The sequence below is a fragment of the Diaphorina citri genome, unplaced genomic scaffold (genome assembly GCF_000475195.1).
Source record: "Diaphorina citri unplaced genomic scaffold, Diaci psyllid genome assembly version 1.1 scaffold917, whole genome shotgun sequence".
Classification (NCBI taxonomy): domain Eukaryota; kingdom Metazoa; phylum Arthropoda; class Insecta; order Hemiptera; family Psyllidae; genus Diaphorina; species Diaphorina citri.
In genome coordinates this window covers 70016-122275 of record NW_007378348.1, presented here as the reverse complement: position 1 = coordinate 122275, position 52260 = coordinate 70016, and the positions used below count along the sequence as shown (strand labels likewise).

General features: G+C 37.2%; 5 protein-coding genes across 12 annotated transcripts; 2 read left to right on the top strand and 3 right to left on the bottom strand.

Annotated features, from left to right (window-relative positions):
• Positions 1-6600: 6600 nt before the first annotated feature.
• Positions 6601-14295, bottom strand: LOC103513051 (piwi-like protein Siwi; the record flags this gene model as incomplete). Its single annotated transcript, XM_026826344.1, is given in 10 exon segments — positions 6601-6789; positions 7284-7400; positions 7642-7707; positions 8419-8712; positions 8998-9195; positions 9536-9739; positions 10492-10647; positions 11175-11357; positions 12724-12983; positions 14286-14295. Coding segments are annotated over 10 exon segments (1677 nt in total), but the record flags the coding sequence as incomplete, so codon positions are not given.
• A 527-nt stretch (positions 14296-14822) lies between these two features.
• On the top strand, positions 14823-30389 carry LOC103513050 (alcohol dehydrogenase class-3). The gene is made up of 7 exons (XM_026826343.1): positions 14823-15099; positions 15329-15423; positions 22329-22454; positions 26884-26970; positions 27072-27137; positions 29763-30043; positions 30286-30389. Exons 1-7 carry the CDS (start codon positions 14838-14840, stop codon positions 30308-30310), a joined length of 942 nt encoding a protein of 313 aa, XP_026682144.1. The 5' UTR covers positions 14823-14837; the 3' UTR covers positions 30311-30389.
• Positions 18130-21095, top strand: LOC113468989 (piwi-like protein Siwi). Of its 6 annotated transcripts, none has more exons than XM_026826354.1 (5): positions 18130-18281; positions 18620-18922; positions 19689-19746; positions 19823-19883; positions 19934-21095. In XM_026826354.1, exons 1-4 carry the CDS (start codon positions 18213-18215, stop codon positions 19879-19881), a joined length of 489 nt encoding a protein of 162 aa, XP_026682155.1. In that variant the 5' UTR covers positions 18130-18212; the 3' UTR covers positions 19882-19883; positions 19934-21095. The 6 variants fall into 6 exon arrangements, with proteins under 6 accessions (XP_026682155.1, XP_026682154.1, XP_026682153.1 ...); XM_026826353.1 differs by having other exon boundaries at positions 19823-19888; positions 19936-21095; XM_026826352.1 differs by having other exon boundaries at positions 19823-19894; positions 19936-21095.
• LOC103513046 (protein FRG1 homolog) lies at positions 23376-26276 on the bottom strand. Of its 3 annotated transcripts, none has more exons than XM_017445657.2 (4): positions 26150-26276; positions 25657-26070; positions 24785-25057; positions 23376-24529 (listed from the first exon to the last, which is right to left on the bottom strand). In XM_017445657.2, the coding sequence occupies exons 2-4, from the start codon at positions 25907-25909 to the stop codon at positions 24261-24263; spliced, it is 795 nt and encodes a 264-aa protein (XP_017301146.1). In that variant the 5' UTR covers positions 25910-26070; positions 26150-26276; the 3' UTR covers positions 23376-24260. The 3 variants fall into 3 exon arrangements, with proteins under 3 accessions (XP_017301146.1, XP_026682149.1, XP_008476075.1); XM_026826348.1 differs by having other exon boundaries at positions 25657-26054; positions 26134-26211; XM_008477853.2 differs by lacking the exon at positions 26150-26276 and having other exon boundaries at positions 25657-26122.
• A 259-nt stretch (positions 30390-30648) lies between the features above and the next one.
• LOC103513047 (nucleolar complex protein 2 homolog) lies at positions 30649-41869 on the bottom strand. Its single transcript, XM_026826355.1, has 16 exons — positions 41702-41869; positions 41153-41273; positions 40555-40680; positions 40185-40246; positions 39664-39830; positions 38624-38723; positions 37635-37872; positions 37197-37357; positions 36283-36523; positions 35245-35546; positions 34892-35023; positions 34445-34660; positions 33863-34120; positions 32705-32829; positions 31910-32117; positions 30649-31079 (listed from the first exon to the last, which is right to left on the bottom strand). The coding sequence occupies exons 2-16, from the start codon at positions 41265-41267 to the stop codon at positions 31050-31052; spliced, it is 2481 nt and encodes an 826-aa protein (XP_026682156.1). The 5' UTR covers positions 41268-41273; positions 41702-41869; the 3' UTR covers positions 30649-31049.
• Positions 41870-52260: the final 10391 nt, after the last annotated feature.

Genomic DNA, 52260 nt, shown 5'->3' with positions numbered 1-52260 from the left:
GCAGTGCAATAGTCCTAAACTAAAATGGACGCGGCACATCAAGGATCAGGAAGAGACCGCTTTAACTACACTCGAACCCAATCAAACCACTCCTGAGCTTCGCAAGAGGATCAGGAGTGTTTGAAATGGGGGAGAGCCAATAACCATGTGTAAAAGCAGTGCAATAGTCCTAAACTAAAATGGACGCGGCACATCAAGGATCAGGAAGAGACCGCTTTAACATAATAATAATAATACATGAACCATACTGTATTATAATGTAATGGGCAATCGTGTGATGTCCACACCAGATTTTCATTAGTTGTGAGGAAAAGAGAACTCACCTGAGATGGCACTCCCCAATCAATGGCACATTTCCGTTTGATGGAATTGTATCGGTCAGCCTGGTTGTTAGGAATGATGGCCATTATCAGCTGGTATTGATTCTCACTCACGATCTTGTCTAGCTCCAGGGCATAAGATTGTGCCCTGTCGTTTTGTAGAGTGCACCTGCAATACATCATTATACATTCTGTCAACTGTAGACCTCACTTAAAGAACCCAAATAGGTAGATGCATTTTTTTTTAACCTGTAGGTACATACCTACTTAATTATAAATCTTTCTCTCGTTTTTCATTATTTTTATGACCTACCTATTTTTTGCATCAGTAGTACATACATATCCTGTATCGTTCCATTTACATCATCACACCCACACCCATCACACCACACACACTCATACTAGTTTTTGTGAACAGGTCAGGTTTTTGGTTCATGGTATTATAGTGTTTCATTGCTGAAATGGTAGGTGATGGTGTTTCATCTTTTGGGACTAAAAAAGGTTGTTATCAGGATTATCTCTGAGACGAGCATCTGCAACTCTAAACTTTATGTTGCATGAAACTTTATGTTGCTTGTAAGCTCAGAGCTATTGATGCGATTCGTCAGGATGTTTTTGATATTTAATCTGATTGTTTTTTAGTCTTGATTCTAAAGACTCAATAGGGAGATTTTCAATCAATGTTTCGTATTCAATGTAGTTGGGATAATTCGGGTAGAACCCGTTCAGTTTTTGAAATAGGTATCGGACGAAACATCGTTGAACTCTCTCTATAGCGTACATAGCAAATTTGTGTTTTAGGTGTCCATGTCCATATGGGAGAACAATATTTAATTTTTGACCTAACTATAGTGTTGTAAAGTAGTAATATTGCATCTGGATCTTCAATCATTTTACAGAAGCGAATTACCATGCCTAGTTTGGACGTTATGTCTTGAATGTGTTCAGTCCAATTCAGTTTGTTAGAGATAGTAACACCTAGGTCTGAGTAGGATTCCTATGTTCTCTAGATTTATATCACCTATATGTATGATATGTATATGGGATGATCGTTTTTGATTTAGTGTAGGACATCTTATAACATTTATTGGGGTGGAATTTTAACCCAATTGAGTTCATCCAGTTTTGTACGGTGTCAAAGTTTTCCTGCAGCTTCTCACAGTCAGATGTAGATTGTATGACTTTGAAAATTTTCATGTCATCTGCGTACATTTTGTATTCGGATGATCTTATATGACGTTTTACGTCATCAAAGGTGAGTATGAAGAGAAGGCTGGACAACTTCGACCCCTGTACAACACCAAATGGAGGGGTAAACATGACAGATTTTTGGTTCTCAAAAACTACAGAGTTCTTTCTTTCTCTCAATTAGTGGTATGAGTTTTGTGAGGGAATATCTCTGTGTAACATCAAAACTTCACTCTTTTCCTGGCTGAATATTAGTCCATATTTTCTTGCTGTTTCTGCCCATGCGTTGATTTGGATCTGGACTTCTTCATTATTATTTCCCCAAAGAACAATATCGTCGGCAAATAGCATAAGGTTTGATTTGCTCCTTCCTATTTTTTCGATGACAGTGTTTTGTATTTCGTTGATTACGTTTGTGAAGAGGAGTGGCGAGAGAACTCCACCCTGCCGAAGGCCCGTTGTAATGGCAAAATTGTCAGTGGTTCCAACAGAGGTTCTTACTTTACTCGATATGTCTTTATAAAGATCGCTTATTCTTTCCATCATAGGTTTTTTTAATGCATCCCAAACTTTACTCCTTCTTACGGCGTCAAAAGCCTTTTTTATATCTAAAAATGCCATCCAAAGATCTTCGTTATACTCGTATTTCTTCTCCATTAATTGCCTCAATCCAAATACTAGGTCGATGATGGACCTCCCTGCTCTAAATCCATTTTGTTCTTCGTTGAGCTGACGTTCTATAATAGGTCTTATCTTCTTTTCTAATATTCTTTCATATAGCTTGTTCACTTATTTATTTATTTAAACACTTAAACGGGCGAACCCTTTGCTATCTAAATACACAATTAACCCTAACTAAACCTATTCCAAAGTACAAGATAAAATTGCAAAAATATCAACTTAAAAATATATAGGTATCTGAGTTTTTTTAAAAAAAAGAGTAAGAAGGGGAAATCTAGTTAGAATGGAAGTACTCATGGAGGAAATGTGATTTTATCTCAGGAACAACAGAAAAGATCAAGATCTTCAGAAAGCTGGTTGGCAAGTCTTTGGAACCGGTTAAGGGGAGAGTTTATTAGATAGTTATAGCGAGCATGAGGTGTATAGAAAGGTAAGGTATGACGAGAATATCTACCGGGAGCACTGATGTTGATTTTGCCTAATAAGTCAGGGGTATAATTTACCTATTGGTGTTCGTCATTTTTTGGAAACTATGGAAACTACAGTCCGCTTATGGTGAAGGCAGTTCATGGGAATTGACCAGTATCTATTTGGGAGTTAAGGATCTTGAAAAAGGTAATGGTGTCGTACAGTGCTCTACGATTAGAAAGTGGTAAAAGATTTAGAGCTCTTTCAACATCTTTGTAAGATGTATAACCAAGATTGAATTTGCGAGCCATATACTTGAGAGCACGAAGTTGAATTGAGATGTTAACGTTATTCCTCTGTAATTTGCACACTTCTTATCTCTCTTTTTAAAGAGGGGCACGACTATTCCCAGTCTCCAATCGTCAGGTACCACTTCTTATCTCTCTTTTTAAAGAGGGGCACGACTATTCCCAGTCTCCAATCGTCAGGTACCTTCTTATTCATCCATATTGTTCTAAAGAGTCTATACAGCCAATGTTTTCCCGCGATGCCAGTGTTCTTAATCATTTCTCCTGTGATGTAATCTTTTCCCTCGGCCTTCCCTGTCTTTATAAACTTCCATACATAATCAATATCGCTCCAAGTTAGATCTTCTCTTTCTTCCTCTGATTCTGTGTCTTCCTCTCTCTCAAGCTTGTTATCTTCTTCCTCCACATCATACGTTACGTTTAAAAGTTTCATGAAATATTTATTCCATTCTTTCTTTATATATTCACTTTATAGCATTCACTGCTTTTCCCTCGGCCTTCCCTGTCTTTATAAACTTCCATACATAATCAATATCGCTCCAAGTTAGATCTTCTCTTTCTTCCTCTGATTCTGTGTCTTCCTCTCTCTCAAGCTTGTTATCTTCTTCCTCCACATCATACGTTACGTTTAAAAGTTTCATGAAATATTTATTCCATTCTTTCTTTATATATTCACTTTATATATTCACTTTATAAGGTTTCCATATTTATTTGTTAGATATTTACATTGTTCTCTATCTCTTCTCTTGTTTTCACCATGCCAAATAACACTTTCTTGTTACCGTCCACATCATTCTGTAAGGTGTTACATCATTCCTCTAGCCATGCTTGTCTTTCTTCACTCACTATCGTTTTGGCATTTCTCTTGCTTCTTTGATATTTTTCTCTATTCTCTGGTGTTCTGTTCTTGAAGCTTGTCTTTCTTCACTCACTATCGTTTTGGCATTTCTCTTGCTTCTTTGATATTTTTCTCTATTCTCTGGTGTTCTGTTCTTGAAGTACATATATTCTATACAAGTTGTTTTTCTCTAACACAGCTGCTTTCACTCTTTCATTCCACCAAGGTGTCTCCTTCCATCTCCTTCTTCCATTCGTTCGTCCGCACACTTCTTCTGCTGCACTCACCAAACAATTCTTGTAGTCTTTCCACTCTTCCTCAACTGATCTAAGTTCTGATATTGTTCCGTATGATAGATTGGAACTTTTCAGCATTTTCTCTCTCTTTCAATTTCCATGTTTTTATTTGCCTAACTTGGTTTGTTTTTATCTCTGCTAATTTTCTAAATCTGAAGGTACTGACGAGGAGTCGGTGGTCACTACCGAGTGATACGCTGGGTATGACTTTAGTATCGCATAAGGTGTTTCCTTGGAAGCTAAGTTTTTCTTCACGATCACCTAAAAGGAAAATAAAATGATTTTAACACAGATAGTAAGTACATTCATACATATGTATAGTATCTTAGGGAAAAACATATCCAAAATGAGTAATTACTACTTGTTCACCATTAAGTAAGGTGTGTCCAAACATAGTCGATAATGTGATGCAATACCAATGCAGGAGTAATAAATTACCTAGTAGTAATCCCTTAACCCAAAGAAAAAGGAGTAGGGAAAGGAAGAAGGAAGAGGAAGGTACCTTGTTAGCCTTGGATTTTTCAGTGACCATTTCCGAACATTTCTGTACGTTTTTGAATAGTAACACCTATGTAGATAGAAGAATCGAATATAAGCCATCTTGCTACCTTTTATGTAATATAGATAGGAATAGCACCTGACTTGCATAAAACGCAATTTACATTATATATACATATATATTTTATATCTCTTATGCGAGCAACCGAAATCGCATCATGTCTCCCTGCAATAAATTCAATATGTGGTGGGATAGGTAATGTCTTCCAAGTGATGGACATTCACTAGGTCCATAGATTACACACGTTCAAACACTTCCAAATCACTGGCCATATTCGGTTTCGGTTGCTAACAAAAGGCCTAATCTAATCACAGTTCTAGGTTACACTGAGCCTGGGATTTCTATTATGATTAATTACGGTCGCGCTACGCACTCCCTATTGGCGGCTTCGCACTTTGATAAAAATATGGTCGCGCTGCGCGCTCCCTGTTGGCTTCGCACTTCGAGAGAATAAGGTCGCGTTCCACTACTCCCTGTGTATTTCTCATGGGACATTTTGGCCATCAGAAAAGGCCCATATCTCGGGAACGGTTGGGAATTTTAAAGGTCTGATATTTTTTTTTGTAGATACGACAATCTTACTGGGGGTCTTAGCTGACACTTTTTCGATATCTATCACAGTTTCCTCTAAACGATTCGGACAGACATACACATAAATGACCCGCCCATATTTCTCTTTTATATACAGCATGGCTCAGAAGTCCTAGTCGGACCCCTTGTAAATTATTTATTTATTTAATTCATTTGTATTGTACACTTGTTGTGTATTGTACATTGTATTGTGTGTATGTGTATTGTACATTTATTGTACACTTTTGAACGGCTTGGAATATTGAAGTTCTGTTTTGTTCTAAAGATAGGAAAGGGCCCATGGCAAATTCGATGGTGATATCAAAATCCCAGTTCGAACCCCGGAAGTGGCACTTTTTGTATAAGTGATTATTTCTCGCGAATTTCAAATGAGAACCCCTTTTTTTATTTCATTTTCGAATTCTACCCCGGAAGTGGTACTTTTTGTATAAAAGTGATTATTTCTCGCGAATTTCAAATGAGAACCCCCTTTTTTTATTTCATTTTCGAATTCTACGTCGAATTTCATGGGGAACCACATAATCTATTGCTGGGCGATATTTTTTTCATCCTAAACAATTGACGTGACATATCAAATCAATGTAGTTTTGGGTGCTGAATAACGTGGTGACATTAGTTTTCTTTATCTTTCTCTTTCATTTTAGAGGTCTTGGTTGTAAGGGTATAGTTTGAACACCCCCTATTCCCAAGACCTCAAAAATGAAAGATAACGAAAAACTAATGCCACCAACTACACGGATTTGATATATCACATCCCTTGTTCAGGATGAAAAAAATCTCGCCCCCCCCCCCGTACTTATCACTTACCAATAATAGCAATAGATTATGTGGTTCCCCATAAAATTCGACGTAGGTTTCGAAAATGAAATAAAAAATAGGGGTACTTATTTGAAATTCGCGAGAAACGATCACTTTTATACAAAAAGTGCCACTAATGTCACCACGAACCCTAACTAAACCTATTCCAAAGTACAAGATAAAATTGCAAAAATATCAACTTAAAAATATATAGGTATCTGAGTTTTTTTGTCTTTAGAACAAAACAGAACTTCAATATTCCAAGCCGTTCAAAAGTTACAAGGGGTCTGACTAGGACTTCTGAGCCATGCTGTATATAGATAGCTACTCATTTTCCTCATAAGGCTGAGTGGGCCCCGCAACATCCAGCCATGGAATCAATCATTTGCATGATACAAATTTCTTGACCCTACCGGGAATCGAACCCGGGTCTCCCGCGTGCAAGGCGAGCGCAGTGACCACTACGCCATGGGACCTGACTAATAATTTTAATTGTAAAGCATAGTGACATGATCGTCACAAATCTCATTTCCCACTTGATATAATAAACTTTGAAAAAAATTCATGACTAGACTTGTATTCGAACCGCCAACCTCCCGATCCGAAGTCTTACCCTATATTTGTGTAGCGCATGCACCACACTGACAGCAATATCATTGGACAATTCATTTCCAGAGCGATGAGGAGATACCCGGGAGAACCAGGATGACATCTGAGGATCTATTGATGCAACCAGAGCGCCGTATGATGATCCCTTCAAGTCTGAGTCATGGGTCACATCAAACCCAAGCACCATCAATCCCTGTCAACACAATATTCAGTTATTAGCTCAGTGTTCTTTTATCCGAACATTACTTTTGGTGGTTTGACTGAGCAGGTTTATAATCCATGGTGTTATAATTCCATTTTGTAATAATCTTTTTACACTGGTAATGTCGTCACTAGTCGCTACTCGAATCAAGTAGCTACTCAATTGTCCTCACGAGGCTGAGTGCACCCCGAACTCCAAACACAGAGCCGAAAAAAACCTCGGCCCCGCCGGGAATCGAACCCTGACCTCCTGCGAGCAAGCCTAGTGTGATACCCACTCGACCAAGGAGGTTGCTTAAAAATAGAGACACATACCTCGATATGAGCTTTATGTAAGTACAATACAATACAGATACAGTCTAATCAATAGGCATGCCCAAGAGCACATCTGGTTGAAATAGGATAAAGTCCACCCCGGGCAGGAATCAAACCCGCTAGCGCTAGCAAGGTATCTAATTATCAAAGAGATGTTATAAGACTCGTTACCTTGAGGGGGACTGCTACAGACCAAGGGGCTCCACCGATCTTGCAGCACAGTTGTATGGCAACCTTGGTTGCAATGGTCAAGGCTCCCTTGGAAGCTAAGTTTTTCTTCACGATCACCTAAAAGGAAAATAAAATGATTTTAACACAGATAGTAAGTACATTCATACATATGTAAAGTATCTTAGGGAAAAACATATCCAAAATGAGTAATTACTACTTGTTCACCATTAAGTAAGGTGTGTCCAAACATAGTCGATAATGTGATGCAATACCAATGCAGGAGTAATAAATTACCTAGTAGTAATCCCTTAACCCAAAGAAAAAGGAGTAGGGAAAGGAAGAAGGAAGAGGAAGGTACCTTGTTAGCCTTGGATTTTTCAGTGACCATTTCCGAACATTTCTGTACGTTTTTGAATAGTAACACCTATGTAGATAGAAGAATCGAATATAAGCCATCTTGCTACCTTTTATGTAATATAGATAGGAATAGCACCTGACTTGCATAAAACGCAATTTACATTATATATACATATATATTTTATATCTCTTATGCGAGCAACCGAAATCGCATCATGTCTCCCTGCAATAAATTCAATATGTGGTGGGATAGGTAATGTCTTCCAAGTGATGGACATTCACTAGGTCCATAGATTACACACGTTCAAACACTTCCAAATCACTGGCCATATTCGGTTTCGGTTGCTAACAAAAGGCCTAATCTAATCACAGTTCTAGGTTACACTGAGCCTGGGATTTCTATTATGATTATGCAAGTCAGCCGAGGTCGCCATATGATTGAAAACATACGAAACAAAAAAATGTGGTATGATAGTGGACAGCAGATTCGTAAAAAATTTGACCAGAACCTTACATGAACCATTATACCATGGCACAACCAGGTGCAGAAGATGTGGAGAGGAGGAGGAATCAGTCTCTCATATCATCTTTGACTGCCCTGCGCTAGGAAGACAATCTACTAGAAGCAAGAAGAAACCTGGCCTGAGGATTCTGGTTGAATCTTGGCCAGATTTTATTGATCCCGACAGTATATTTATGTTTTATTGTTGTGTTGAAGTTGAAAATAATCCAATGCGGATCATTCTTCAATAGTAGTAGTGTTCAGATAAATAACTCACACGTTAGGTCTATTGACTTTGAACCTCATGCCTTGCGCTGCCTTGTTGATGAGCTGTAGGAAGTTCTCAGTATCCGCCATCATGAATCCTGTAGTGAGGACACACCATCTCTCCAGGTTCGGAGCCCTGAACACCGAGCTACGGGTTGGAGTGGTCCAATTAGCGTCAGGACCTACTGGGAAGGGTTTCAAAGGGTCAGAGAAAATGATGCTATCTGGAGGAAGGATATGACCTTGCACCCGAGCCAGGTTTGTGTCCAATGCTAGTTCCCATCGCTTCAACACTTCCTTTGCCTGAAACATTCAATATATATTTCATTATTTATGAGATCCAATCATGTGTTGTACAGACATTTTCAAATAGTACATTGCACAAGTTCTCTCTCAAGAAGATCGTACAAGTTATCTTTCCCTGTCTCTCTTCAGTCCATCATTCAAGTTATCTTACTAGCTTCCAGTAAAATAAGCGAGGCATAAAACCTTTGATACCTATGATCTTAGAAGAAATAAAATATCAATAAACATTTTCCTTCGTACAGGATAGGAAAAAAAGTATTCATATTGTGAAGAAGCACCAACCTCGGAGTTTTCAATTCGTTTTCTGAACACATTGAACTTGGCCACACGTTCCCGTGGTCTAACTCGTGTTATTTCTCCCAGAGGTTTCATCAAACGGAAGTCGGCTCGCATATCATCACTGAGTCCTGTGAGGTAGCACAGTTCAGGCACTAGATAGATGATCTCACTCTGGCCTGCTCGTAATTCACGAAGCTTACTCTGAAATCAAACAACATAACAAAGTCAAAACCATAGATAGATGATCTCACTCTGGCCTGCTCGTAATTCACGAAGCTTACTCTGAAATCAAACAACATAACAAAGTCAAAACCATTTTTTTTCCACTGCTTAAAGTAAAGTACTGAATCACAAGTACAGGGTTATCATTTAAGGATTTAAAATTGTCCTTCTGGGGGGCACTCTTGAATCGCCACCCATGTGGTTCAACATTTAGGGTGCGCCAGAAAAACACCGACAACGGCTCAGGGTAGGTAGATCTCATCATTTCCAATAAGGTTCTGTGGGTCATTTTCCTAACTCAAGATTCTGTATAACATACCTTGTGTACAATCATAGGCTGGTTCCTGTTCCGAATAGTCTCATTGTATTTCTTCTGATAATAATCAATATATGAGACATTCTCTCCTTTCATGGGGAATGTGGAGCATGGGGTGACATCGTACTGGATGTCATCCACCCGATATGTCTTGTTATTGTACTTTGTGAGCACAATAGAATTGGTCATTTGAGCTTCAAACTTTCGCTGAAAATCACAACATAAAGTATTTAATTATATTTACACTTACATAGTAGAAGTACTATAAGCAAAATGATGATCAAGATTTAAAAATCACACTATAATAAATCTAAATAAAAAAAAGATTTAAAAATGACCAACAATCATCATGTTGTGTAGGTAAGTTCTTCTTGGAGCCACTTTAAATAAAATTGGATTTATAATTGTGTTGTTGTTGTTGTTGTAGCAGTGACAGCAGATCAGTCAACATCTCCAACAGGTTCCAGGGTTGGAATGAGATCGAGAAAGGTGGCAGCTTGTATTGGGTTCTCCCAGAGGTCTATCAGGTTAGGGTGGTTGGTTTAGCCGGCAATTAAAGAGGTGATTAGTGTCATGTGGTGTTTTAGCACTCAGTGGACATTCATCCTGGATGTTTGGGTCAATCCTTGATCTGTATGAGTTGAGAAGAGTACTGAACCCAGATCTCAATTGTGCAATTTTAGATCTCGTCTCTCTAGGTAACTATTGATGAGTTGATGACAAAAAAAAAAAAAAAAAAATTTTAGATCTCGTCTCTCTTGGTAACTTTTTATAAGTTGAGAAAAAAAAAAAAAAAAAAAAAAAAAAAAAAAAAAAAAGCCCGTAACAATATGATGAAGACTCTTGCTGGAAGCTCATGGGGTAAAAACAAAGGGATTTATATTTAATTTACCTCTGTTATCTGATGACAAGAACTTTGACATTTCCACGCTCACCCACATTTTCTCCTAACAACTTACTTTGTCATTGCGGCATTGCTCCCAAGCATCTAACACTGTTTCTTTCCGCAGTACTTTGTGAGATAGTTCCACACACAACATGATGTCATTTTCCATTTGTCTCATGGAAGTGTCCCAGCCAGGCCACACTTCCAATCTGTACTGAGGAATATCTTCCTGTGAATTAAATTACATCCAATAGATTAAAAAAAAATACAACACTAATAGCTAGAGCATGTTTGGAAGTGTCCCAGCCAGGCCACACTTCCAATCTGTACTGAGGAATATCTTCCTGTGAATTAAATTACATCCAATAGATTAAAAAAAAAAAAATACAACACTAATACCTAGAGCATGTTCCATAGCACGAACATTCCCCATGGTTGGTATCTGAATGGATGATTGGATGATCATTTTAGCAAATCATTTCTTATGTCTCAGATGGCCAGAATTTTCGATAAAATTGACATTTAGTGTATTGGGTATACGAAAACCATGGTGAGCTCCATTACTTTGGTCACTTTTTCACATAGATGAGGAAAAAATGTCATACCTTTGACTGAGATTGAACCAACGCCCTCATGTTTACCAGACGAGCATCCTGACCACCATGCCACAGAGGCACGGTCGCGTGATTCAACATGTTTGAATATTGCTAGGGTCAAGTATATACCTACAGACTTCACTGAGAAAAAATGCATTACCTTTGCAGCTGGGTCGAAATAGTTTCTCCCCAGAAGTTTCAGGTCGAGAGCACGTAGGGTTTGTCGTATGAGGATGTTAAATAACTGTGTGTATTGAGCATCCCCATATTCTAATACCCGCACATGACGGATTGTGAGCTCAACAGGGGTTTCATCTCTCTTCTTACTCATCAACTTCATTTCCTATAACACAATAAGACTAAATTAAAATGTTAAAACAAATAATAAGATTTACATAAATTAGGGTACTTTCTGTAAGCCCTTTGAAATCATTAATGTATCTACTTACTTAAGCCTGTAAGTATACACCAACTTTATTATCACCATGACATTTTCTGAAAACTAACTATAACCATAGACGTCCACAATGGAGAACCAATGAAAAGTGACCATAGCCTAGTACCAACCCAAGAGAAAATAAACAAAAAATCGTCAAGACCATAATACTCATAGAAAATGAAGAAATTGAGCCTTTTTTTCTGCAATGGTTGATGGTTTTGTGTACTGTTTCGATAACATTCTAACCTCAAAATTTTCAAGAATATTTGAGGGGCCAAGAGGTAAACCGGACTAACCCACATTTTTGGATTTTTTTTTTTTCTTTCAGTTTTTTGGACTAACCCACAGCCCGAAACGCCCTCTATCTGCTGGTAGATGAATTATAACGATATCAGCTGTAGTTACTTGTATACCAAAAATTATAATCACAAGACCTCTGTACACTCAAGTGCCACTCCTAGACTTTGACTCCAATTTTCTCAAAATGAAGTTAGTTTGGGTTAGTCCGTTTTACCTCTTGGCCCCTCATTTAACAAATGGGGGGGTTCCAGGTTCCATTGTGAACACCCTGGTGGGAAGGTCAAGGGTCTGACCCCTAGGACTAACCCACAGCCCGAAACGCCCTCTATCTGCTGGTAGATGAATTATAACGATATCAGCTGTAGTTACTTGTATACCGACTTTGACTCCAATTTTCTCAAAATGAAGTTAGTTTGGGTTAGTCCGTTTTACCTCTTGGCCCCTCCATTTAACAAATGGGGGGGTTCCAGGTTCCATTGTGAACACCCTGGTGGGAAGGTCAAGGGTCTAGGCTAGGGTCCTTGGTCGCCATTGTGGACACGCACTAAGAACTCCACTACTTGTTTAGAATATAAAATAAAATTGTGAAGAATACAAGCCAAATCAGAGAACTTTTGTACATTCATTTCACTTCCATAAAAGTACTATCAAGTACAAGAAATAATAATAAAAATGAATATTACATACATGAGATTATTATTATTCTTTATATATAAAGAGGTTTGACAGAGGGAACTGTAACTGCTATGTATGGTCTTATCATCCCGAAATCGAAAAGAGAAGGAAGACAGGATAGAAGAAAGCCAGCCATTCCGAGAACGAATATTATCCCAGCCTAGCGCTTACAAAGCAGATGCACTACCAACTAAGCTAACTAGGCTGGCATATACATGAGATCAATGAGGCAACAAGAAAGAAAAGGAAATTTCTACAAGACACAGTTACAATGTGATGTACATGTTACACTCACCTTGCCAATGATAGTGTTTGGTGTAAACATCATGGTGCCGTCAAAGACATATGCCCCAATCTTATCCTTGTGATCTCGTAAAAGACCACGCTTGACACCCATGATATCTTCTGGTGGGTTGAAATCAATACGGTACAAGTTCAGAGTCCATGTGGGCATTTTATTAACTTTGAAATAATTCACAGTAAAATTCTGTTGTGGCAGAGGTTTACCTTTAGGCCAATGTGCACTTGCTGAAAAAAACAAAGGAAAATGAATTACTTACTCTGTATAGCCAGTAAGATTCATTTGTATCATTCACATGAAAAGAACAAAATAATATTTTTAGACTTTGCATCAGGTTCGCTCGTCATGTAAATAATAATTTGTAATGGTCAGGACCACACAATTAAGATTAAGAGTAAACTCTAGGATTTAGCAATCTGATTGGTTGATTTCAATCATTTCACCCAATACAACTCAATCATCTCTTTTAGCATGGTATTTGTAGAGAAGGATATTTGCAATAATTAATTAGCATTATTGATTTGGACATTATATTTTGATCAGATTGAAGTGCCTTTTGAGTAGAACCAAGGTTTTTCATAGAAGAGAACCTTTAAGAAAGTATTGTAAGATAACACTTTATTTGATGTTATTTGTTTTTTTTTTTTATACCCACCTACCTGTAGGTGGAGGTACAAATATACGTTTTTTCCATTTTTTTGTAACTTGACGTTTTGTCATTTCTCTTCATGTTGGAATGTAAAAACGACCGAATAGTAGGTACCAATACAACAACCAACAGTGTGACGTATGCTTGGTTTTGGTTGCGGGTGCATAATACATATGTAATAATACGTTTCCACTCACTCGGGATTTAAACAAATGGAAACGTACCCCAATGGTACGTGCGTACGTGTATGTGTTGCAGTCAGCTATTGAAAAGTCCGAATCGTTTAGAGGAAACTGTGATAGATATCGAAAAAGTGTCAGCTAAGACCCCCAGTAAGATTGTCGTATCTACAAAAAAAAAATATCAGACCTTTAAAATTCCCAACCGTTCCCGAGATATGGGCCTTTTCTGACGGCCAAAATGTCCCATGAGAAATACACAGGGAGTAGTGGAACGCGACCTTATTCTCTCAAAGTGCGAAGCCAACAGGGAGCGCGCAGCGCGACCATATTTTTATCAAAGTGCGAAGCCGCCAATAGGGAGTGCGTAGCGCGACCGTATTGCTTCAAAGCGTGAAGCTAATGGGGAGCGCGTAGCGCGACCATATTCTATAGAAGTGCAAAGTCAATAGGGAGCGCGTAGCGCAAACGTTTTTTTCTAAAAGGTGTAAAGCCAATAGGGAGCGCGTAGTGCAATGGTAGCATTCTTTCTGGTGAGAATTCCTACTGACGGAGAATTTTTCTTTTACTAAAATATTCCAAACCGTGGCGAAGTACGGGTAACCTGCTAGTGACATATAAATGCGCATGGCGACCGGTGCCAGCATGGTAGGTAAACATTAGATGTTGGGATTTTACGTATTCTTGAGAGTTCAATGCAACGGTCAATACATTAATTTTAGACTTACTCTTTATCATGGACACTCGTTGCTATCTTGAAAGCCCAGAAGAGGTTAGGTAGTAGAACAGCCGCGGTAGACAGTAATAGTACACAGAAAAAAGACGGAAGAACACGCGAAGACCGAAGGATACGAAAACTAGGTAGTAGAACAGCCGCGGTAGACAGTAATAGTACACAGAAAAAAGACGGAAGAACACGCGAAGACCGAAGGATACGAAAATGAAATGACACCCACGGACATTAGGGATTTTTAATGTTTTAACGTTTTTGTGACAAATTCGGTATATATTTTAATTTTATATCTGTGTAACGTTGGTTGCGGGTGCATAATACATATGTAATAATACGTTTCCACTCACTCGGGATTTAAACAAATGGAAACGTACCCCAATGGTACGTGTATGTGTTGCAGTCAGCTATTGAAATTGCGGAACATACATTCAAACAAATAAACATCTAAACCAAATGCAAATGGTCAAGTTAAAACATAGACCTCACTGTCGTTTGGTCAATACCTAATTATTATTATTATTTTTTCAGTAGGAACCTTTGTCACATCATGATTTCTCTCCCCCAGGTTATAGAATGCAAAGCTGCTGTGGCTTGGGAACCCAAGAAGCCACTGTCCCTTGAAACAATTCAAGTTGCACCTCCTAAGGCCGGAGAGGTCCGCATTAAAATTGTGTCAACAGCTATATGTCACACAGATGCTTATACATTGGACGGATTGGATTCTGAAGGGAAATTCCCGTGTGTTTTGGGACACGAGGGAAGTGGCATTGTTGAAAGTGTTGGGGAAGGTGTCACCTCAGTAGCACCAGGTAAGTTTGAAATCCCTCTTAAGTGACAAGCTGAAATAAATAAATGGGAAAGTAGTTGGTACAAACATGTTTAGCTTTCAAGTGAATTTACTTCCAAGTAATAATAAATAATAATAAAAATGGGTCCACTACCCAGTATTATTACTCCTACAAATTTACCTCATATTTTTTCATTACACCTCATTGCATTGTATTAATTATAAATCCCCGTCTTCTTTCATATTATCAGGTGATCATGTGATTCCACTTTACATTCCACAATGCAATGAGTGTAAGTTTTGCAAGTCCAGCAAAACAAACCTGTGCACTAAAATCAGAACTACTCAGCAAGGAAATAAATTATCTTATATCTTTTATCACTCTTTTAAATGTAAAGTAAAAAGTAAACAAAAGTTCAAAAGAAAAAAGAATAAACATGCACATCAGTCGCGATGTGCGCCGTGCATCGGCCATAGCGAACGTTAGATGTAAAATGTCAATACCAATCCTGACATTAAAATAAAAACGGATGTTTAGGTTTCTATCTTTCTATAGTATTATTATAGGTCTCATGAACACAATTGTCCAGATACCAACCACACCTAATGTCCCTTAACTCAAGTGATCCACAGACAGGTGCATTGAATGTGCTAATTTATTTGTTAATTGTGTTCCAGGTTGCAGCTGAGGCACCTCTAGACAAGGTCTCTTCGCGTGCTCTTCCGTCTTTTTTCTGTGTACTATTACTGTCTACCGCGGCTGTTCTACTACCTAACCTCTTCTGGGCTTTACAATTAAAATTACTATATTTTTTATGTTTCAAAAGAGTAGATGTAAGTATTCTATTGAAAAAAAGATTTAAATCTACAAAATTTTCGTGTATTTCCGTCTCCGTCCCTATTCGAAACGTATTAGTGTGCTCGCTGTTGTATGCTGCATTCCATGTCCATGCATTACACATGATGCCTACATATGTTAGACACACTATATAGGAGTTTATGTACATCCCAGCCGTTCCGAGAATGAATCTCATCAATAACTTTTTGCCCCGAGCGGGAATCAATTCCGCGACCTAGTACTTGAAAGGTAACCGCGCTACCTTCCGAGCTTTCTTCGCGTGCTCTTCCGTCTTTTTTCTGTGTACTATTACTGTCTACCGCGGCTGTTCTACTACCTAACCTCTTCTGGGCTTTACAATCAGTGTCTGGAAGAACCAAAGTGAAATATGTATGTGCTACGACACAGACCACACGAGTCTAATGTAGGAGTAGTTTCTGTAAGTATTTTCAGTGTCTGGAAGAACCAAAGTGAAATATGTATGTGCTACGACACAGACCACACGAGTCTAATGTAGGAGTAGTTTAATTGCTACGAAGTAAAAACGGTAGTGAAACACTCATTTTTTCTTTCTCTCTTTAAAGTCCATACAGGGTGTCCACCAATGTATGACCGACTCAAATTGCTCCGAATCTGTTGGAGTTTTCGAAAAATAAAAAAACCGTATCGTCCATACAGGGTGTCCACCAATGTATGACCCACTCAAATTGCTCCGAATCTGTTGGAGTTTTCGAAAAATAAAAAAACCGTATCTCTTCGATTTTTGCAAAGAACTTTTTATAGAAATTCGCGAACTTGGTACCAACTTTGTAATTTCAAATGAGAACCCCAAAATTTTATTGCATATTTTTATTCTACGTAAAATTTCATGTACAATCGACTATTCCTTCAGTTTTTGCGATTCGCGGTTTCGCGATTCCACGAAATATCGTGAACATCAAAACTAACTGAAATGTACCTATGTGACATATCATTTCACAGTGTTTTTCCATCATAAATCATGTGGTAACATCAGATTTAGGATTAAGACCATTTTTCGCGAATCGACAAAGTGATTGAAATGAACTGTGTGACAAATCATTTCATAATTCATAATGTTTTTCCTTCATGAATGATTTAATAACATCAGATTTTGGATTGAGACCATTTTTCGCGAATTCGCGAAATGCTAAGTTCGCGAATTGCCAAAGTGATTGAAATTTCGCGAATTCGCGAAAAATTACCTCGGTCCGAAATCTGATGTTACCTCGTGATTCACGAGGGAAAAACATTGTGAAATGATGTGTCACATGGTACATTTCAATCACTTTGTCGATTCGCGAACTTTGCAAATTTTCGCAAATTCGCGAAAAATGGTCTCAATCCTAAATCTGATGTTACCACATGAATCACATGATATATGAAGGAAAAACATTGTGAAATGATATGTCACACAGGTACATTTCAGTTAGTTTTGATGTTCGCGATATTTCGCGCAATTTGCGAAACCGCGAATCGCAAAAAATGAATGAATAGTCGATTGTACATGAAATTTTACGTGAATAATAATATGCAATAAAAATTTTAGGTTCTCATTTGAAATTACAAAGGTGGTACCAAGTTCGCAGTTTTCGCGAACTTGTTCGCGAATTTCAATATTGCCAAAAAGTTCTTTGCAAAAATCAAAGAGATTCGGTTTTTTTTATTTTTCGAAAACTCCAACAGATTCGGAGCAATTTGAGTGGGTCATACATTGGTGGACACCCTGTATAATAAATGGCTAAGAAGCAGAGTGGACTAAGTCCAAAAAAAGCGTTTTGAGATAAATGGAGTTAAATTTTAGGACTAATCAAAGAGCCATTTTTTATCCTATAGGAAGGAAAGTAATGTAATCGGATCAAAATATCGATGGTCAGATTTTAGTGTCAAAACACGTTTTGAGGTCCCTAGAGGACTCTCATTTCAACACTAATGTGAAGTTAGCAACCAATTAAAAAGTAAAAATAAGATCTTTTTGTGCTGTTTCCAACGATGTACAATACTCAAAAAGTCAATTTTTGGACTTGGTCCGCTCTGAATTTTACCCATTCATTATATTTGAGTGGTGTATGTTGTGACTCTCATTTCAACACTAATGTGAAGTTAGCAACCAATTAAAAAGTAAAAATAAGATCTTTTTGTGCTGTTTCCAACGATGTACAATATTCAAAAAGTCAATTTTTGGACTTGGTCCGCTCTGAATTTTACCCATTCATTATATTTGAGTGGTGTATGTTGTATTACAGGAGAGGAACAATGCAGTGCCTGTTGCCATTCTCATGTACAGAGATGGAGTGGGTGAAGGTCAAATCAATCAAGTTATTGAACACGAGCTCGATCAAATCCAGGTAAATATCATATATACAACACCATCTTACATTATTGAATTGAAAAAACAAGTCCTGTTATCTTTTAAAGGCTCCCTTGCTAAAATAAGATCCTGACTCCATAGAAATCCTTATTGAATCTCTGAGATACTAATGTACTTAAATGTATACTTACCACTTAATCTAAACAATGAATCAGAGCTCAATGACCATGCAGGTAAAAGAGTCAACATTTACCAATCAATTACATAAGACTTGTTTTAATTGCCAGAATAAAGAGAATTTTCAGTCCCGTGCTGATGTGATGGCAGTATAAACAAGATATATATTGTATTATAATGTGTATGTAACTGTTACAGAAAGCAATTGCTGATCTCAATATGTATGAAGCCAACAAGATCCCCCTCTCATTCGTGATTGTTACCAAACGTATCAGTACTCGTATCATGACTGATTCTGATAACCCAATGCCTGGCTCCGTAGTAGATGATGTCATTACAAGTCCAGAGCGTTATGACTTCTTCCTCGTATCTCAATCCGTCAATCAGGGCACCGTATCACCTACCTACTACAATGTCATTCATGATACTGTCCCACAATTCAATCCGGATCGACTTCAGCGTATTACGTACAAAATGTGCCATCTCTACTACAACTGGTCGGTAAGTATACCTACATATCACACTGTGCAAAACAGTTTCAACTTGTTTAAGTAAGTTTCCAAATGTGGACTTGAACTTGATGATTTTTCAATTCCATTTAGATTTCCTGTTTGTTTGTTTACTTTTTTCGTGATAATTGTTATTCCCTCTAATACACGGACACGATTTTTTTCCGACCGACACAAAATGTAGAAATTTTAAATTGAGTGTTCTCACCGGAGAGAAACCCGACTCCGACCAGAACCAGAAAGTGAAGATACGACACGACTTTTTCTCGAAGGCATGGTCGCATGGTACACCACACCGGTAGTAGAGCCGAGTTGCCAGTTCACACATCTACTCAATGCAATATGGCAACACTGTCTGCACAATGCAACTTGGCAACACTCCAACACTGTTCCCCGATTCCCCGGTAAAAAATTCAAAGTTCAAAAAGTTTTTTTTTGTCTGATAAGAGTGAAAAACTGAAAAAGGAAGTAAAGCGATAAAAGTCTGATAATCAGTGACTGATAACGACATTAATCAGGTTCTAAACTCATCTCAGAGTGTATTGTTTCCTGACAGTTTTCATACATTTGTATTAATTCAAACCGTGGGAAAATCTTGGAAAAGTAGACTGGAAATTTTGAAAAATTGGACTGGAAAACCGGGAAAAGTCAGGGAATTTTATTTTTCCATTTTGGTAGACACCCTGTCATTATTGTTTGCAGAAATGTACAGTGGTGCTTGTTATAATGGATGTTGTATTGTTTGATTTGTGTTTCAGGGAACTGTACGCGTACCAGCACCATGTCAATATGCTCACAAGTTGGCATTCCTGTGTGGTCAGAACTTGCATCGTGCCCCATCCACACAACTCGAGAATCTGCTTCACTTCCTCTAAACATCTCCTCCTGTGTGGTCAGAACTTGCATCGTGCCCCATCCACACAACTCGAGAATCTGCTTCACTTCCTCTAAACATCTCCTCCTCCTCCTCACAACTCGAGAATCTGCTTCACTTCCTCTAAACATCTCCTCCTCCTCCTTCTTCTTCTTCTTCTTCTTCTTCTTCTTCTTCTTCTTCTTCTTCTTCTTCTTCTCCTTCTCCTTCTCCTTCTCCTTCACTCCTTGTTACTTTTCTCATTTCTTCTCTTCCTTCCCATATTCCACTCACATGTTGATTAAACTGTCATTGTGAGTTTAACAATTTGATGGCTGTAAGTGTGTTGTTGGAGAGTTACTATTACCTATGAATATTGTTCTCATGCTAGAGATATTTGTGTATTGGAATATCCTAGAGTCGTTTAGAAACACCTCTTGGTGACGAAATCTCTAGTTTGACACAATTTTTCAAACAATTCTCAGTGGTTTTATAAATTTTGTGTTGGCGACTCTCGTCTTCAAAATGGCATTTAAAATTCTTGAACCACTATATTTCTTCATAATCATTTTGTAAGAGTTTCAAACCAAGGTGTCTTTTTTTTATTTTATGTGGTATGATTATGATGTCAGATTGACTGCTTTGTCTGTTAAGGAACAGGACACGCCAGCAGTGTAATTCTAATGGTTCTTAGTTTGTACTCCCAATAGATAGTAGATTATTAAGAAGTTGTTTTTTTTTTTTTTGACATTTAGTTTCCTACATTTTCCTTTACTTTTGTATTATTATTTTATTACTTTGAAGTTTACTTTTTCATTTTGATGAATGGACGAATATTTTTTGTCCCTTTTATATTAAACCTTGGAGAGCTCGAGGTATCCAAATTATTTTCTATGTTTAGATTTCTCGACATTTATATTATTACTTCAGTTTCAGTGTCATTATCACCTAGATACAGATACAGTCACCACATTCCATTTGTAGGCAATATTTCAGAGTTTAGATGGAATAACTTTAATGTTCCTATTACTTTCGTGACCTCTTCTTAATCTTGAAAATTGTCTTCTACCCAAGCAGGGTAGGTACATCTTTTTTTTTCGTGCTAAAAACTGGATATCTCTGTCTAGCTTCCTCAGGGTGTCTGGCTCAAAATGAGTTGGTTGACAGCAGTGCTGTGACACTTATCTACATACAAATCATTCTTACTTTACTGAGTATTATTATTATTTTTCGTCACGTTAAGACTAGTTTCAGTACAAATTACTTATTTTTGTTGTTAGACTTGTGTTAGTTCTCCTCAAAGGAAAATGGCATGATTGGTAAGCTGTGTAATTCTCCTCTCAGAGGAGATTATAGATTACGTGAGAAAGAGTACCCTATGTTCCAAGAATTGGGATAGAAAGAACTCAAGGGTATACGAGGGTCATAAATGTGGTACCTAATTTATCTATTTACTTGGATCAAAAATTTGCAACCAAAATTGGACCTGGGACACCAAATTTCAAGGATTGAGGTGTTTTGATCCAAGGAAAATGTGTACCAAATTTCATCAAAATCGGACTAGACAATCGGGAGTTATTGCGGAACATACATTCAAACAAATAAACATCTAAACCAAATGCAAATGGTCAAGTTAAAACATAGACCTCACTGTCGTTTGGTCAATAATTATTATTATTATTATTATTATTGTTATTATTATTATTAGAAAAGAACAAAATAATATTTTTAGACTTTGCATCAGGTTCGCTCGTCATGTAAATAATAATTTGTAATGGTCAGGACCACACAATTACCCTATGTTCAGTTAGTTTTCGTTTTGTTCAATAATTTCATTTCTAAGACTGAAACAAGTTTTTTGTCATTAGAATTGGTACTTACTGACTTACTCTGTATAGCCAGTAAGATTCATTTGTATCATTCACATGAAAAGAACAGGTTTTCACTTCAGAAAAAATTAAAACGCCCTTTTGCGAACCAGAAAAATTTGAACCTTCAAAGTGTGAAGACATCCGTATATTTTTAAATAATTATGATTTGTGTTCTCGTTTAAATCATTGGACGGATGAGTTAAAATGTAGATTTTTTCCTCTTTATTTGGAGGGCTCTGCGCAAACTTGGTATGACAATTTTCAAACCGCAGTTGGTAATGAAAACTTTAGTTGGGAAAATTTGGTACAAGAGTTTAAGAGAGCGGGCCCCCCCTTAGGCATAATCCTGGTTACGCCCATGGGTACTAGGTATCTCCATACCTAGTAAATACTTATCTTTGTGGTTGGGTTGTGAAAGGACTAGTTGAGACAGGATATTGTTTCTACAGTTTGGCATGGGAGTGGTAACTTAAAAACAAGGTTAGTTTACCAAGAAAGGCCCATACACAAAGGTGGGTGAGTAAGTACATATTAATTTCAGTAGGATACTGTGGTTTGTGTTTTCATTCAGAATATAAACTGTAACATCTCATGTTATAGTTGTCTTTAATTATTGTCCTTCATGTGTATCTATGTAGTACCTGCTTGATAAATATTCTTTGTACATGTGCTTCCAGGGTGAAGGTGTAATGCCTGATGGAACAACTAGATTCACATGCAAGGGACAACAACTTTATCATTTCATGGGATGCTCCACATTTAGTGAATACACTGTAGTTGCTGAAATCTCTCTCTGCAAGGTAAGAACTAAACCTAATCTTTCACAAAAGTTGGAACACATTTTTAAGGGATGACAAAGTTTATAATTTATTTTGTTAGGGCCTGGTTGACATTACACGTTTTTTTTTTTTTTTTTTTTAAAAAAGTGAAAATTTTTCCATTTCGTCCATTTTTTGTATTTTATTATTCACTTCCCCTCCTTTTCTTTTGGATATTTGAGTGAAAAAATTTTCACCTCTGTTGGAAGAGAAAAAAACTTGTGTCATTTTGTCACCATCTTTTTTTTTTTTTTCACCTCTGTTGGAAGAGAAAAAAACTTGTGTCATTTTGTCACCATCTTTTTTTTTCCAACGAATCCACTTTTTTTATTATTAGCATTTGAACTAGTAAATGGAAGAAGAAATCAGCTGACTTTGCATTTTATTATCCAGTACAAAAAGCACTGTGGTGGGGATAAAAAAAGTTACCACAGTGGAATATTTTGGATTAGGAAAAATTTCCGTTTCACATAAATAAAATACCCCTATACTTACCTCCACAAATGTAAACCATGGGTGTTTTATTGGCATCTTTTTCCTTGTCCATGTCTGATGCAAAATTTACTTTCAAGAAGTTTCAGTATTTATGAGGAAGCTTAGCTGTCCTGAAAGTTAAAAACAGGTAAAACAAATCAACAAATGATGGAATATTAAAATTGATGAGATAGTGTTACCATGGGACATGTCACTGAATGATTGTAAATTATTTTATTTTGAGGCATGTCAAAAAAAAAGTGGATCCCTCGCTAAGATCTCAACCATTTTAAGGGTAATGGGTCAGGGGCATGTATAACAAACATGATAGATTTGTAAAGCTAAACAAAAGAAGCTGAAGTCATGGGGACTTCAGTCATAATTTGCTGGCACTGTGGTGGGGATAAAAAAAGTTACCACAGTGGAATATTTTGGATTAGGAAAAATTTCCGTTTCACATAAATAAAATACCCCTATTCATTATGTGTAGTGAACAATATTGGACTCTCTTAGCATTCATGACATTGACTTTTACTTTAGTCCATAGTTTGATTGTTGAGGAATTGAAAAGATCTTTACTTAGTTTTTCTTTCTAAACACTGCAATTTTTTGTCTAAATACAAAAAGGGAGATATAACTTACTCGATAGTGATAGGTAGTGAACCCTTGTACATAGACAGAGTAACCTATTGTCACAGTAATATTTGATCATTTTAAATAAAAAATGGGGGATCTTTTATCCTGTTGGTTAAGTGCTGAAAACAGTAATGAACCAATCAAAAAAGACATGGATCAACATTAACTTGTCAAAACTAACAAAAGTGACTGTGAAATTGTAACTAAAAAGTAAATATTGATGATGATTGTTGGTGATGATGGCTTCTACAATCTTTTGATAAAAGTTACCACATACATAATGTGTTATGTCATACAACCTGATCCATCAAGATAGATGCTTCTTAGAAGCTCTTTTAGGAACTGTCTGAAACTCTAATTTCTAGATGCTGTAAAGTAGTGTAAAGGTATTGGTAATTTTACATTCAAGACTGTAGAACAAATAGGATTTGTCAAAAAGACTTGTGTTAATGTATGAAAGAAATTTGGATCCTTTTCCTCAACAATAAAAATAATCCCAAAATGTCCATTATCTTGGCTGCTGAAATATGTCCAAGACCCATCAAACAGAGTTTTTGTGTATGTGCATTGTATAATTCAGTTTTCACATGGGAATTTATATTTCAGATTGGACAACTGTAATAGTAGAATCACACTATTTGTTTCCATGCACCTCCTAAGGCCGGAGAGGTTTTTGTTTTATTTGCAATATCTATCAGCTTTCATTTTGCTTCTTCTATCAAGCATTGTTTCATGTAGATAGCCCTGAGCTTTGGCTTCCTTCAGAACAGCAATATTGTCACTGTTCAGCTTGATTTTCTTATCCTGGAATTTTTGGAATTTCTTGACATAGTTGAGCTCAATATCAGACAGTTTGTTTGTTCTTTCTTCTTCTGGAATGTCATCATCCTTGTCCAAATTTTTCAGATGTAAACTGTTTGATCTCAACTTAACCATTTCATTTTTACCTGAAGAAGAAAAAAGTCAAATATATTTGATAAACATAGAGGAAACCAACATTTTACTCTTGGGGTTTCTTTTCTTTCTTTTTTTACCATGACAGTTTTATTTGTATCATTTTCCCGTACCTAAGTATTCATTTGTGTTTGCTTGTGATTGATTTTCTTGTATCAGTACCTAATAATTAACTTGGAAATTTTCTCTTTGTCTTGTATTGCTTACCATGAAACACTTTGTTCATGGTTGTACTTCCTCATACCTACCTGCTTTTCTAGAAGTAGCCACTATACTGTCGTCTTGTTCCGAAACACTCATGAAACATTGATTAGCTCCAAGCAGTGCCATATTGTCATCTTCAAACACAGGCTCCCACTGTTCAAGTGGACCAACAGCATCTGATCTTCCCGTGACTCGGCCATTCTTGTCAATGGACAAATATTTATCAAACCCAGACTTGAATGCTACTTTTGAATCATTCACTAGAATGGCTGTGAAAATCTCTTCTGGAGAAGGTCCCTCTTTGTCCTCGTGAATTGCTGGAATACATTCAAAATATAAGTGTCATATTTCCCTCTTTGTCCTTGTGAATTGCTGGAATACATTCAAAATATAAGTGTCATATTTCCCTCTTTGTCCTTGTGAATTGCTGGAATACATTCAAAATATAAGTGTCATATTTCCCTCTTTGTCCTCGTGAATTGCTGGAATACATTCAAAATATAAGTGTCATATTTCCCTCTTTGTCCTTGTGACTTGCTAGAATATATTCAAAATATAAGTGTCATATTTCCCTCTTTGTCCTTGTGAATTGCTGGAATACATTCAAAATATAAGTGTCATATCTTCAATATACACTGATGAGGTTATCAAATATTATTTATACACATTAAGTCAACAGATTTGCTTGGAACATACTTGAGAAACATTTGAGCCCTCTTTGTCCTCGTGAATTGCTGGAATACATTCAAAATATAAGTGTCATATTTCCCTCTTTGTCCTTGTGAATTGCTGGAATACATGCAAAATATAAGTGTCATTTATACACATTAAGTCAACAGATTTGCTTGGAACATACTTGACAAACATTTGAGAAAACACTATTGAAAACAATGAAAACCTGTATGTGTATACTAACCTCCCAGAATGAATAATCCATTATCCAGAGCAGACACAAATGTTCTTTTTCCAAATTCAATGCTTATGGCTCCAACGATATCTTTAATATGCTTCACTTGGGTCCAACCCGCATAGTTCTCAATATCTGGATCAACTTGCTTTGAGTTTGAACCGTGTGCTTGAGTGTCACTCTTGTTTTTCTTTTTCTTCTTGGCGGGTTTTTCTCCTTTGAGCACCAACTTTCCACGTTTGACTGCTTGGTATTCAGACATAATATTGGATATAGGTACCTAATGTTTGGTAGAGTGAAGAGTTCTATGCTTTGCCCTAGGCTAGGGGGTTGTTTTTCATGGTGGTCCTCAAGCTTGTAAGGTGTACTAGAAGATGAGTGTTTTACTATGAGTAGATGATAGCTACCTACTCTGATACAAACCTGTTCACTTAAATACATACACTGAATTAAATTTAATCAAGGAAATAAGTAGATGATAGCTACCTACTCTGATACAAACCTGTTCACTTAAATACATACACTGAATTAAATTTAATCAAGGAAATAAATTATCTTTTATCACTCTTTTAAATGTAAAGTAAAAAGTAAACAAAAGTTCAAAAGAAAAAAAGAATAAACGTGCACATCAGTCGCGATGTGCGCCGTGCATCGGCCATAGCGAACGTTAGATGTAAAATGTCAATAGCAATCCTGACATTCCCTTAACTCAAATGATCCACAGAGCCACAGACTGGTGCATTGAATGTGCTGTCTCATGAACACAATTGTCCAGATACCAACCACACCTAATGTCCCTTAACTCAAGTGATCCACAGACAGGTGCATTGAATGTGCTAAATTTATTTGTTGTGTTCCAGGTTGCAGCTGAGGCACCTCTAGACAAGGTGTGCTTGCTAGGGTGTGGTGTATCTACTGGGTATGGTGCTGTATTGATTATTTGTTGTGTTCCAGGTTGCAGCTGAGGCACCTCTAGACAAGGTGTGCTTGCTAGGGTGTGGTGTATCTACAGGGTATGGTGCTGTATTGATTATTTGTTATGTTCCAGGTTGCAGCTGAGGCACCTCTAGACAAGGTGTGCTTGCTAGGGTGTGGTGTATCTACAGGGTATGGTGCGGTATTGATTATTTCTTGTGTTCCAGGTTGCAGCTGAGGCACCTCTAGACAAGGTGTGCTTGCTAGGGTGTGGTGAATCTACTGGGTATGGTGCTGTATTGATTATTTGTTGTGTTCCAGGTTGCAGCTGAGGCACCTCTGGAAAAGGTGTGCTTGCTAGGGTGTGGTGTATCTACTGGGTATGGTGCTGTATTGATTATTTGTTGTGTTTCAGGTTGCAGCTGAGGCACCTCTGGACAAGGTGTGCTTGCTAGGGTGTGGTGTATCTACTGGGTATGGTGCTGTATTGATTATTTGTTATGTTCCAGGTTGCAGCTGAGGCACCTCTAGACAAGGTGTGCTTGCTAGGACAAACCCAGACAAACTTGAAACAGGTGAGACACAAACCCAGACAAATTTGAAACAGGTGAGATACAAACCCAGACAAACTTGAAACAGGTGAGACACAAACCCAGACAAATTTGAAACAGGTGAGATACAAACCCAGACAAACTTGAAACAGGTGAGACACAAACCCAGACAAATTTGAAACAGGTGAGATACAAACCCAGACAAACTTGAAACAGGTGAGATACAAACCCAGACAAATTTGAAACAGGTGAGATGCAAACCCAGACAAATTTGAAACAGGTGAGACACTACCTCAGATTTGAATTTTTCCCAACTTTTTACATAGGAATCGACCATTTATTTATAATTTTTACCCATTTGCAACTGCTCCATTGGAAACAGGTGAGACACAAACCCAGACAAATTTGAAACAGGTGAAACACAAACCCAGACAAATTGGAAACAGGTGAGATGCAAACCCAGACAAATTTGAAACAGGTGAGACACAAACCCAGACAATCTTGAAACAGGTGAGATACAAACCCAGACAAATTGGAAACAGGTGAGACACAAACCCAGACAAACTTGAAACAGGTGAGACACAAACCCAGACAAATTGGAAACAGGTGAGACACAAACCCAGACAAACTTGAAACAGGTGAAACACAAACCCAGACAAATTGGAAACAGGTGAGATACAAACCCAGACAAACTTGAAACAGGTGAGATGCATACCCAGACAAATTGGAAACAGGTGAGACACAAACCCAGACAAATTTGAAACAGGTGAGATGCAAACTTAGACAAATTTGAAACAGGTGAAACACAAACCCAGACAAATTGGAAACAGGTGAGACACAAACCCAGACAAATTTGAAACAGGTGAGATACAAACCCAGACAAACTTGAAACAGGTGAGACACAAACCCAGACAAATTTGAAACAGGTGAGACACAAACCCAGACAAATTGGAAACAGGTGAGACACAAACCCAGACAAATTTTTAAAATTTCTTACCTGTATTAATAAGACCTTGTTTAGACTGCGGGAGTAAAGTGTGTGTTTTTCATGTGTGTGTGTGTGTGGGGGGGGGAGTTTGTGCCTTTTTATTTTTTGTTTTCCTTTGTATTTGTATTCTTTGTACATATTCCATTTTTAAAATTATTGTACCAAATACATAAGACCTTGTTTAGACTGCAGGGTATATTCTATTCTATTCTATAAAAGTAACTGTCATCTGCCCACTATGTAATCTGCAAGCAATTATGAACGCAGAACATTAAATTTATTAATGTCCTGGCCTTTCAAACAATGACAACTTGGTAGCAAAGTATTTTCTTTTTCTTCTTGGCGGGTTTTTCTCCTTTGAGCACCAACTTTCCACGTTTGACTGCTTGGTATTCAGACATAATATTGGATATACTAAATCCAAAGTTTCAGCCATTGGTCCGTGTGTGTGTGTGTGTGTCTGTCTGTAAACAAAATATCTCGAGAACGGTAAGAGCTAGCGACTTGAAATTTGGTATGTGTATAGGAGTTTATGTACATCCCAGCCGTTCCGAGAATGAATCTCATCAATAACTTTTTGCCCCGAGCGGGAATCAATTCCGCGACCTATAGTACTTGAAAGGCAACCGCGCTACCTTCCGAGCTATCTGTCTGTCTGTAAACAAAATATCTCGAGAACGGTAAGAGCTAGCGACTTGAAATTTGGTATGTAGCTGTCAAATGTGACAAGGATGATGCGACACGAAACTTTTGGTTAAGATCGGTGCTTTGGTTGGCGGCATTTTACCGTTCCGAGCTTACTAGCTTAGCCACACGGCACTAAAGACGAGAAAACGGGTGTTGATTTGGTGAGAAATTCGCACTAATTTTGTGTTCTGTAGGAATATATTGGGGGGGTATTTTTCAAAGCCTACAATAGATCAGTTGCATTTACTTGGGTGATGTTTCAAAGTCATAGAGCAGGAAAAATGAGGACCAACGGAATTTTTTTCTTCTACGACTTCTAGACCCCGAGATAAATCGATTTAAAAAATACCGGTAAATCGTGAACTTTGACGTCACAGCATACGCTCCCGTAGGCGATGACGTCACATCAAATGTCCCGAGCAAAGCTCCCTCGCAGGCAACGCGATGATTTGCCAGCACCAGATGGTCCCATGATTGCTGTCAGTTCTCCTGATTGGAAACAGCCGGATACGCCATTGAGAATGTGTTTTTCTGAAACAACGAGATTAAATAAATACTGTTTGATAGAATATCAAATAAAATTTATAGAGATGCATAGAACCATCCGCATGACTGCTCATATGATGATGATGATGATATAATTATGTGCCTATCTACTTTTTGAATAAGGGTTTTTTTTTTTTTTTTTTTTTTAAGGTTTGATAGAGGGAACTGTAACCGCTAATTTCTTAACGTCTTGAAAGTGAAGAGAGAAGGAAGATAAGAGAAAGCCAGCCGTTCCAAGGGCAAACCTTATATGTTTAGGATAAAATTCGGCCCCGCGACCTAGCGCTTACGAGGTAGATGCGCTACCCACCAAACTAACGGCTGGCGATAAAGGTGGTTTTACAGGATGAATATTTTTTTAACTTTGTACCAGTGAGGCTGGAGTAAAAGCCACCTTGCTGTTTTACATTCAAACAGTGTTGTTTTGATTACAGAGGGCAGCACTGGAGTCTTGTCACAAGGGCTGGGGTGTATCTACTATCATAGGCGTGGCTGCAGCAGGGCAGGAAATCTCTACCCGACCGTTTCAACTGGTAACAGGTCGCACTTGGAAGGGTACAGCGTTTGGTGGTTGGAAATCTCGTGACAGTGTTCCACGCCTGGTCAACCAATACTTGGATGGGAAGCTCATGTTGGATGAGTTTGTATCTCATGTGATGAACTTTGATAAAATCAACGCTGGATTTGATCTGCTTCATTCTGGCAAAAGGTAACTTGTGTGTTTTATTGAACTAGGTCGCGGGTGCGATTCCCGCCCGGGCCGAATTTTATCCTTATCAGACAAGGTTCGTTCTCGGAAGGGCTGGCTTTCTCCTATCCCGCTCTCCTTTTCTTTTCGATTTCAGGACAGTAAAAACTCCATTGTTACAGTTCTATCTATCAAAACTCTTTGAAATAATAAAGTAAGTACCTACTTTGTATTATAAGACAACTTGGTTTGTTCTGTTTCAGCATAAGAACAGTTCTCAATTATTAAGGCAAGAAATTACGTCCTGGATCATCTTAATCTTCACTTGAACCCTTCCTATAGAACTCACTCTCAACGTTTCCACTCCATACATATGTATATTAGGAGCTAGATTATAAATGTTTCTGATCTCACCACTTTTATAGGCCGACATTTTTGGATAGGAACTTGGCCTTTTTTTTCACATTTGTGTTTTTGTGGGGGATTAAACTCACATGAAGGGGTAAACGTTTTGATGTGTGAAAAACTTCATCAAAAGACATGAAGCATGAAGTAATTCACTAGAATCCTTTGAGGTTAAAAACATCAAGGTTTGAGAGAAAAAAAAAAAAAAAAAAAAAAAAAGATTTTTTTTTTATATCATAAAAAGAACAATAAACATGGTTTTTATTCTAGTTATAGACTTTGTTATAATACCTCACATCACCAATATTTTTAAAATAATCATGTACCTACTGACTCATTTTACATTTAAAATAAAGATTTTATAATTATTATTTTAATACCGTTGTTAAAAGATACAAGTTTTTTTTCTAAATAATTTATGATTCGTAAGTTAGGGATAAGTTTCAACAATATTGGGGTGACTTGGTGATAATGACATTAAGATTTGAACCCAGCCTATATTATTATAAGGTCAAATTCTCGAATGAATGACAGTAAAATTCCATGCTTCAGCTGGGGGATTGAACCCACACCCTCTGGTTTATCAAGCGAGTGTCTTGCTACTTGCTACCTATTCCTTGTCTCATTTGAACTTGGACACTTTGAAATCCACCACAGTACAATATTGAAATCCGCGAACTTGGTACCAACTTTGGAATTTCAAATGAGAACCCCAAAATTTTTATTGCATATTATTTTTCTATGTAATATTTCATGTACAAGTACAATCGACTATTCCTTCAGTTTTTGCGATTCGCGGTTTCGCAAATTCCGCGAAAAATCGCGAACATCGCAAAAAAACTCGGGAAGTTACTTTTCAGCTACATACTGTAATTAAACTCACATGAAGGAGTTAACGTTTTGATGTGTGAAAAACTTCATCAAAAGACATGAAGCATGAAGTAATTCACAAGAATCCTTTGAGGTCCATTTTCACTTTTTTCAAATAGTTGGAAAAAGGATTATTTGTTGTGTTCCAGGTTGCAGCTGAGGCACCTCTAGACAAGGTGTGCTTGCTAGGGTGTGGTGTATCTACAGGGTATGGTGCTGTATTGATTATTTGTTATGTTCCAGGTTGCAGCTGAGGCACCTCTAGACAAGGTTTGCTTGCTAGGGTGTGGTGTATCTACAGGGTATGGTGCGGTATTGATTATTTGTTGTGTTCCAGGTTGCAGCTGAGGCACCTCTAGACAAGGTGTGCTTGCTAGGGTGTGGTGTATCTACAGGGTATGGTGCAGTATTGAACACAGCACAAGTAGAGACAGGCTCAACATGTGCTATATGGGGACTAGGAGCTGTAGGTCTCGCTGTAGCAATGGGATGTAGAACTGCAGGAGCTACCAGGATCATTGGTGTTGATACAAACCCGGATAAATTTGAAACAGGTGAGATACAAACCCAGACAATCTTGAAACAGGTGAGATACAAACCCAGACAATCCACCACAGTATCTTTCACATTGTCTCCTATCACTTCTCCATTATCTTCCTCTACCTCAACATTCTTCTCCTTCTCACCATTCCACTTGACCTTTTTATCTTTCTTCTTACGATTCTTGTTCTTGTCTCGTTTTCGCTTTTTCTTCTCTGGTTCCTTATGTTCTTCTTCCATGTCTTCTCCTGCATCTAATTCTTCCTCCTCGCTGTCATCTCTGAAGAAGAAAACATCCAAAACATTAGAAAAAAACCATCAGTAGTAAGTTGTATAATTCAGGGGGCACGTCACTCCACAACTCCACCTTAGCATTCTCATTTCAGCAACTTCAAGCCTTTTTTCATGAACCTTCTTTAAAGCCCAGGTCTCAGCTCAAGAGGGAAAAAATCCTTATTGACCATTTAGGTATTATTGAAACCAAATTTTAAAGCAATTTAACCAGGGGGCACTACGGAAGTCTTGTAAGAGGGAAAAAATCCTTATTGACCATTTAGGTATTATTGAAACCAAATTTTAAAGCAATTTAAAAAACCAGTTTGATGAAAAAATTAGACAGGCGACTGTCTGAGATATCTTGTTTTGTTGAAAGGTGCTCCCAACCCCTTCATGCTGGGTTCTACAGTGACTCGGGTTGACGAATGCGCGCGAGTTGTACGTTTTACACAAAAATGAATGGCACACTAGCGCTGTGGCTGTGTGGTCAAACACCAACGAGAACTAACACCGAATCCGGTGTTCAAAATGTGTTGAATCCTGCATTAGTCGGCCACGCCTTAGTATTGAAAGAGAAAACTTATATCTTACCCGAATCCTATATCATCATCTTCATCATCAGACGGGAATAAATCCACAGGACCATCCTCTTCATTTCTTACTTTTTTATCTTTGGGTAGAGACCTCTTCAGTGTCGGTAGTTTGAAGTCCGCCAACTGTTAACAAAGAACAAACAACGTCTCATCTTAACATCTACATAAACTAGACCCCCCTCCATCAGTTTTATAAAGAATTATGTAAAACCTCCCAGGCCTAATGGTCATCACATGTAAGCGCTAAGTCACGGGTTCGATTCCCGTCCGAGGTGAGTTTTATCCTCATAAGGTTTGTTCTCGGAACGGCTGGATTTATCCAATCCTGTCCTTTTCTTTTCGACTTCCGGACAGTAAGACCTCCATTGTTACAATTCCCTCTAATAAAGATATGCCTGATATAGCAAAGTATATGATTTATAGTATGGCTTACGTTTTCATTATCTGTATATTTCTTTGCTTCCCTCTGGTCGTTGAGTTTCTTCCATGTCAGATAGAAACTCATCAGCGGTGTTCCCTTTGCTTTTAATCCCCTCTCCCACACTTTGATGCCATCCCTGTTGGACAGAGACAGAGATGCTTTCCTTCTCTCTTCCTCTACTCGACGAGATGTTTCTTCTATCTTATCCAGAAGTTGTTTGATTTTACGCGAGTAGTTCGGGACTTTGGAACTTTTCACGAACGCACGGAGCTGAAACAAATATCATGTAGGAGGAAATTCACCAAATATGCTAAAAAGTTCAATAGCAGACGGTAATTGAGAACAAAACCTCAAGCTCTCACCATACTGTTATTTCTTGAACTTGGTTAAACAATCATCAAGCTACTCTGTGCTCCTAAGAAGTATGAGAAACATAATTATTTCGTGCCTGACTTTTCAGTTCGCCACATTTCTATCTCACTGGTAGACAGAGCGTCGGATTTATCCAATCCTGTCCTTTTCTTTTCGACTTCCGGACAGTAAGACCTCCATTGTTACAATTCCCTCTAATAAAGATATGCCTGAAATAGCAAAGTATATGATTTATAGTATAGGATTTATCCAATCCTGTCCTTTTCTTTTCGACTTCCGGACAGTAAGACCTCCATTGTTACAATTCCCTCTAATAAAGATATGCCTGATATAGCAAAGTATATGATTTATAGTATGGCTTACGTTTTCATTATCTGTATATTTCTTTGCTTCCCTCTGGTCGTTGAGTTTCTTCCATGTCAGATAGAAACTCATCAGCGGTGTTCCCTTTGCTTTTAATCCCCTCTCCCACACTTTGATGCCATCCCTGTTGGACAGAGACAGAGATGCTTTCCTTCTCTCTTCCTCTACTCGACGAGATGTTTCTTCTATCTTATCCAGAAGTTGTTTGATTTTACGCGAGTAGTTCGGGACTTTGGAACTTTTCACGAACGCACGGAGCTGAAACAAATATCATGTAGGAGGAAATTCACCAAATATGCTAAAAAGTTCAATAGCAGACGGTAATTGAGAACAAAACCTCAAGCTCTCACCATACTGTTATTTCTTGAACTTGGTTAAACAATCATCAAGCTACTCTGTGCTCCTAAGAAGTATGAGAAACATAATTATTTCGTGCCTGACTTTTCAGTTCGCCACATTTCTATCTCACTGGTAGACAGAGCGTCAGAGATTTTTTCCCCCCATTTATTTAAAAGAGTGAATCAGTGTATAATTAGGTTAAACATGTGAAATATTGATTGTCCTATTAGAGGTAAAACTCACCTGAAGAACAACAGGTATACAAAGGTCGGGGAAACTGATTCTGGTGCTTTCTACTTGCATATAGTTAAGTAGATGTTGATATACAAGATCCACTACTGTTGTTTTGAATCCATTCTCTACCAGGTGGATTTTGTTGAGACGAAGAATACACGTAAAGTCGAGAGGTTTCATGGAAACTTTCGAGTGTTTCTTATTCAGATCGTAGATTTGAAACACCTGCAATATTGAACATAGAATAACTCTTTTAAAAACCATCACTAAATATGTCTGGAGGAATTATTGGCGGTCTTCGATCCACTATCAACAGTCTGAGCCTGCAGACTATGAGGAAGAGTATAAATCAGATTATTGGTTCTTCTTTCAAGTTATGACAAAGTTTAAGAAGTTGTTTCATATTCCTGTGATAAGGTTCCGCCAGACAGGTGAGTAATATTCCCAATGGCTTACCTCTAGTATAAGTGGAGCAGTGGGTATGAAGACACCAGTCTCACTGGAGATCTGATTCAACATATCTATACAATGAAATCTCAGTGGGAAATACGTGGACGTTGGAATCAGCTTGATAACACCAATGATGATCTGAAGGAATAATAATCAACATACATCATTAATATGGGGAGTTATAGGGGGCGATATGTATTATTTGAATGTTGGAGCACTTTTGTGTGATATAAAACATAAAAGTGATAAAAACCTTCTTGGGTTCACTTAAATTAAATTTCCTTATCTGATCCTAGTTGGAAACCACTTTCATCTAAACATTGCTTTGGCATACAATGCTTCTCAGGTCAAATTCTTACCTGTATTACAGGATATAGGAGTGTGGAGAGTTGTTTCTTATTATTAGCATAGCTACTGGTGAGCAGGTTGGTCCACAGTTTGAGGGCAGCTAGGTATTGCCAGTTGTACACTGTCTGGTAGGCTTGCTTGGTGTGTAGGGTGATAGCGTTACGGAGATGTATGGCTAGTTGACGTATGTAGAGGAAAGCATGCGTGTAGGCAACAGATTCATCCAGTGAGAACATTTCAGCCAGGGAAGATCGCATGAAGTTAATGTTAGGGAGAGTGGAGGGGGATACGAACTTGGAGTTCCCAATGTACGCTGTGTACATGTACTGGAAGCAGAGAATATAATATATATCGATAGGAAGGTTCAATAGTTTACAGACAGTTTTTCTGTTTCAATGGTTTTTGTTTAGGGAGGCGACTTTTCTTTGCTTTCCCCATTGTATCAGCTACCACCATTGTAATCTGAAAACATGGAAAATGAGCATCAGATATCTGATGTTTCATGACTAAACCTAGTTAGATTGGAGGGTAGCATATCAGCCTTGTAAGTGCTAGGTCACAGGTTCGATTCCTGCCGAAACAGATTTTATCTTAAACATGTATCCAACAAGGTTTTGATCTCAGAACAGCTGGGTTTCTCCTATACCTACTGTCTTCCTTCTCTCATTAATTTGGGGAATGAAGTTAATGTTAGGGAGAGTGGAGGGGGATACGAACTTGGAGTTCCCAATGTACGCTGTGTACATGTACTGGAAGCAGAGAATATATATCGATAGGAAGGTTCAATAGTTTACAGCCAGTTTATCTTTCTTATATTATAAAAACAAGATCCATTCACTCATCTAGCATATTTTCATCCACGCTTAAAAAGAAATAGGTCATTTTCTAGTCGACAAGTGTCACGAAAGTCAAATTCGAAGAAGAAAAACATACTACAGAAAATGGCCGAAATTTATCGTTGATTTGTCGTTACCTTGAGTACATTCTCCAGATGTTTTCTCTTATTATTAACAGTGAGTCGCAGTAGATTGAGGAAAGATATAATCCGCACAGTTTCATCCTCATGAGTACATTCTCCAGATGTTTTCTCTTATTATTAACAGTGAGTCGCAGTAGATTGAGGAAAGATATAATCCGCACAGTTTCATCCTCACTCTGACTCCACAGAGATACAAGTTGTCTGAGCAGAGGTTTGAAGTTGAAGGACAAGGCGGGGAGAAACATGAGCATCCCGTGGAGATGTTTCAGTAAAACAGACACGATGTCTGGTGATGAAACTGCACCTAGCAACTGAAACACAACATGCGTGGAGATAATGTTAATAGGAACGTAGCACTTCGCTGTGATCAAGTCAAGAACCTCTTTACTGTACTGTATATTGTAGAATTATTTTACCATACTGGTAGGTATAAGCAACCTATTAAACTCGGGAAGAGGTAGGACTTTATTGTTAAAACTCCTTCAATCGTGTAAATACAGGGTGTCCACCAATGTATGACCCACTCAAATTGCTCCGAATCTGTTGGAATTTTCAAACAAACAAAAAAAAACCGTATCTCTTTGATTTTTGCAAAGAACTTTTTGGCAATATTGAAATCCGCGAACTTGGTACCAACTTTGGAATTTCAAATGAGAACCCCAAAATTTTTATTGCATATTATTTTTCTATGTAATATTTCATGTACAAGTACAATCGACTATTCCTTCAGTTTTTGCGATTCGCGGTTTCGCAAATTCCGCGAAAAATCGCGAACATCGCAAAAAAACTCGGGAAGTTACTTTTCAGCTACATACTGTAATTAAACTCACATGAAGGAGTTAACGTTTTGATGTGTGAAAAACTTCATCAAAAGACATGAAGCATGAAGTAATTCACAAGAATCCTTTGAGGTCCATTTTCACTTTTTTCAAATAGTTGGAAAAAATTCGGTAATGATGGATAAATAAACAGTTGAAAACTCACTTTAATCAGATCCACCATGTAATGTTTGAGTAAGGCTTTGACTCTGGGCAACATTTTGTTATTTTCTACCCCAAGCTTAGTACTATCTGATGGTAACTTGAGAAGGCGAAGTACAGCAGGTTTCAGTTCTACCACACACAACTGCACAACGGCATTGAAAACTGAAAACCAAATACAACAGAATCAGACAATGGAACTACAGCAGGTTTCAGTTCTACCACACACAACTGCACAACGGCATTGAAAACTGAAAACCAAATACAACAGAATCAGACAATGGAACTCTAAACAAAAGCCTTTGGACAACATTATACTATACTAACTATACTCAAAGAATTAAGAAGCTCTCATATCTGATACCAAAGTGGCCACAAAAGTAGTAAAAAGCATCTCAGCTCATCCACGAATACCTATGTATTTCGTGATTTCCATACTTACTTCCACCTCCTTCCACTTTGAACTTGGCAGGTTGATCATCATCTTCCTCCAGAATTCTGTACAATGCTGCATGAAATGCTTTGGTCACGATGGCAATGGTCTGTAGGGGTTTACCCTTCGTCTGAAGGTCACCACGCCACTTGTCCACCATGGCCAATGTTACTTTACGCACAGTACCGTCTTCTATGTATTCCCCACCTGTAGCATCTTCCTCAAAGTCACTTTCATCACTATGACCCTGGGGGGAGAGATAAAATATATCATGAATTGTTTGTGATAAAGCTTAAAGCAGAGCCTTTTCAAAACTTTAGTGGATATCATAGGAGTAGGTACTTCCTTCCTAATCAATTTCTATAATTCATATAATTCTTTTTTTTTTTTCTTTTTTACACTAATAAAGCCGTCACTGGATTAAATTAGCTACTCAATTGTCATCACAAGGCTGAGTACACTACAAACTCTAACCAAAAAACTTTGACTCTGCTGGGAATTGTTATCCACTCAGTCATGGAGGTTGCTTGAGAGATGAACACACGGTTCAGTGAATAAGTAAATTGTATTGCAGAACTGTGTCATCACAAGGCTGAGTACACTACAAACTCTAACCAAAAAACTTTGACTCTGCTGGGAATTGTTATCCACTCAGTCACGGAGGTTGATTGAGAGATGAACACACGGTTCAGTGAATAAGTAAATTGTATTGCAGAACTCAAAAAATGCCTGCTATGGGGTCCCTTTATACCCAATTTGAACCCAAAATCTAAAGAGCAAATATACTTTAGGTGTCATCACAAGGCTGAGTACACTACAAACTCTAACCAAAAAACTTTGACTCTGCTGGGAATTGTTATCCACTCAGTCACGGAGGTTGCTTGAGAGATGAACACACGGTTCAGTGAATAAGTAAATTGTATTGCAGAACTCAAACAGAAAAATGCCTGCTTGTTTAACATATTTATCTGCTGGATTCACCAATGTATTTGACTTACTTCCAATTCCTCAGGTGGTACATGAGTTCCTCCCTCTTTATCTTCATCTTCATCATCATCTTCTTCTTCATCTGAACTTGCTCCAAAGTTGAGTAGCTCCCTGTCAAGGGTCTGCTGGATTCACCAATGTATTTGACTTACTTCCAATTCCTCAGGTGGTACATGAGTTCCTCCCTCTTTATCTTCATCATCATCATCTTCATCTTCTTCTTCATCTGAACTTGCTCCAAAGTTGAGTAGCTCCCTGTCAAGGTTTAGGAAACAGAGCAATCAATCAATAACAAAATCAAGTTTGAATAACCCTCTTCTGCTGGATTCACCAATGTATTTGACTTACTTCCAATTCCTCAGGTGGTACATGAGTTCCTCCCTCTTTATCTTCATCATCATCATCATCTTCTTCTTCATCTGAACTTGCTCCAAAGTTGAGTAGCTCCCTGTTAGGAAACAGAGCAATCAATCAATAACAAAATCAAGTTTGAATAACCCTCCCTAAAAATAGAGAAACATATCTATTGAATAATAAAAGAAAAAACAAATGTCATAATAATATTGTGGGATGATTGGAAGAACAAAAATTTTCATCTGTAATGGACTTTTTTTCTTTCTTTTCAAGTTGATCACCAACTTAGTTGTGAAACACAGTACTTACTCATTCTTCCACTCCACTGATTTGATCAAAATTTCCAACCAAATAGTACAAGCCAACAAGATACCCATTTGACTAGGGAGGTTGCTCAATACAGTTCTTACCTGTCATTTTCCTGAAGATATTTGTAAAACTCGGGGTCGATTGGAAGAACAAAAATTTTCATCTGTAATGGACTTTTTTTTTCTTTCTTTTCAAGTTGATCACCAACTTAGTTGTGAAACACAGTACTCATTCTTCCACTCCACTGATTTGATCAAAATTTCCAACCAAATAGTACAAGCCAACAAGATACGGGGATAAATTTCCACATCACTGTATTAAAATGTCTCTCCTGAAAAGTAGCAAAAATCACATAGGCCGTTCTTCTTGGGAATGATTCAGTTCTTACCTGTCATTTTCCTGAAGATATTTGTAAAACTCAGGGTCCATGTTTTTCAATTTCTTCAGATTCATCTTGTGATCTTTAGAATCTTCTATATCATCATCCTCCTCCTCTTCTTCATCATCCTCATCATTTTCTTCTCCTTCATCTACTTCTTCCTCCTCCTCCTCCTCCTCCTCTTGATTAGAAGAACAAAAATTTTCATCTGTAATGGACTTTTTTTTTCTTTCTTTTCAAGTTGATCACCAACTTAGTTGTGAAACACAGTAAGTACTCATTCTTCCACTCCACTGATTTGATCAAAATTTCCAACCAAATAGTACAAGCCAACAAGATACCCATTTGACTATGGAGGTTGCTCAATACAGTTCTTACCTGTCATTTTCCTGAAGATATTTGTAAAACTCAGGGTCCATGTTTTTCAATTTCTTCAGATTCATCTTGTGATCTTTAGAATCTTCTATATCATCATCCTCCTCCTCTTTTTCATCATCCTCATCATTTTCTTCTTCTTCCTCCTCCTCCTCAACCTCACTATCATTATCTAATCTGTTGTCTTCTTTTGCTTCTTCATCTATAAAATTTGAGTCTGGAATACAAGAAAGGTGTATAGTGTATAATGTATAAGTATGGTTACATCAGATGGGCAATATATAATAATATTCTGTTACACCTGCTACAAAATCTAATTGGTAATCAGAAATATGAACATATTATACAGATGTGTAGGTACACTTCATATTCTACACTTACCGTTAGTTCGGCCATGCCTTTTCCACAAGTTTGGCCATGCCTCGTGATGAACTAGCGGGATTCCGGAGCGAAGCGACGGAATTCAGCTAGTATGAACATATTATACAGATGTGTAGGTACACTTCATATTCTACACTTACTTACCGTCATCACTGTCAGATTCTTCATCATTTATAAAACTATCATCTTCACTGTTTGTATCAGCATCAAATTCATTGTCTTCTTCAGCCTCTTGGTCAAGGAAATTTCTCCCAGATACTTCCTCCTCTTCTGTAACAAGTGGAAATCTAAACTATAGGTATACATATTGCACAAGTTGAAATATAGGTTAGGTTTTATTGAAGGGGTATAGACATATGGTTTAGTAGAGGCGCTACCATGCCATCTACTGGTTGAAATAATTCTCATACTTTCCTTTTTTTTAGAGAGGGGAAATGAGTGTCAGAAGAAAGATCATCCAAAAGGAAAATACAACTTTTCTGGTATTTTCATGCTAATGGGGTTGGGAAGTATTGTGTCACTTTCTCACTGATCTAATATAGCAGGCGGTGGCATAGCATGGTCTAAATTCACATGTTGGCATAGACAAGTATAAGTAGGTACCTACCCTCCCAGTTTGGTGAATCTGAATAGACTATGGAGGTGTTGGAATTTTGACTGAATGGCCACCATACATGCCCTACATATAGACTATGCCACTGATAGCATTTGAAGTGATTCAAACACAACATAACAAGCTTACCATCCATATCTTCATCATCATCACTCTCTAAATCACACAATACTTTCTGTTTCAATGGTTTTTGTTTAGGGAGGCGACTTTTCTTTGCTTTCCCCATTGTATCAGCTACCACCATTGTAATCTGAAAACATGGAAAATGAGCATCAGATATCTGATGTTTCATGACTAAACCTAGTTAGATTGGACGGTAGCATATCAGCCTTGTAAGTGCTAGGTCACAGGTTCGATTCCTGCCGAAACAGATTTCATCTTAAACATGTATCCAACAAGGTTTTGATCTCGGAACAGCTGGGTTTCTCCTATACCTACTGTCTTCCTTCTCTCATTAATTTGGGGACAACGTTGTGTTAACATGGATTTCAATGTTGAATTATTGAAATGTTGATGCCAATGTCTGGATCTTGATTAGTACCTATGAAGAAACGTTGTGTTAACATGGATTTCAATGTTGAATTATTGAAATGTTGATGCCAATGTCTGGATCTTGATTAGTACCTATGAAGAGTATGGACCTGGCTATACTTCAGTTGATGATTGTTAAAGACTTACCTTTTGATCTAAAGTACTGTGATCGAAGGTATTTCCGTAGAAACCTTACTAAATAGATAAAACACACAGAAAACTAATTTCTTCTTTTAAACAGTGCACACTGATGAGATTTTAAAACATAATTATTATCTATTAATATAGTAATTTTCTATTTTTTATTTTGAAAGAAATGAACTTTAAAAAGAAAAAAAGCACGTGTAGAAAGCAGTGTTGCCGGGAGCCGCGAGTGCGAGTCCGATCTGGCAACACTGTTTGTTATGAATCATGGAGGTTCAAAGTTCCAAGATATCGCGTCATATTAATAGAAAAATGAAGCCGATAAAATCAATAACCAGGCTCTTTGCTACACAGAATAGCCGAGTTCGATTCCCGGAGATGACAAAGGAGAGGAGCTCACCTCTTTAAAAGTTTAATTTAAGCTTAGGAGGTGCATTTTTTGTTCATTTATACCTATTGTTATCAATAAAGTTAAAATTCAAATTCAAAATTCACTTGCATTGCACGTGAATTTTGTCACACAAATTGCACGAGACACACAAGTGTGTCAACCTGTCGATTTATTAGTTCCCTCTCCCTCCATAAAACTTCTCATACCAGCCTAGTCAGCATAAAGGATATATAGTACGCCTGCCTTCTAAGCGCTGGGTCGCGGGAATCAAATACCGACACCCACACACGATAAGTTTTAACTCATGAGTTCAACTCATGAGTTCAACTCATGAGATAAAACTCATCGTGTATGGCTGGCCTTAGTTCCCTCTCCCTCCATAAAACTTCTCATACCAGCCTAGTCAGCATAAAGGATATATAGTACGCCTGCCTTCTAAGCGCTGGGTCGCGGGAATCAAATACCGCCTAGGGCGAAGTTTATTCTAAAGTATTTAATAGAAAAATGAAGCCGATAAAATCAATAACCAGGCTCTTTGCTACACAGAATAGCCGAGTTCGATTCCCGGAGATGACAAAATTCACTCATATTATATTGCAAGTGTGTCAACCTGTCGATTTATTAGTTCCCTCTCCCTCCATAAAACTTCTCATACCAGCCTAGTCATCATAAAGGATATGTCTAGTACGCCTGCTTTCTAAGCGCTGGGTCGCGGGAATCAAATACCGCCTAGGGCGAAGTTTATTCTAAAGTTCTCAACACATGAGGTTCGTTGTCGTAATGGCTGGCTTTCTCCTATCCAAGTACATAAGAGACTTGCATACAAAGGGAAATGCCTATGCAAATATAGGAAATGAAATGATATAGCTAGGCCTCATAATGACAAGTGGAGTATGTATTACTTATGCTGTGTCAGAGCAAGTCAAGCTTACAAATTACTAATATGAGGAATACCTTTTTTTATTGAACGTTTTTCCAAATCTATGGAAAATACGGGAACTGACTAATAAACAGAAAAAAATACAAAAAAAAAGTTCAAAAAGATAGGTAGGTACGTACGAAAGACACAAAAACCCGCGAGTCGAGTAGGTAGTGTAGTGTAGGTAGTAACGTACCAGTACGAATGTATAACGTACAGGTGCATGCAGCATGATTCATAAATCTGGATCTCTAGGCCTATGCATACCTTTGTTTCGGGTAAAAATCGGGAAATCCGTATTTTTTCACCATTTTGCTAGTTTGTACCGTATATGCCGAAAAAAAAGTTGGCAACCCTATTCTCAACACATGAGGTTCATTGTCGTAATGGCTGGCTTTCTCCTATCCAATCTTCCTTCTCTCTTCGCTTTCGGGACGATAAAACCTCAACAGTTACATTGCCCTCCATCAAAAAAGAAAGTAATAAGTGATAGGTACCTTACTGGGAATAGAAAGCAACAACATGAACTTTTCTTTTTAAATTACAATATATTTTGTTAAATTAAATCGTTAAAATATACACAAATTTAATGTACAAACAAACAGTGAATATATTCACATTTATCCTACATTAAATACCTATACAAAATTATTAACATTGAGAGAGAGGGAAGGAAGGGAGAGAGAGAGATGCATGGGTTCATGTAGGAGGGAGGGGGAGGGAGAGGGAGAGAGAGAGAAAGAAAGATAAAGTTCTATGTATATATTTCATATGAATTATGAATGCATTTTAGTTACTACATAATTATAGTAAAAATGAAAGAGAAGGAAAGGTTCTACAGTGAAAATATGTATATATTTCATATGAATTATGAATGCATTTTAGTTACTACATAATTATAGTAAAAATGAAAGAGAAGGAAAGGTTCTACAAGGCCCGCGATCCAAAAACAACTGAGCTCTCTCCATTTTGAGGAAGTTTCAACACACGGACATACTAATTAATTTTTACTTTCTATTACCCTTACGTATAGGGAACCTATACAACGTAATGAGAATGTATTGCAATCGGTCCAAATTTTCAAAATCGGGAAATGGGTGGAAATATCCGTTTTGGGGTCCCCTGATTTCAAAAAAGTGGTTTTTAGCCCATGGTCTGTACGTTACGTACTACAGGTTTAAATGGGAAAAAGTAGAAAGTTGTGAACAAAATATCTCAAGAACGGTTTGTCATAGAGAAATGAAATGGTATGGTCCAAGGACGCGACTGTAACCATTTGGTAAAAATGGGATAGTCACCCATCCAGATATTAACCAAAGTCATTGTTACTTAACCCTCATTTCGTGGAAAAGGTTGTGTACAAAAAACAAAATATCTCAAGAATGGTTTGTCGTAAAGCGATGAAATTTGGTGTGTTGTACCGGTGTGTTCAAGGACGCTACTGTAACAATTTGGTAAAAATCGGATAGTCACCCATCCTGATATTAACCAAAGTCATTGTTGCTTAACCTTTATTTCGTAAACGCTAAGAGACATCGAAAACATTTGGTCATTCGGATGTGAATATTCTTAAAAATCGGATAGTCACCCATCCTGATATTAACCAAAGTCATTGTTGCTTAACCCTTATTTCGTAAACGCTAAGAGACATCGAAAACTTGTGGTCATTCGGATGTGAATATTCTAATCAATGTGATTTTTCACGCGGAATCGAATGGTGCTAATTTTAGCACTCTCTGACTTACAGTTCAGAAGTTGCGGGTTCGATACTACCCTGAGTCAACAAATTTCCCTTTTATTTGTGAACCATTAACAAGTAAGCATGTGAATAGTTGATCCCATGTGATTTTTCACGCGGAATCGAATGGTGCTACTTTTAGCACTCTCTGACTTACAGTTGAGAAGTTGCGGGTTCGATACTACCCTGTGTCAACAAATTTCCCTTTTATTTGTGAACCATTAATAAGTAAGCATGTGAATAGTTGATCCCATGTGATTTTTCACGCCGAATCGAATGGTGAAACTTTTAGAACTGTCCGACTTACAGTTAAGAAGTTGCGGGTTCGATACTCCCCTGTGTCAACAAATTTCCCTTTTATTTTTTTATTACTTTTTTATTTATTATTATTTTTTTTTAATACATATTCCGCAAATGTAATAGAAAGTCGTGTGATGTTCACACCAGATTTTTAACCTTCATATCGACTTAGCGAGGCATTACGTTTGAGAGAGAGATCTACAGTGTACTGAACAACTGGTTATTTCATAAGCATACCCGCTGATAAGGTATGTTCATTACTTATAATGTAAGGTTTACATCAGTGTGATGTATTTAGACTGAGGTACAAACAGTACTATTAACATTGCTATAAAACTCTATGAAGAGGTATGTACATTTAGGTATTATAAAGAAAAAAAAAAAACTATTCAACACAAATTAGAAAGTAAACACATATGTAACACTATGAAACAATCGCGTATGTACAAAATGTAAAAATATATGTCATTAAATAATAATTGAGTCAAGTCACCATCTGTGTCCAGCAGAACCAAGTAATGTGAATATTCAAAATAAGGACAGCAATGTGGGAGTGAAATGTCAAAGAATAATCCATGCTAATGTCAACAAGTTTACGCACTGCGCTGTTACTAAATTTTACTTAAAAGCTAATAACATGTTTTCTTTTTCATTCCATTTGGCAAGGTCTAAAAATAATACATACGTCTGCTTACTCTTTGGTAACATGGACTTTCTTCTTATGACATTGTGAAGTCCGGGCACACATTCTCAGTTGAAGCTTGGTTCAAGTTGAATGATTAATTGCAAATTGGATGGGTTGGTTTTGAACTTTTCAACCAATCAGAACGCTTCATTCAATAGAACAGTTGCGCTCACGTGGGTGAAGTTTCTAAGTCAAAGAGCAGAAAAAACGAGGAACAAGGGAATTTTCCGTTTTCTTCTACGACTTCTAGATCCCGAGATAAATCGATTTAAAAAATACCGGTAAATCTTGAACTCTGACGTCATGGCATACGCTCCCGTACACGATGACGTCACATCAAATGTCCCGAGCAAAGCTCCCTCGCAGGCAACACAATAATGTGTTTGTGCGCATACGTTTCTGCGCATTTCTTTCTGCTCCTCCGCCAGCGTGCTTGCATACTGGCGCTACCTAGCGGACGAAAAAGACAACTGCCTGAAGTCTGACGTCACACATCTTTGAAATCTTTCATTAAAACGGAAAATAAAAATTGAATTGCCGACTTTTTACAGTTATTTTTTCGAAGTTTTGACCTCAGATTTGAATTTTTCCCAACTTTTTACATAGGAATCGACCATTTATTTATAATTTTCACCCATTTGCAACTGCTCCATTGTGACACTAGAACCAAATACTTTATCACGGATTGTGGCCCCGGGTATAAATCATACAAAATTCTCATCGTGTAATTTTCTTACATTTCTAAGAATGATCTTTTCATTGAATTTATTTTTTGAGCTTATTTTGAATGACTTGGTTTCTGAGTAATTACCGACGGACACATAGGGTGAATAGTAATCAAAACAGTGCAACTAATACAAATACTCAAAATAGAGAAAATGAAATTGAAAATGGTTAGTTTATAAAAAAATATTTAATTTTCTCCCACGAAGAAAAAAGATTCAATTTATACCCTCACTCTGTGTCTAGCGTACATCATTTTAAATGGATTTTTTTTTAGTCTTCCTTTGCCAATGGTGTCAAAATTCGATTTAAATTCCATTTGATTCGTACCAAGGGAAAGGAAGGTATTTTTACAAATACGTATAGAGATCGAATAATCGTAGATAGAGAAAATGAAATTGAAAATGGTTAGTTTATAAAAAAATATTTAATTTTCTCCCACGAAGAAAAAAGATTCAATTTATACCCTTACTCTGTGTCTAGTGTACATCATTTTAAATGGATTTTTTTAGTCTTCCTTTGCCAATGGTGTCAAAATTCGATTTAAATTCCATTTGATTCGTACCAAGGCAAAGGAAGGTATTTTTACAAATACGTATAGAATTAGATTGAATAATCATAAGGATTTTTTTTTAGTCTTCCTTTGCCAATGGTGTCAAAATTCGATTTAAATTCCATTTGATTCGTACCAAGGGAAAGGAAGGTATTTTAACAAATACGTATAGAGATCGAATAATCGTAGCGAGTTTCACGAACGACACAATTGGAAATCTCACTCAAAAGAGATTTACTTTAACAGAGTAGAAGGTAAGCTATTGATGAATAGAAGCATTTGCTAGACTACGAAGCAATTAGCTACATCATCTCTATATACAAATTGAACCTCCTTGTAATTAATTGAAAACACACTACATGGGTAATATTATTTATAACGTGTTCATCTAACACAATTGCCACCTTCCAGTGACGAAGAAAAAAGATAAATCTATGTTTAATTTGTACTCTTCGAATATAATAAATATAATAACAACGTGATACATTTCATTTCTATCATTTGAAATTTATGTATAAAGGCTTAGAAAACTTGGAGAAGGCTGGATATTTGTACAGTGTCTGAGATGTTAGACCTAGGATGTATTTCATGAGCTAGTGATGTATAAAGGCTTAGAAAACTTGGAGAAGGCTGGATATTTGTACAATGTCTGAGATGTTAGACCTAGGATGTATTTCATGAGCTAGTTAGTTCTCTCTGAACTTCCTGATCGGAAATAACTTCGAAACTTTGTCCTCTTTGTCAATTGTTTTCTACGAGAGAAGTGCAAAGTGTGGAAAAGGACTTCACAATTGTTTCATGCAATAGATTACGAACCAAAAACTCCAAGATACCATACGGAATCAGTTCATTATTTGGTTGAGTTTAATTTGTTTTGTATTTTATAGGATGCAGTATATAGCAAGAAGTTATGAATACAAAACATTTAGAAGTAGATACTTCTAAGATAAGAACACGTCGTATTGAAATCTACGAGAGAAGTGCAAAGTGTGGAAAAGGACTTCACAATTGTTTCATGCAATAGATTACGAACCAAAAACTCCAAGATACCATACGAAATCAGTTCATTATTTGGTTGAGTTTAATTTGTTTCGTATTTTATAGGATGCAGTATATAGCAAGAAGTTATGGATACAAAACATTTAGAAGTAGATACTTCTAAGATAAGAACACGTCGTATTGAAATACCTACCCTGACGCACGGAGGAAAATGACATTATAGTGAATACCATGCATGCAAGCATTCGATACACTGAGAATGAGTTTATGGGCTTTGTGGTAAAGGCAGTGGTAACATGATGAACATTTGGGTGAAAGGTGAACCCTAACCAAGATTAACACCCTCAGACATTCGCTACTACTTGACCCTTTGCAACTCTATCATAAGATACAATACTCATCAAACAAACGAACATAAATTCCATGCCATTCCTCCTGCTTATCAGACAAGCGGGTCAATTAATATCCTACCAAGGTAGATATATTTCAGAAGAAAAATTGTCAAATACATTCGCTACTACTTGACCCTTTGCAACTCTATCATAAGATACAATACTCATCAAACAAACGAACATAAATTCCATGCCATTCCTCCTGTTTATCAGACAAGCGGGTCAATTAATATCCTACCAAGGTAGATATATTTCAGAAGAAAAATTGTCAAATATATTAACACCCTCAGACATTTGCTACTACTTGACCCTTTGCAACTCTATCATAAGATACAATACTCATCAAACAAACGAACATAAATTCCATGCTATTCCTCCTGCTTATCAGACAAGCGGGTCAATTAATATCCTACCAAGGTAGATATATTTCAGAAGAAAAATTGTCAATATAGGAAATAGTAAATAAAGAAGAGAAAATTTGGAAGAAATATTGACAACCTTGAAAAGAAACAAAGACAAAAACTATCAAGGTTGAACAGGAAATAAAGAAGAGAAAATTTGGAAGAAATATTGACAACCTTGAAAAGAAACAAAGACAAAAACTATCAAGGTTGAACAGGGAAATAGTAAATAAAGAAGAGAAAATTTGGAAGAAATATTGACAACCTTGAAAAGAAACAAAGACAAAAACTATCAAGGTTGAACAGGGGGAAAAAAAGAAAGGACAAGAAGAAAAAGAAACCTGAAAACTAGGAGTGATGTGTCAAAAGAATAAAACGAGAATAATTGATCAGAGAACACAGAACACAAGGGAAAGAAGAAATGCCACAACACGATGGATCTACAAGATAGAAAATAAACAGACAAGAAGATCGCCTATATCATAATATGGGCAATATGAATGAGGATCAAATTCTTGTCAACATTCAGTATGGTGAATATTAGCATGCTTTGTAAGCAATCCTATTCACCCAATAGACATCACATCCAATAAGAATCAACAATACCACTCATGCTTATGTTTCATTACTTGCTCATCTCTGTTAACAACAAATATCATTATTGGGCAATATGAATGAGGATCAAATTCTTGTCAACATTCAGTATGGTGAATATTAGCATGCTTTGTAAGCAATCCTATTCACCCAATACACATCACATCCAATAAGAATCAACAATACCGCTCATGCTTATGTTTCATTAGTTGCTCATCTCTGTTAACAACAAATATCATTAGTTCATAAGCATACCCGCTGATAAGGTATGTTCATTACTCATAATGTAAGGTTTACATCAGTGTGATGTATTTAGACTGAGGTACAAACTATTAACATTGCTATAAAACTCTATGAAGAGGTATGTACATTTAGGTATTATAAAGAAAAAAAAAAAACTATTCAACACAAATTAGAAAGTAAACACATATGTAACACTATGAAACAATCGCGTATGTACAAAATGTAAAAATATATGTCATTAAATAATAATTGAGTCAAGTCACCATCTGTGTCCAGCAGAACCAAGTAATGTGAATATTCAAAATAAGGACAGCAATGTGGGAGTGAAATGTCAAAGAATAATCCATGCTAATGTCAACAAGTTTACGCACTGCGCTGTTACTAAATTTGTAAAAATATATGTCATTAAATAATAATTGAGTCAAGTCACCATCTGTGTCCAGCAGAACCAAGTAATGTGAATATTCAAAATAAGGAAAGCAATGTGGGAGTGAAATGTCAAAGAATAATCCATGTCAAAAAAATGTCAACTAATGTCAACAAGTTTACGCGCTGCGCTGTTACTAAAATATACTTAAAAGCTAATAACATGTTTTCTTTTTCATTCCATTTGGCAAGGTCTAAAAATAATACATACGTCTGCTTACTCTTTGGTAACATGGACTTTCTTCTTATGACATTGTGAAGTCCGGGCACACATTCTCAGTTGAAGCTTGGTTCAAGTTGAATGATTCTTTTTCATTCCATTTGGCAAGGTCTAAAAATAATACATACGTCTGCTTACTCTTTGGTAACATGGACTTTCTTCTTGTGACATTGTGAAGTCCGGGCACACATTCTCAGTTGAAGCTTGGTTCAAGTTGAATGATTAATAATTGCAAATTGGATGGGTTGGTTTTGAACTTTTCAACCAATCAGAACGCTTCATTCAATAGAACAGTTGCGCTCACGTGGGTGAAGTTTCTAAGTCAAAGAGCAGAAAAAACGAGGAACAAGGGAATTTTCCGTTTTCTTCTACGACTTCTAGATCCCGAGATAAATCGATTTAAAAAATACCGGTAAATCTTGAACTCTGACGTCATACTTACCGTCATCACTGTCAGATTCTTCATCATTTATAAAACTATCATCTTCACTGTTTGTATCAGCATCAAATTCATTATCTTCTTCAGCCTCTTGGTCAAGGAAATTTCTCCCAGATACTATACCGGTAAATCTTGAACTCTGACGTCACGGCATACGCTCCCGTACACGATGACGTCACATCAAATGTCCCGAGCAAAGCTCCCTCGAAGGCAACACAATAATGTGTTTGTGCGCATACGTTTCTGCGCATTTTTACATAGGAATCGACCATTTATTATTAATTTTTACCCATTTGCAACTGCTCCATTGTGACACTAGAACCAAATAGGTATAAATCATACAAAATTCTTATCGTGTAATTTTCTTACATTTCTAAGAATGATCCTTTCATTGAATTTATTTTTTGAGCTTATTCTCCCAGATACTTCCTCCTCTTCTGTAACAAGTGGAAATCTAAACTATAGGTACATATTGCACAAGTTGAAATATAGGTTAGGTTTTAATGAAGGGGTATAGACATATGGTTTAGTAGAGGTGCTACCATGCCATCTACTGGTTGAAATAATTCTCATACTTTCCTTTTTTTTAGAGAGGGGAAATGAGTGTCAGAAGAAAGATCATCCAAAAGGAAAATACAACTTTTCTGGTATTTTCATGCTAATGGGGTTGGGAAGTATTGTGTCACTTTCTCACTGATCTAATATAGCAGGCGGTGGCATAGCATGGTCTAAATTCACATGTTGGCATAGACAAATATAAGTAGGTACCTACACTACCTACCCTCAAAGTTCGGTGAATCTGAATAGACTACGGAGGTGTTGGAATTTTGACTGTATGGCCACCATACATGTCCTACATATAGACTATGCTAATATATAGCATTTGAAGTGATTCAAACACAACATAACAAGCTTACCATCCATATCTTCATCATCATCACTCTCTAAATCACACAATACTTTCTGTTTCAATGGTTTTTGTTTAGGGAGGCGACTTTTCTTTGCTTTCCCCATTGTATCAGCTACCACCATTGTAATCTGAAAACATGAGAAATGAGCATCAGATATCTGATGTTGCATGACTAAACCTAGTTAAGTAGATTGGAGGGTAGCATATCAGCCTTGTAAGTGCTAGGTCACAGGTTTGATTCCTGCCGAGACAGATTTCATCTTAAACATCACATGTATCCAACAAGGTTTTGATCTCAGAACAGCTGGGTTTCTCCTATACTGTCTTCCTTCTCTCATTAATTTGGGGACAATGTTGTGTTAACATGGATTTCAACGTTGAATTATTGAAATGTTGATGCCAATGTCTGGATCTTGATTAGTATGAAGAGTATGGACCTGGCTATAGGTACCTCAGTTGATGATTGTTAAAAACTTACCTTTTGATCTAAAGTACTGTGATCGAAGGTATTTCCGTAGAAACCTAACTGAATAAATAAAACACACAGAAAACTAATTTCTTCTTTTAAACAGTGCACACTAATAAGATTTTAAACGATAATTATTATCTATTAAAATAGTAATTTTCTA

What these genes read in the sequence shown, in the direction of transcription:
- LOC113468989 (XM_026826354.1), top strand. Translation starts at nt 18,213, where the DNA reads ATGTACAGAGATGGAGTGGGTGAAGGTCAAATCAATCAAGTTATTGAA. An exon ending in ATCTCTACTACAACTGGTCG is followed by an intron (nt 18,923 to 19,688) that starts GTAAGTATACCT and finishes TTTGTGTTTCAG; the next exon opens with GGAACTGTACGCGTACCAGC. An exon ending in CAAGTTGGCATTCCTGTGTG is followed by an intron (nt 19,747 to 19,822) that starts GTCAGAACTTGC and finishes TCCTCCTGTGTG; the next exon opens with GTCAGAACTTGCATCGTGCC.
- LOC103513050 (XM_026826343.1), top strand. Translation starts at nt 14,838, where the DNA reads ATGATTTCTCTCCCCCAGGTTATAGAATGCAAAGCTGCTGTGGCTTGG. An exon ending in CTGAAATCTCTCTCTGCAAG is followed by an intron (nt 22,455 to 26,883) that starts GTAAGAACTAAA and finishes GTTGTGTTCCAG; the next exon opens with GTTGCAGCTGAGGCACCTCT. An exon ending in CTGCTTCATTCTGGCAAAAG is followed by an intron (nt 30,044 to 30,285) that starts GTAACTTGTGTG and finishes GTTCTGTTTCAG; the next exon opens with CATAAGAACAGTTCTCAATT.
- LOC103513047 (XM_026826355.1), bottom strand. Translation starts at nt 41,267, where the DNA reads ATGGTGGTAGCTGATACAATGGGGAAAGCAAAGAAAAGTCGCCTCCCT. An exon ending in CTGCTCCACTTATACTAGAG is followed by an intron (nt 34,661 to 34,891) that starts GTAAGCCATTGG and finishes TCAATATTGCAG; the next exon opens with GTGTTTCAAATCTACGATCT. An exon ending in GTATACCTGTTGTTCTTCAG is followed by an intron (nt 34,121 to 34,444) that starts GTGAGTTTTACC and finishes TATTTGTTTCAG; the next exon opens with CTCCGTGCGTTCGTGAAAAG.
- LOC103513046 (XM_017445657.2), bottom strand. Translation starts at nt 25,909, where the DNA reads ATGTCTGAATACCAAGCAGTCAAACGTGGAAAGTTGGTGCTCAAAGGA. An exon ending in TGGATTATTCATTCTGGGAG is followed by an intron (nt 25,058 to 25,656) that starts GTTAGTATACAC and finishes AATGTATTCCAG; the next exon opens with CAATTCACGAGGACAAAGAG. An exon ending in GGCTACTTCTAGAAAAGCAG is followed by an intron (nt 24,530 to 24,784) that starts GTAGGTATGAGG and finishes TTTCTTCTTCAG; the next exon opens with GTAAAAATGAAATGGTTAAG.